This window comes from Neovison vison, chromosome 8, assembly GCF_020171115.1.
Source record: "Neovison vison isolate M4711 chromosome 8, ASM_NN_V1, whole genome shotgun sequence".
Lineage (NCBI taxonomy): Eukaryota > Metazoa > Chordata > Mammalia > Carnivora > Mustelidae > Neogale > Neogale vison.
In genome coordinates, this window is record NC_058098.1 from 135,068,871 (window position 1) to 135,140,724 (window position 71,854).

The 71,854-nt window shown below is 46.9% G+C and overlaps 1 protein-coding gene and 1 pseudogene across 1 annotated transcript; both read right to left on the bottom strand.

Annotated features, from left to right (window-relative positions):
- Window positions 1-11,101: 11,101 nt before the first annotated feature.
- On the bottom strand, window positions 11,102-36,468 carry TRIB2 (tribbles pseudokinase 2). Its single transcript, XM_044262059.1, has 3 exons — window positions 34,810-36,468; window positions 29,774-30,066; window positions 11,102-13,638 (listed from the first exon to the last, which is right to left on the bottom strand). The coding sequence occupies exons 1-3, from the start codon at window positions 35,077-35,079 to the stop codon at window positions 13,170-13,172; spliced, it is 1,032 nt and encodes a 343-aa protein (XP_044117994.1). The 5' UTR covers window positions 35,080-36,468; the 3' UTR covers window positions 11,102-13,169.
- Window positions 36,469-64,121: 27,653 nt separating this feature from the next.
- Window positions 64,122-64,235, bottom strand: LOC122916652 (annotated as a pseudogene).
- Window positions 64,236-71,854: the final 7,619 nt, after the last annotated feature.

The following is a 71,854-nucleotide window of genomic DNA, read 5'->3' on the forward strand; positions in this document are numbered from 1 at the left end:
AAATTGGACATCTAAAAACCACAGGATGCCATTTTTGAATCTCTTGCATGACTTATCCCAATATCACAATAGACAAATGAGGTAAGTAATATCATCCTCATATTACAGAGGAAGGAACTGAAAAACAGAGAAGTAACTTAGACAATGTTCTGCTTCAAAGAGATAGAGCCAAAATTCAGACCAATTGTATCTTACTCCCCTCTTTTGCTTTCAACTCCATTATGTCTATAGGCCTGGGAAGCTCTGTGTTCTTTTAATAAATGCGAGAAAGTAAGTTTTTTGAAAAACAGGAAGAATCTATTTCTTCCAACTGCTACGATACAGGCAATATAACCTGAGTCTTGGTGAAAGAAGATCAGGTGTTGGACTTGGGACCCAGAAGATAAAACGGCCCAAGAGGATGAGATTCTCGTTGAGCAATGCTACCTGAGTTGACGGTGTAGGATGGATTTCATTCTAAATGTTCCTGCTTGATTTTGCCCAATCTGGGCTGTCTTCCACAACGTTCTACAACAAGAGCATCCCGAAACTAGAGGGTGAGGTCCAGCTCTCAGCAAACCCAGTATCAAGAGTTACATAATCCCTTCTGGCAGAAATTTTAATCCTAGGAAATCAATAAAGGCTCAAATTTAAAGGCATCTTTCCAGAATGTCTTTCCAGATGACCTCAGTCCCATGGAACTGTCTCTCTTCGTTAAGGTTTTACATTCTCTGGCAGGCTGTGCCACCCGTGTCAGTGTCGAGCACACATTTGTTGGAACTTTTAAGGGACCGTGAAATCTGATCAGATAAAATTTGTGTCTATGCCTGGGACAAAACTGATCCTGAAAACATTGCTTATCGTATTACTGTATGCTCTTTCTAACACCTGAGGGGGGAAAATTGTCAGGAGTCTGATGACAGGAAAAGTATGTTTTCATGATTAATTCTTGAATTTTATTTACTCGGACACAGCAGATTTCAAACTAATTGTTCCAGCTTTGGGCAGACATAGTCACCTAAGGAAGGGCTTTCTGATAGTTCTGCCTAAAAATACTTATCTACCTTCTTGGTTCACATATTGTTACTTATCCTTCAGGACTTGGTCTGGCCATATCTTTTTCAGTGAGTCCTGCTTTACCTCCCCTTAGGTATATCAAGAGGCCCTTTAATGCCTCCAGCTTACCTGTATTCTAGTAATTCTCAAGGAACATTGTGATTGTTTCTTGTCAGCTGCCCCATTATACTCTGAGTTCCTTCTGTGCAGGAGTGGTGTATCCTTCATGTCTACATATCCTGAACAATGTATGATGCAGAAGAAGTCATTGGGGATATTTGCAGATTTAATGTCTGACTCAATAAATACACAAAGGAAGGAAGGGAGGGAGGGATGAAGGAAATGAAGAGAGTGGGAGGTCAGAATTAAATTTATGTTCAATCCTAAAAATGATTACCCTAGAGTTTTCAGCTACTTACTTTTTCTTCCTCTATCCTTTTTTTTTTTTCTTTTAGCCATGATGGCCATGTTTTATTTCTGAGGTTGAATGAGTACCCATTATAAAAATTCTGCACATTCTTTAAAATCTGAAAGATTTTATAACATGTTTTTAAGACCTCTCCCCCAACATGTACACACTCTCCAAAAACAGATACAGCAGTAACTCTAGCATCTTCCTCTATCCTTTTATTCTATGGTTTCTATTCTTAAAGTTGTATAAAAATACTTTATTAAGAAAGAGTAGAGGGGCACCTGAGTGGCTCAGTCAATGGAGGATCCGACTCTTGATTTTGACTCAGGTCGTGATCTCAGGGTCCTCAGATCAAACTCCGCGATGGGCTCTGAACCTAGTGCGGAGCCTGCTTGAGATTCTCTCTCTCTCCCTCTTCCTCTTTTCCTGCATGCTCTATCTTAAAAAAAAAAAAAAAAAAAAAAGAGTAAAGTGATACAAGTAAATTTATAAATATGTGTAAAATCTCTGTGGAGTCACTTAGCTATAATAATACCAATACAATTGACAATTATGCTAACCCCAGGACTCACCATGGCCCAGAATCACAGAGATGTGAACTGTCGGGACATTGGTGTCCTGAGAGGTAAATGGACTATAGGAAAACTGAATCAATAAACTTTATGGATCAAAACTGCAAAACTGTACCTTGCATCAAAGAGGCAACTGCAGTTTTCAAGCCCTTCTCCCTGCTTCCAACCTGGTGGGGTGCGGGAAAGGGGAAATTAATGCCTCGAGATAGTCTACAACTAAGCAGTTCAAACTAAGAAGGGAGGCAAGTGCACTTATCAGTCCGGACTTCCTCTTGGCCTTGGTGTTTGCAGTCCGCACCCCTACCCCATCCTTTCCAGGCTAACTCCATTCACAGAGTGTTTTAGAAATCAGCAAAATAGTTGTCAATACTCCAGTTTTATAAATCACACTTGGGCCTGGAGAGTCTAAGTGATTCAGCCAAATTCACACATTAAAAGAGTCTCGGCACTGGACTTTGAGCCATGACTTTCTCATCTCTCATTCATTATACTGCCTCTCAACTGCCAAGGGCCCCTGAAATTTCTGTGGGACTCCGTGATACGGGTTATTGAGTCCAGGGTTCTGCTCTTGTGATTGGATGGTTTAAGACTTACAGAGACATTTCCCACAGGGGAAGGTCAAAATGCCATTTGAGGAGGATGATACATGTGTGGCTTTAAAAAGCTTGTTTAATAACATAGCAAACTTATATTTAGATAGATAGACATTCTAGAAATATATTAGTCTCATGCAGTTGAACAAAAGTGTCCTTGTTAAAATAAAGTTAACAAAAATCTCATCATGAAAATAGCTGAAAATAAACTCGTGGGGAAAATACCAGAAAATCCAGCTTGATGGATGGGGAGCAAAGATTGCCAAGATTTAACCGAACGAATACTGTCCTTCAAGAAGTTTGTCTAGCAGGAATGGCCTTCTATTTATACCACATTGAGCATCCCCAGGTCACTACCCTAAGTATCTATCTCAATAGATTTCGAACGGGCACTGAGGAACATTGTAAAAATAACTTAATTTAAAAGAGTCTTAGTCACGTTGAGATGACTTCAAAATTACTCTCCAGAATAACATCCCTGGTACGAAGGTCTCCAGCTGCTTCGGCTTTGTGAAGATCCAATAATCTGTTAAACCCCGTGTTTGTTCTCTCCGTGAATATTGGTTGATGGCCACTTACCAGATCCTGTGAAAGTTCAAGGATATAACGTGATGCCTGCTTAAGATGCCCATAATGTCTAGATGTCAGTCCCTTAAATGGTATGAAGAATTCAGACGTTCAATGAGATCGTGGCTGCACTGCAGTATTTTCAACTGTGTACAGCATCCCAGCTGCCAGCTGGACTCAATGTGGTAAAAACTACAAACTTCCTATGTCATAAAGAGAATTGTTAGTCATCTTTAGAAAAGATACTTTCTTCTACCCACCAGTTGTTCCTTGGTATCCTCCCTCTAACTGCCCTCCCCACAACTGCCCTTCCTCCCTACCTTGGCATTATCATCTCAGCTATGAGATTCCTATCAGGTTCCTGTGCTCTGAATAACTGTGTTCAATGTATTTCTCTGCCTTGACCCTGAGAATGTCTCTGATCTATCTTCAATCATCCAACACTCATTGGATGGGTATTGACCGTGCTAAGACCTCTATGGACCACTGGAGGTAGAGAGAGTTCAGCCAAATCCTGCCCTCCAGGAGACCACAGTCCAGAGGTAGAGCAGAGCTCTTAGGCAGGTGACAGCTCAAGTGCAGCTTCCTGGAAAAGGTGACTGCAGATCCCTGTCTTGAAGGTTGATGTGAGAACAGCTTTCCTTCACTGACTTGAAGTACCCTCAACCAATCAAGGAGGGGGCCAGACTAGATGATTCTTAGGTTTCTTTGCCATCCAAGTAGGAAGTATTTAAGGATAATTATTGTACAGGATAAGACATATGGAAGATTTCAGATACACGTTCATTTTTATCACTAATAAAAACCTTATATTTTAAAATTCCTTTTCATGCCCTAAGTGTGGTTCAGTTAGATGCTCATTCTACTAGAAGTCAAAATACCTTGCCACCCACCCTGGTATGGTGTCTTCCTGGGAAAGGAAGCTGTTAATCAGTGTCGGGAGCTGGTTTCACAGGACAAATCCCTTCGTTTCCTACTCCAGTTTCCAGGGCCTAGTGGGAATAGCAGCGCTGGCAGCAGAAGGTGTTGATGAGCAGTACTCACTTGGGGGGAGGAGGATGTCCTCCTCTGAAACCTCCTCCAGGGCTCCTCACCAAGAAGTCCACTCAGACCCCCTTTCAAGATTCCTCTGGGTCCCAAGCCTCCGCCACCACAGCCAAGGGGAGGAGGGAGGATCTGGAGCTTCAGCTTCCTGCCAGGCCCTGGAGATGTCACTTCCTTCCCAGAAGAAGAAAAGCTGACCCAAGGATGTGACCCATTGTTTCTCCTTGCTACGGGCTGGGTGGCTCCAGAGAGGATGTGTACTTCCCTTTGAAGTTGGAATTTATTACTTTTTAATGAGGAACAATCAGAGGACTGGGAATCCATAGGCTCTGAACATGTAATGCCTTAAACCTGGATCTCTCCAACAAGCTCATAAGCTCCTTGCAGTAAGAGCCATGCCCCATGCCAATCTCCCAGAAGGGGCATATTTAATTGAGAAGCCAAGTCTTCAGAGTGGAATTTACATTTTCCTAAGAGTTATCCACTTGATCTACCCCACAAATGGTGTGAAAAGAGGTGGGGAACCCAGGAAGTCTCGCACTCAGATCCCCCTTCAGGGAAGGATTCCTTGGGTGAGACTGGTGGGCAGCCTGCAGCTTTTAACAATCCCAGGTCCTTCTCATGGTGGTCCAACGGAGGACTAAGCAAGATGGCGGTATAACGGTAATGATCACTGTGGGTGGGCTGTCCAAACCTGAATTTCCCAGATTCCTTCCACAGGAATTTCACCTTGGAGATGTCCTACATGTGTGATTCTGACTTAGCTTTTTCTTCGAGCAGCCCCAAATGGCACAGTGGTACCAGAAGTAGCAGGACCCAGAAAGCATATGTTAGGATGGGATTTGAAGACTGGCTCAATCAACACCCAGCGGCATGAGGGACTCCATACCAGGTGGTGCGTGGGACACAGATGGGTTCTACTACAAAGTGGTGCCCAACTACTAAAATTTCATGAGTGGTAACTCTCAAAGAATGTGTGGTGAAGAAGTACGCCCTGGCCAGAGAGCTGATTCGGGCATTTAGAGAATGGGGGTGAACAGTGCACAGGGGAGTGAGATCGCACAACAGTGGGGAGGATAGTGACAAATCTTGGGCAGTTACCAACTGGAAACAGTGTGAAAACCAGAGAGGCCTTTCAAAAGTTTGTATCTGGGTCACGATATACTGAAATTTAGACTCAAGATTTAATACTTAGTAGAGAACTGCGAAACAATTTAATGTATACTTAAGGAGGTCCATTGTATCAAAGTCAAGGCCCTGGCTGGGAAAATCTGGGTCACTGAACATCTTAGTGGGTTCCTCCAACGATTTTGGCTCCTCAGAATCCTGATGTCTCACAGTGGCCCTGTGAAGAAGTGGCCCTCCTTTTCCATTAGGAAGTAGCCCTCCTCCTGTGTGGGGAGAGACATCAAGGCTACAAGGCATCCTTCAAACTCTCTTCTTTTGGAATTACCAAGCCAATAAATTATGTGTAGCAGCTGCTTCAACCAGCTACAAATATGTACCATCATTATCTTCTAGACATTTCAAGGACCTTTGGTCATATAGTAAGATTGACAAAGATAGCCAGAACTCAAAGTGTCATCATGGCTCCAGATGGTACCTGATAAGGGAAGACTGGGACTATACTCCAAATGTATTAGGGAGCCGGTGGGTATTTATGGTCCCAGAGTTTAATGATTCTTGATCAAGGGGACTAGAACATAAAACTAGATAAAGGAGAGTCTATTAACTTCAGGATATGCTTCTTGGGTATAAGGTTTACTACCTCCAAGAGGCAGAATAGTGACCCGCCCCTGACAACGTCCCAGTCCTAATCTCTGAAACCTCTCAATATGTCAGTTTACTTGCACTTGGGTTGCAGAAGGAATTAATGCTTAAGTAGGTAGGTCCTTAAAAGAAAAAAGGGTCAGAGGAGGAGACATGATAATGAAAGCAGAGTCAGAGAAATGGCGTGTTGCTGGAGGAGGACAGGAGCTCCAAGCTGAGAAAGGTGGGTGGCCTCTGAAAGCTGAAAAATGCAAGAATGGATTCTCCCCGCAGAGCCTCCGAAAAGAAGGCAGCCCTGCTGATGCCTTAATTTTGAGTGTTTACAAGGAGTGAGTCCTACGTGTTTAATGAACCTATAGAACTCTATAACATAAAGGGGCACTGGTTTGCTTTCTTGGAAGAGCACTTGACTCTTGATCTTGGGATCACATGTCCGAGCTCCATGTTGGGTGCAGAGATTACTAAAATAATAAATGAACCTTAAAAAAATAGCATAATAGATTTGTATTATTTTAGGCCACTGAGTTCATGACACTTTGTTGCAGCAGCAATAGAAATCTCCTCCCCCATCCCAGCGAGGGTCCTGCAGATGATACCAACATGCTATTAGGGTGGGTGTTCCTAGAACCCTGGAAAAAGCAAAAGCCAACATCAAGTCAAGCTAAGATGCCCAAATTACTAAGGCAAACAGTACAGAAAGGGATTGAAGCAACAGGGAGGAGAACATGCTGGAACAGGTGTTATGTGAGGCCAGGAGATCCACCAGAAGACTTTGTTTCATGGTGGCTCATAAATTAAAAAAAAAAAAACAACAGTTTGTGCTGGCATGGAAGGGACAATAATATATATTCACCAGTTTGCACAGAGCTATGTTAATGCTACTGCTTTGTTTCACAGCATTGTCTGATGAGTGCTGGGCCATCGGGAAACCCATAGAGCATCGCCTTCAGCCTTCCCATGGATAAGATTTTGCAGTCAGGAAGGAAGAGCAAGGGCTGGCTAGCCTTCATAAGATGCCTGTAATTAAAGGATGGGAGATGAACCTTCTGAAGATTCAATAGCCTGCCCCTTCATCAGTTTTTAAAAATCTGATGGGTTGCATGGAGCACTGAGTGTGGTGAAAAAATAATGAATAATGTTTTTCTGAAAATAAATAAATTGGAAAAAAATAATAAATAAATAAAAAACATAATAAAATAAAAAAATATATATATATATATATATATATATGGGGAAAATAAATAAATAAATAAATAAAATCTAAAAAAAAAAAAAATCTGATGGTCCAGGACACCTTCTTCAAAGTAAACTATATATGGCTCATTCTTTCATTGGCTACTTAGAAGAAAGTACAATGTCTCCTAGTCCTCCAGGTAGAGGTAAGGTGTTGAGAACTCACCGCGGTTAATGGAAGAAGGGTTCTTGCAAGTATGTTCTGGGCTCAGGATTTGTGAGGTTAAGGTCAGAAACAATAGAGCTGGGGAGGCTCAGCCTGGTGGCCCAAGCTTCTTTCTTTGGGGGTCCTCCCTGAATCACTGCCTATTCCTCAGCCTCTGTGGTAGTCTCAGAGCCTGGGCTCATAGACCAGGAGCTCAGAGGGTGTTGGAGGAGTAGTCTCACTGGTGTAGGAGCTGCATCATGGGAAGGGGAGCCTGGGGCCGTGCCCCACGGATACTTCTTCACTTCTTGGACTCCTGTTGGCCCCAACCTTGCATCTGACTTAGAGTTTTAATTTTAGTACCTTAACGATGTAACATGTCTCAGGCCATCTGTCCTTGTAAAAGCACGTGTGGACGACTTTACAGTTTACATAGCATGTAAACTAACAAAAAAACCAGTTACCCTCACGATAACACTTCTTCCCATTTCACACACGAAGCCGCTGGGACTCCGCAATGGAAGCGACTTGCCAAACACTGTGCAGGAAACAGACATGCGGACTGAGACCATCTCTCCAGACCATGCTGTCTTTTCATTAAACCTACATGTCCCTGCTTTAAAAGCTTCAACAGTCTGGATGAAGAGAAGTTTCTCTTCAGGGAAGGAAGGAAACTCAGGTGTGCAAAAGCTGCTGTCCAAATCCCGCTGAACTGTGAATCAGTTCAGGGAAAGGCAAAAGCTTCATTTAGCCTCACTATGATACCCTCAGCTTGTCTCCAGTCCTACGCCTCTGGGAGTTGCAGGAAACATTCTCCGCAGGATTTGGGAATGGGGGAGGGCCAGTCTCAACTTTCCCAGTTTTAGAATTTAGGTATCTTTGCTGAGATGCATCAGATTTCCTTCTGGCAGCGTGGAATGGCTTTACAGACTGTAAAACCAGGGTTCAAACACAGGATTCAGCATTAAGTGCCTGGATAGCAACCTTCAATTACTTTAATCTCCTGGAGGCTCACTACTCACTTATAAAACTTGCCTCCTACCTTGAAAGGCTTATGCATGGATTAAATAGGAAATGCTGATTCCTATTTCCTTCTTCCCTTCATTTTTTTCTGGCCAGGTCTTTGTTCCAAAGTTTGGTTTCCTGCAGTGCCAACATATAGAGAGAGACTCAGTAAGCAGAGAAATTACACAGACATGGCAGGGGTCACCTATGGGCTCAGCAAGGATCTCCATCTCCAAAACTGAGCTGCCTGACTCTTGTACGTACTTGTGACACTGGGCACTTCTCTGACTTATATAAATGGGGACACCTAAAAGGCAGAGATAACGAGTGAGAACACTGGGTTTAGACAATTGATATAGTGGCGTATAATACATAGTTATGGGAGACTGTCATCTGGCACCCATTAAAGACCTAAAGATGGGTCACTGAGCTAGTCACTGAAGAGAACTGACGGGGTCAAGGACAAAGTCCACTGTGGAAAGGACCTAAGGTCACAGTGAGAGAAGCCAGGTGAATAACAAACCCACTGATGCTCATTTAAGGCCACCCACCTATAAAATCCTTGCACACCTTGGTCCTCCAGTTTGAAGTCCATTACCTACTTTCTGAATGATTCTAGTGATGCCTTTGATTTCTCTGGACGTTGGATGCTTTATCAAATTTCGTTTGCTACCCCTTCAACAATAGTGGGACTGCTTCAGTAGTTTTCAAACCTATCTTGCAACAGAAACTTTAACTTCTTGCCTGAAAGTGTACGTCAGAACTACACTCGGAAGGGCAACTGCTTTCACTGTAGCATGGGGAGAGTCTCAGTGGGTCTCTGTCACCTCTTCTTGAAGGCCTTGATAAAGGCTGATAACTCTCAATTCCAGTAGCATTCCCCAGTCAAAAGAACAGCACCCCATCATGCCCTGGGCTGGTCAGAGTAACAGTCTCTATTCCGGGCGATCACAAGACACTCCCTTGTCATACCCTAAGTTGGTTTCATCTTCACAATACCCTGGGTTCTTATAAAACTTAAGTGATTTTCCCAGTCACAGCTAATAAGAGGGTAAAGCTGCAGAGCCCTGGCCTACGACTTCTCCAATTCCTGCCCATTCCCAGTGGTCCAGGCCCCTTGCCCTGCCCCAGATCCAGATTATGTAGCAAGGGGGTGAAGTACCAATGCCCAAACGAATTAAAGAAATAAAAGATTTCTGCTGGCAAAGCCTTGAGACATGAAGGGGGAGGGAGCGTCCTGATTCTGGGTTCCCACCAAAGTGGAACCTCAGTACAGAAAGGCCAGAAGTGTGTGTGCCAATGCCCCCCGCCTCCAGTCCCCACGCATGCAAAGGGTTGACAGAATGCAATTCAACCGGGCGTCCATTGGGCAACAGGCCCATTTCTGCTTAATCACAGGCAGTGAAAGAGCAAAGAAATTGGATCAGACTATCTGTGCCCTAGCAAAAGCCACCAGTGGGCTTCAATACTCACAAAGCCTGTTTTCTATTGATGTGCTGCTTAGAAACCTGGAGTTGGGAGGAAATTTAGCAGCATAGTGTCCCCACACAAATTATACCCCAATTCACAGTTGTTTACTGAACACCTCCCATGGGCCAGGCACTGGGTCAGGTGTGGGCTGGGGACAGACAAGGAAGTGACATGGCAGGGTGACAAACATTTTGTGAGTTTAGAAGATAGGGCCAACTGCCTGGGAAGCCTCTGCTTTAGTCATGTCCTTTCAGATTCCACAAACCCCAGTCTTTGCAAGGACTTTGATGAGATCTATCCACAGCTTGGCACCAGTGGTGCTCACTTGGGCATGTCTCCAGAAAGTTCTCAAGGCATAGTTCCCCCTGCGTTTGCTACTGTTGTTTGTCTTCCATCATTACCCAAAGCCACCACTTCCTGGACTCTGATTCCATGGTCACCCCTTGCAGGACACCTGCCGGCAGACGTACACTTAGGGGCTTCCGTGGATGTGTTGACCCACCACTCCGTTCTGGCCGTCTTTGTCTGTTCCCTATCCTGCACTGAAGGGACGGGGGAGGCACAAGTTAGACGTTCCAGGATGGAACGGACCCTCTGGACTGTAGTTATTTCTAGTAAATGAGGTGCAAGAGAGAGACGGGATTGCCCATGAGCCCACGTGTGTGACAGTCTGTGCATCTGGCCGGGGGAAGGGCTGCTCAGTAGGGATTCGTTTCTGGGAGTTCAGTGGTCTCCTCCTTGGAGGTTTCCAATGGGGTCTGCAGCAGATGCTGCTTTTCCTAAGGAATCGTGTGGAAGCCTGTGTGGTGATTTGAGTCCAGGAGAGCCTGACTATTCCAGCGCTCCTAGCATACCTGCCCTGGAAGCCTCTGGGCTCTAACATCATAGAAAGCATAACGAGCTTCAGGATCGGTCGCACCATGGTCCATGCCTACTCGATCACTTACAGGTGGTTTAACCTGGGGCAAGTGATGCACCTTTCTGGGCTTGCTTCCTTATCTGTGATAGGAACATAATTCACATCTCCCCAGGCAGTAGTGACGGTTAATTCGGTGAGAGATTACCTCTAAATTGGCCAGCATATGCCCGCACATGACGAAAGCTGGCTTTGGCTTTGTATTAACAGTCGCTGATAACAGGTCGCTGGTATCACGCTGAACCAGTGGGCCGCCGGGAGGACGGAGGTGTTCCTGGCTGGTGTGCGGTGGCCACAAACCCCAGATGGCAGAGACTCAGCATTTGCAGGACCTCAGCATTTTAGTTAAATACGCACAATTTTATTGATTGAAGAGATTAGGACAAAAACATTAAACCAAATACAGGACAAAGCACCAGAGGCCATAGATTCCCACCATGCACGTCACCAACCTTTCCTCCTACGGGGTACTGAAAAAAATAGGGGACGGGGAAGAAAAACGGGTCCTTCTTGACACAGCACCATCTTTAGAATGTAAAAAAACAAAACAAAACAAAACAACAAACAAGAAAACCCCCAAACCAAAAAAAAAAAACCCTCTCCTTTCTATCTTCCATTATCAAAACAGAATCAAGGGCAAATCCATGGCCGCCTTGTCTCCTGACTATGAACGGTGAAGCCACCCTCCTGGGAACGTGAAGGCCGGGCTCCTGTTGAACAGGCATAAAGCATCCAAGATTTGCACACACATGCCACGTACTATAATGAAGCACAGATTCAAGTAACATTTACACACTAGAGTCCACGTGTTACCTACCCAAAAACAGGACCATTTCACAAAACGTATACAGGCAGTAAAATCCAAACAAGTGAGGTACTGGAAACACAAATATTTATGCCGAAAGAGTTCTGTATCATACAGCAAATAGAAAAGCCGTAATAAAAAAACGTTTGCCACTCGAAATCAAATAAAGCTATCTAGAAAAGCCAAACAAAAGGTTACTTCAGGGACAGAAATACTCAAACAAGAAAAAATATATAGATGTTATTCACTACAGCATGTAACATGTCATCCCAAGTCAACCCGTAATTGAAAAACTGGCTTAATACATCACAATGTGACATTTTCCTTAATAAATAGAAGGATTCTTGAAAATACAAAGGTGCGTATTGGGATAGAGAGCTGTTTTTATTTATATCATCCTAGCTTCCAGCTGATTTTTCTCCCCGCTTGTCTCTACCGAGGGTTTCTGTCCAAACCAGAGGGCCTGCCAAGTGAAAAGGATCATTCTTCCTAAAGAAAAGGAAATAGCTGCCCTGTATTTCATACAAGTGGGACAACCTGCTTGGTTTCACTCGTTTCCAATAAAACAAAGACAAAAGGTGTAGCTGAGACCAGAGTGGCCTATAAGCTTCAGACTCCAAGCATCTCCCGTGATCTCGCCCCCTTTGCCCCCATCCCGGCAGAGAGGACCCCCTATGAGGCAGCCTTTATCGTTCAAAGGAAAAAGAAAAAAAAAAAAAAACAAAAAACTCAGGAGTGAATTTCTCCTTTCCTTTCCCTTCCTTTTCTTTCCTTAGACTATGAAAGCAGTTAATGCATCTAGAATTTTGACTTCTAACAGCTTCCTGCCACGAACCCACGGACACAGAACAGAATAGCTTGTTAAAGAACAGATTTTTTTTTTTCCCCTTCAGGGAGCAAAGCATCAACATGTCATTTCCTGACCAGGATATTAAATAGTTTATTTAGAAGAAATGAGTTAAAAGAGCAATTAAGAGATTAAGAGACACAAACTGGATTTCTATTTTCTTTTAGGTTAGCACCCAGGTTTCTGGTCAGTCTGTGTGCACCGAATTTTATTGTTGTTGCTGTTTAATGAACCGCATTGATTATCAGATAGGTGGTTGTCTTGTTTAAAAAAGAAAGAAAGAAAGAAAGAAAGAAAGAAAGAAAGAAAGAAAAAGAAAAAGAACAAAATCCTTGGCCCATTGTACCTTCCCTGAATCGTGACAAGAAGTTAAAAGCTAACAGTGCGATGCCAAGATGTGTGTTTGAGGCAGAGAGTTTTGATTCTGTTGGGATCTGCAACTATTTTGGAACAAATGAAAAGTGGGGTAGGCAGAAGCAGCCCAACGGACCGGGGGTTCTCCAGAGGGGCTCCATCAGGGAAGAGAAGCTCCGGGGCACCCGCCCCGCGGACCCTACCCCAGATCCCCACCCCGCGTCTCTCGCGCCCATGCTCCATGTTCAGTCAGCTCCTTGAAGGTTCTCCTTCTGTGAATCAAGAAACTTGAGTGTCAGTGTCTTTCTTGCTACCAAGCCAGGCGATCCGTGTCCCCTGGAAGGACTCTCCGCGGCCCTCTCTCGCTCCTGGTACCTGCTAAGTCTCTGTGGGGCACGAGCTCAGTTAAAGAAAGGGTCCAAGTTCTCTTCCATGTTGACATCCGGCACCAGCTGATCTGACCCTTCCTTAGCACCATATCCTGAATTTGAGACGCTAAAATCTGTAGAAAACCAAGGATGGTCCAGAATTTCCTGCGAGGTCAGCCGCTCTGAGGGCTCCCGCCGCAGGATGCTTCGTATGAGGCACTTGGCCTTGGGCGACAGAGTCTCTGGAATGTTGAACTGGCCACGTCGGATCTTGCTGAAGAGGGAGCTGGGCTCAATGTCATGGAAAGGGTACCGCCCTACCAACATGGTGTAGAGCATCACGCCCAGGCTCCACACGTCGGCTGCTTTGCCCGAGTAGCTGCCACTGGTGTTCAAGATCTCTGGGCTCACGTAAGCCGGGCAGCCGTGCTTGTCGGAGAGGGAGTCGTCATCTCCCCGCAGAATGTAGGCATCTTCCAGGCTTTCCAGCTTGACCCGAGTCCTGCGAGAGAGAGAGAAAGAGTGAGCTCCCATGCGCACACCGAGGCACATGAATTCCATCACCGTATCTTAGCTCCCGCTTTAGTATCTCCAAGACCATGCATTCATTCATTCATTCAACCAGTCAAACATGACTTAGTGAGCGCCTTCTAGGTGTCAGACACAGTTCCGGGGTGGGGGGACCCAGGAGCGAATAGGACTGACAGGGAATTTGCATGAAGCTTAAGATCTACTGTGGGAACCCACACTTCTAGCAAGTACACAGACCATAAATGACATGATTGTCTCCCCATCTCAGTGATGAGGGAACGGGAGATTTGTACTGTTCTCAGACACATCTAGGTCGTTGGGGATCCCCAGGATTTTACTCAGATCCAACCAACTAGGAAGCTCCCAGAAGCTCTGTCGACAACTTCTGGATGATATGATGTAACAGTCTGAAAGGACCTTTGATCCAATGGCGTCTTGGCTTTATAACAGTCCTTTTGTTAGATGTGGAAGATTTGATGATTCCATTTTACAGATAAGAACATTAAGGTTCATGGAGTTTGAGTAACTTGTCCAAAAGCCTTTTAGCTGAGAGAAGACTTGGTCCCGCACCTTCCTTAGTCAACCTAGGGCTCCTTGCCCACTACCAAGCTGCCTTTGTTTAGGACACAGACCGAGCTGGGCAATGTTTGAGCAGGCAGGCATTGCCATAAGCCCTTCCAAAGCTGACATCTTCATAGCAAGCCCATCTTCTTTCCAAGATTTGCTGCTGAACTTGCCTCCCGTCTGGCCTACCACACTCCCAGGGGCTGGTCCTTGACCTGATGCTTACCTGAGTTAGTTACCTGTATCCTCTACCTGTGCCAACATGTACACCTATGTGTGTGTGTCCATCTTCCCCGTGCCATTTAAGCACGGCTGAGCTGGCTGACAGGTTCTAGGACTCTCCTGGCTGCACTCATGAACAGAGGTGGAGAAACACCACATTGAACTCTGAGTCCCTGGGGCCCAGCACTACTCTATACAGCAGAGCCTTATATGACCACTGGGCATAAAATAAGTGCTCGGTAAATACTTTCACAAGTAAGTTAAATTCTTAAAATTAACTATAGTAACATGCAGTGAACAAAGCTGAAGACCAAGACATGAAGCGACTTTCTCAAGACTGGCAGCTGTCCCCTACCTACCAACAGAAGCTCCTAGACCAGCATCCCTCCTTGGTTCAGGGCTTCTGAAGAATCCTGTTCCCCCATTCTGCCATTCCTTGAGGGGAAACCTAGGTATTGTGACTTTCCAGTGCTTAAAATGGAAATCCTCTTCCATTCTCCTGGCCAGAACCCTCCACAACAGAGTTCTTGTGTTCAGCCCCGCAGAGTCAGCCCCATTCCTTCCCATGATGAAAACTTGCCACGGTGACACAGGCCAGAGAGGAGAGGCTGGAGTGAGGGTTCAGGGCCTACAAGGTCACGATCATTCACACCAGTGGGTTCCTTCATCTCAAAAGTGCACATCACAGTTTCTACCCTGTTGTCCCTGTAGGGTGACGAGGCTCAAATGAGCAGAGAACAGGAAAATGCTTAGAGAAAAGACATCAGGGCTTTTGCCTAAATCAGAGCTTGTGACTCAAGTCAGTAAGCTGCTTCCCTCCTCCTCCCTCGGTCTACGGGTCTTAGCCTTTCAGGGCAATCCCCTACTCAGGGAGCCATAGAAGGAAGGTGAGGTTCATGAAAAGCAAAGAATAGGACGAAATCCTGAGATTCTGAGATCTCCTTTTTGAACTGCAGAAGTTTCAAAGGCCAAGGCGTGACTGCTTCCCTGTAATCATTTCTTCAGTGAGCAATAACATGGTGGTGTTCTCTGGAAACGGTGTTGGGCTGGGAGCTCGGAGAGCGGACTCCAGGCCCTACGACATCTCTCATCTGCCGTGTGGCTGTGGGGAGGTCACTCAACCTCTCTGTTTCTCCAACTTAAAGAGGAGCATTGGACAAGGCAGTCTTCTTTTTCATCATTATTATTATGGTTCAATGTCCATGAAATTTATCATTTTAACCATTTGGAACTGTACAGTTCAGTAGCATTAAGTACCCTCCCACTGCTGGGCATGAATCTGGACAAGCCGGTGTGAAAGTCTCTGCCAGTTTTACCATTCTGGGTGTCTGTAATACAGAGCAACACCTCTTCTTTCCTTGCTCTCCCCATATTCTGCTATAACCTGTAGCACACACGTTCTTCTCCTCCCCCTTCAGCTAACAATCTACAGACGTGGGAAGGGTCTAGATGAGCTCATCTGGAACTGGGCTGATGGAAAGCAAAGCCCATTCTTCCTGTTGCTCTTTCTAATCGAAGGAGGCAGGTGAGGTGGACCCACACCAGCTTCCCTAGATGTTCCAAGATCGGAGGTGAGTCAGGGAAACCCAAGGGGGCAGAGGAGAGGGGGCGCACACCACGGGGCCAAGCAGGTTCTTTCAACAGCTTCCTTCATCAGACCCTCACTGGCAGCAGCCCCCAATCCAGAGCTCAGGAGCCAGCCAGACTCCTGGCCTCCAAGGTCACTGTCGTGGCAGCAGTATAGCTACGGGAATGACGACAACTGTGGCAACGGTCACCAGCTGGGGGACAAGGGACAGTCTGGTGGAAGAAGCACTAGACGTGGAATCAGGTTTGGGGCTGGGTTCCTCTGCGGCAGCCCTCCGGGTTTGCATGTGGGGCTGACGTCTTCTCCAAGGCTGCGCGGAGAGCCTCGGGCCCCCTGACTGCGCCTGCCGCCCCGCCTGCTCTGCTCCAGCCCTGCCCCTGTTCCTCCAACACACTGGCCACCCACCACCCTGCCCGGGGCCGCTGTGCACATTCTCTCCCAGCCTCTGCCTGGAATGTTCTTCCCTCGGATACTTGGCCGGCTCATCCTGCTCACTTCTTTCCGGTCTCTGCTCCAAGGAGCTTGTCTAGAGAGCCCTTGCCTGACCATCCTCGAGAGAGGAGCACCCCGCGCCCGTCCTCTCCTGCCCCTCACTGCCACCCGGAGTACTGTGCATTCCTATTTGCAGGGTCACGCATTTATACTCTGCGTTACTCCTGTGGGCACTGCAGGGTCCTCGCCTCAGTCCCACATCCAGGAGCTCAGGAGCAGGTGGCTGAGGTCACTCTGTATGTAAAGAACGTCACCGGTGTTGACGGCTGATTCTCCTGCACCGAGACGAGCAGGGGCCACCAAGCCGACACTCAGAGACTGAAGGGGCATCCACACCACCAACCCCGGGGAGCTCCAGTGTGCCCATCTTTGAGGGAACAACAGCCCTGCTCTGCGCCCCTGGCCAGGATTAAGTGGATGTCAGGGGAAGTTTCCACGGGGAACAGGCTTTGTAAATTCCAGTACCTCAGTCCCTGGCGGGGGTGAAGCCAGGCGCGGATGTGCCTCCGGAGACCTGAGCGGCTACTAGCTCAGCCCTCGCCGGGGACAGACGTCAGCCCTCAAGCTCCTTATGCTGCACCACATCTGAAGCCCTTTTCCATTCTTACCTCCTTCCAGGCCACAACCCGAGACGATCAGTCTCACCTTCCCTCTGGAACTCAACCAACCTCCCTCCCCCCAGGTGCACGGACCCTCCTTCCGGCCTGACCCCCTTCTGGAATCCTTCTCCAGTTCAGAGAAAAGGGCCTTCAGAAATGCCCAAGGGTTCGACCTTGTCCATTAATGCCCTTCCCAGCATTCAACTCTCTCCTCCCCACTAGCAAGGACTCAGGGGCCGTGCAAATGCCCAGTGGACCCAAGAGGCCAGTGGAAAGCGCCGCGCACGTGCTGTGGACATTCGGCTGCCCCAGAGCTGCCCCACCTGCCACATCAGGCTCCTCCCTCCTGAAGCCACGGTCTAGATGGCCCGAGTCTGGATCTGCTCAGCATGTTCAGCTCCGTGCGAGCGGTGCCCGAGCGGTTCCATATACACTAGGGCAGCTCGGTCTTCAAGTCAGAGACCCGGGTTCAATACCGGCTCTGAAAACTACTAAGTACCAAATAGCAAACACCATCTATGTACCTAGATAGGTGCTAGGTATCTTCAGATATTTCCTCTTTAAAGCTTATAAATCAATGTTCAAGGCAGGAATTATTATCCCTTTATGTGGACATGGAGCTTGATGCTGGGAGAGGGTGCGTAAGCCCATATGAATAGCGAGGCCCCTCAGGGGCTGAGGGCTCCCCCCTCCCTGGGCTCCGAGCAGCCCGCCCGCAGGCCGGGCCCTTCCACTGCAGCAGCGAGTGCAGGAAACCACAGTCGGGATGTCCCCGTCGGTGAGGCCGCCTCAGAGTGGGGAGCACACGTGCGCCCAGGGTCAGGGAGAGCCAGTGCGTGGGGCAGGAGCCTGCTCCTCCCAGGGAGAAGCCCAGACATCGAAGGCAGGCGCAGTGAGAAGAAAAAGAGAAGCCTCAAGAAAGACGGGGAGGAAGTGCATACTTCTGCCCCTGCCTCCTCCGCAGAACTCCCTGAACTTGTTTACATCACTCCGAGCCAAGGGTCAAGGCAAGTGGTCTGGATTGCGTCGTTAGACAAGGACCTTCCGGGGTGCACGCATGTCAGGAACCCGAGGCCGTGCTCCAGTCCCGGCGCCAGTCCCCACGGACTTGCTGGACCATGGCAGGGACTCTCAGAGGACCTCTGGGGTTTGGTTGCCCCCTTTGGGGAGCAGGTTGCCTCTGTCTGTGCTGGGGCGGGGGGCATGTCTAGCAGAGCACCTGCTCCTGTCAGCATGGGACAGACAATATGAATGAACAGTCTTTCAGCTTCCGCTGTCCCCTGAACAGCCTGAGGGTTATGCATTCCCAGGCAAAGGAACTGATATTCCTAACAATCCATAAGAGCCGGGTGGTCCTATAATCATAATTCAGATGTCCCACTAATCATGAAGGCATTGAAACTAGGCACCAGGGATAAGGACATGACAAGTAACACCGAGCTTCTTGGGTTTTTGCGAGGACTGAAACAACGGAACAAGGAAAGCGTGATCTCTACCAGGCTGCCGAGCGTAGGAAATCTGCAAAAATCTGGCGGCAAGTCTAACGGATCTTATTAGTAAGATAACCCCCGTCAAGCCCAGAGCCTAGAGAAGACAGAGGAACAAGCCTCAGGCAGATCCAAGTGGATGTGAATTCTGTGCCTGTGGTTTTTTCTTGGGCTCTGTGCACTTGCTTCCCACCCCATCCCCCAGAATGTTCTTCCCATTCTCCCCCAAGGTGCTCAGCTCATTCTGCTCACTTTATTCACGACGAAAGCCATCACAGTGGGCCTCGTGAAGGTCATGGGAGTAAAGATGGTACACGAACAGCAGAAATTTCTGAAAAGGACAAGGGAAGGTTGGCAGAGAATTTTTGCGACCAAAACGCTATGAATGGTCGTGGAGATCTCCTGTGACTTCTTGGAGGAAAGAGCCATTAGCCCGGGGCCGGACTGACTTGGCCAAGAAGCTGTACCCTGCGTGCAACTTACAATGTATCCCTGGCAAAGGCAGGAACAGGCTGCTTTGCATTAACTTCTGAATGAAAAAGGCTTACACAGGGGCAGCCTGTGGACTTGGCACCAGGCCTGGTGTCTTCGGATCCCCAGCCAGGTGAGGCAGCCAGGACCAGCAGGATGTACTTCTAGTCCCTGCCTGGATAGAGCAGCACGCAGCACAGGCCTTCAGGGTCCCAATGCCCCACCCCCTCCCAGCAGAAGTCTGCGAGCCTCCCTCGGGGCCCTTACATCCAAGAGCAGCGGGACCATGGGCCCGTCTGGCCTCAGTTTCCCTTCTGTAAAATGAGAACACAGCTGCGTGGCCTGAAAAGGGCTCTCCTAGCTTCAAAACTCCTGAGTTTAAGTTTCTTTTCATCTGAAACTATAGGAACCGCAAGACTTCCTCTTGGACACGGTGGTCCTAACAATAATTATCACAGTAGCAACACCAGCGGCCGTAACTCAACATCTGCTGCCACTGCGACTGGCTCAGTGGACATGGCCACTTCTCATAACGGAACAGGACAGCAAGTATTACGGTACGTGAAAACTTCTTACACGATAAGGAAACTGAGGCACAGAGAACTGAAGGTCTCAGGCCACATACGGTTACCTGAAAAAACCCGGGATTGTCCTCCTGGGTCTCTCTCCGTCATACCTCCTGACACCAGCACCACAGACTTGCTTAGTGTCAAAGACAGAATCTGTGGAAGGAAGATTCTGTGTTTTTGCAACCAACATGGCCCCGGGTTTATTCTACAAAGACAAAACCTTCGCATCCGTGACCGATCTGCTGGAACTCATGAGCTGGAGAGGTGGCCGGACCTGCTCATTGATGAGAAGAAGAAACTGAGGTACAGAAAGCAGAGGGGACTTGCCCAAGGCCACCCTGCAAATGAGTGACAGAGCTGGGATTCAAAAGCAGGTTTTCAATGTGCAGAGTCGTGCCCCATCCAAAACGTCAAAAACGGCCTCCCCCAGCAAATCACGCTCTGTTTTGAAATCTTTAAACGCTGTCCTGGGCTCTCGCAGCAGGAAAGGATCAGGACAGGGTGGGCCAGGGTGGGGCTGGGCTGTGAGTTCAGCCAGACCCAGTGGGCCTGGCCGGGACGGGAAGTCCGGTGGCCTGAGGTCAGTGGAATTCGAAAAGTCGCTGAAGGCCATTCCGCAGGGTGGATCCAAGCAGGCGAAGGGTCAGCGGAGAGTGGTCAGCCTCCACCAGGTCTGGCCTCACTCTGCCCCTGACTGCAAAGCTACCCTCCGCTGTCAGTTATACGAGCAAGGGTGCCCCAGGGGGCTGTCATGGGGGAAAGAGGACTGTCCCAGCCCCCCAGGCCACGTCCAACTGATCCGACAGCCACCACTGGGACTTGACAAATAAACGAAGCTAAATCCTGCCAAATAAACTGTCACCGTAATTCTCTGTTTCCTGTGTGCGTAGATTTTTTTCCAGCAGTTGCCTCTGAGAGCCCCTCATGTGCCAGGTCCCGCAGACGCCGTGAACAGACCCAACGCCCAGGTCAAGCTGCTTCTGCAGCAGCAGGAAAGCAGCAGGTGACCCACAAGGAAACCCTTCACCTCAGGGTGAAGGAAATCTCCAGAGAGGGGTCTGGCTGGTTGTCCTAGGGGTTGTGTCCCCCTTACTACTGGGAGCTACTGTAGTCAGGGAGGGGGGTGGGAGGTGGGGGTCCGGCGCTCGTTTGATCTACCAGAAAATCACAGTTCGCAAGACGAAGTGACTAGCTCGGGGACAGCGCTGTGGGGACGAGAAGCCCGATCCAACTCAAGCACCCAGGTGTTTCCACAGCACCAGGGTCCTGTTGTCTGTGCCCTGACTTATCATGGCCCTGGGGCAGGGGGGGGGCAGCGGGGGGAGCCACCCCACCTCCCAACTCTGAGGCCTTCCCACCGCAAGGAGGCAGCTCTGGAGCGCAGCTGGTATCTCCAGAGGAACAGACAGGGAAGGAAGGCAGTGCAGCTCTACACCCCTCATTGGGACGCTGTCTGCCTCTTGCCCTCTGCATGAAGATCCCAGTCCCAGAGGATCCCCTGACCTCGAGTCAGTCGATTGAGCTTCTCAGAGAAGCTTCTGCAGGCACCCCAGTGCTCAGTGCAGGACGGGGCTGCGCCAAGGGCCCCACGCAGCCTGGATTGTTCCAGGAAGCCAGAGCCAGGCACACCTCGAGATGCTGCTCTGCCCTTGCTACTTAGGCTGATTCAGAGTCCGGAACATTCCTATCATGCACCATTGGCAGGGCGGGAGCCGGGCTCAGGCCAGTCCTTCTGACCCTACCAACCCAGGAACACTCTGAGCAGCCCAGCCCTGAGCCAGACAGGGATTTCCATTTGGCAGAGTCCTGAACTGGGGCTCACCCAGATGGCCCAGGCACATACTACACACGTTCTGGGAGCCAGAAAATCTGGGCTGCGCTCTGGGTCACGCCACTAACATGTTCTAGAACTTTGGAGAAAGACGTTTCCTCCCCATTTCTTCATTTGTCAAGATCAAAGCGTGGGTTTAACCATGCCTCTTACCCACCCCTCCTTGGTACCACCTCTTGGGTCCTGATTCAGCCTCAGCATCCTGAAGTACCTACCCACCCCCAGGCCAACCTGCTTGGACACTTCCAGAATCACAACCAGACCCCACCCCATCCCGTCTAGGAAAAACAACAACAATAACACAAACCCACAAAAACAAAACAAAACAAAAACAACCCTTCAATGTCTCCTCCTGGATTTCAAGTCAAGGTCAAGGTCATGGGCAAGCCTCCAGGTCCTAAACCTTGGCTTCTCTCTTCAGTCTCATCTCTGACCCCCCACAGTGTTCTCCACCAACACGCCCCTCCCTGCCCAGGGTTCCTTCATGTCTCTTGTCCTTTATTCATACTTTCTGGACACCGTTCTTCTTCACTCAGAACAACCCGAGAAGGAGCCCATCTCCCCCTGACCCCCTGACACGCCCATTTTCTACACCCCATTCTGCCATTAGGACATTTTCTTCTTGCCCCCAGCGAGCTAACACACACCCATCCTCTGCAACACGGTGCGAAGAATAACTTCTTACACGATGTCTTCTGTTAGACAAGGATTCTCCAGAGGTGATTTTCATACCCTCAAACCCTTGCACCAAAAGTACACATAATAGATGCTTAATTAACATCTGCAACAGGTGTGGCTCCCATATCAAAGACGCCCTGGCTGCAACGTGCTGCCTAGAGTCCAGCGTATCTGGTTGTGAATTGCCCACTCTCTTAAGTCCAGAGAAATTTCAAACAGGCTTGACTCTATTTCATGCTTTAGAGAAACTCCCAAGAGTCCTGGATGACGAGTGTTTAAAATGGGTTTCCATCCACTGCCTCCTGCCATCAGTATATCCAGGGGATTTTTCTCATAATATTTATGCCTCCAGGGCCCAAGGGGCAATTCACACACCCACTTAGTCAATGGCCAGACATTCGCAAAGTGTTTACAAGGCTGGTCCTGTGCTAGGAAGGGGAGACAGAAAGATCATTGGACCCTACTTCACAGTTCCATGGAGAAAGCAAAATCCACTCCATAAACTGGAAACGCAGGACCTCACGGGGCTGCCTGTGGGCTTGGTGAACCGGTGGCCCACGACCCCTCCGAGAAAGGTAAAGTACGGAGTGTTAGTACTCAGTGCTGGTCAGGTCCTTCCGGTGTTCACTTCTTACCCAACTGCATGAGAAAGTCCCTTCTCTAGTGGGACACAAGGGGTGGTATTCTACCTGGTGTCTCTTTCCTAGAGTCAGGGTGGTATTTGAGAGCCTGCACATGGGACTCTGGCGTCCTGGGTGCACAGGCCGAGGTCTGCCTCTGATTAGCTGTGGGACCCTGAGCCTCAATTTCCTCATCCATAACACGGTGATAACAGCACTAGTTTACTCACTGGTTTTGAACTGGTTCATGTAAATTAAACTACAATAAAATACAGAATTGAATCAGTTCTTTTAAGTGTTGTAGTTGGAACAGGGCCTGGAGGCCAGATAATGTTTCCCTGAAATGTAAGTCCCACGAGGGAAGGGTTCCGTCTCATGGGGCACTAAGTATCTGTGGCACCTAGAACAGTGCCTGGCTCATGACAGATGCTCAGTGCTGTCTGTTGAATAAATAAATCTCCAGGCTGTTGGGTGGCGAGGCCCACAGCCATTGGCTGGTGACCAGGAGCAGTCAGGACAGGTGCCTTTTGAAGGCTCTGCAGTCTGCTAGGCACGGTGCTGGATACTGCAAGTTCATGATCTCCGACCCACGCCAGAGAAGGTAGGCCAAGGTGAAATGGCTCAGTGAAAGAGTAAGAAATCCGACAGCTGTGCCCTTGGCTCTGGTTGGCCAGTGTAGCCACTCACCTGATTTACTAAGCACAAGCAGTGAACTGCTCAGCCAGAAGCTCCCAGCCCAGCAGGAGATGAGGCATACGGACAGTGGAGGGATGCACATGGACAATTCGAGTAGAGGGAGGACTAAGAGGGCGCTGTGGGAGGGGGATCACTTACCCACCCAGGGAGAAGTGGGGGAGTGAGCCTCCCCCAAGGGCTGGCAGTGCCTAAAGCACACAGAAGTGGTCAGCATAAAGAAGGGAATTCCAGGAGCTCTGTCTCCTTCATGGCAAAAGGTCAGGTCTTTTGCTAAAATACAATGAGCCTACGAACTTCGTGTAACTCGCTACTGATGGAAGAAGGCAGGGTCTGGTCTCCAGTCTGGTCTCCCTATTTTGTTAGATATGAAAGCCTCAATGGAGGCTGAAGATCCACAAGAAGAACCAGTACAGAAACTACTGAGAGAGCAGGAGAGAGAGAGGGCACGCAGACCTCAGCTGGTGGGGGAGGCATAAGGCCTCCCCCACCCGGGAGACACAGGTCCTGTGCCTGGGCCGATGGCGGCAGGTGACACTGAGAGCCCCGGGGCTGCTGGGTTTCTACAAAGGGTCCAGCGTCCCTACTGCAGAAGCAGGCACTGACCAGCTTCCACAAAGCAGAGGAAATGCAACCCGTGACGTCAAGAGATAACAATCTTCTACCCAAAGAAGAACACGGACAGAGGCCTGTTTCTCCATTCACAGGGGGTGATTTCTGTGCAGGGAAATGTCAACACTGAATGGAGATCGGGGGGCAGGGAGCGTGGGGTGGAGAGTGACAAGGAGCCTGGTCCTAAGGGAGAAGAGAAAGCCAACGGGCAGAACAGGGGCTGCTGTAGGAACACTGGCTCACTCTGCTTCCTGGGCTCTTCTCGTCTTGACTCAGCAAGCCGCCTTTCGTCACCTGGTCGCGGGGAGGGGCGCGCAGCAGGCGCTACACGCAAGGGAGGTTGGAGGCGGTGGGAGCTACGGCTTGTCCATGGCCAGGCGTCTTTGATATGTTCATGCGCCAAGCCCTGGGTTCACCTGCATTCATTCATGGTTATTTCCACTCTGCAGATGAGGCGATCTGGACAAAAGAGGTTATGTAACTTGTCAAGATTGAATTTGCTGATAAGCGCAGGAGCAGGGACTAGAAACCAGACAGTGATTCGTCCTCCACACAGGAATAACCCGGTCTTCTCCTGAAGCTCAGGCCTTCCCTTGGAGGCTCTAAGTGAAACTGGGGGCCTCCTGGAAGAGGCCACCCAGGCAGATCAGCCTATTACCATGACAGGGAGGGGGAGAGGCTGGGGAACCTGGGCACTGCCCTCTAGCAGATTCAGGGTCCCCTCCCACACACACCCCTCCCACTCTACAGGCCACCTCTGATCTTTCCACGGAAACCGTGGATGCAAAGGGTGTGTCCACACGGAGTACAATCTGGGGAGGGGTTTAACTTCCTCAAAAAGAAAACAAAACAACCTTAGTCTGGCCCTGCAGAAACATCCCAGGGATGGAGGAGAAGCAGCAGCACAAGCCTGGGAACGCTGTGGCCAGTCCAGGCCCGGGGAGCGGGTCTTTCACTCTCTGCACGTACCTGGTATCCGCCAGGTATCCCCTGTGCGCATCTGGTCGACCTTCTGGCCTTTCTGAGCCGCAGGTTCCCCCAGCCCTTGCCCGGTCTATCACCCTCCCCGGCACCGATCTACTATTGCAATTAAACCAGAAAGGAGGAACCCTCACATCACAAGAGGTTCATTCCTCGTGAACGGCTGCCTGGGAGGCGAAGCTCATTCTCCATGAGCCTCAAGTGCCCTGGGAAGGGCTTGTCCACAATGGCACCGCTTTATGAATGACTTAAGGGCCAGCTGGCTACCGCGAGCGCCTCCCCCACCCCGTACACGTCTGGATCATTTCTCAGCCGCCCGCAGAGAGGCAGTCTTCATTTCTGCTGGAGGAATGTGCAGCTCAGAGGCATGAAAGGACTCATCCAAGACCAGGTAGCTAATGAGGGGTAGAGAAAGAATCCGAATCTAGAACCCAGGTTGAAGTAAAACAGAAGCAAAGGAATCGGCGGTGCTGCTAATTCAACAAAAGTTAGCAACAGAAGGCACGTCGACAGCAGGCCCTCAGGTAACATGGGTGTCATGTGTGTATCATGTCTTCACAGGTGCTTGGGGGGAACTGGACTGATGGCCCTGACCGTTCTACCAAGAACATGTTCATGGGTGGTCATGGGTTCAGTTACAGATGGTCCGGCATTGGAAATCCACACGTAAGGAGTCAGCACACAGGCCGGCCTCATTCTGAACCCAGTGGGGCTTCGCCGACTTCACTCTGTAACGCTCTCCCCTTCAGTCTCTTGCAAGAGCTTCGGACAGTAAGAGGCACATCCTGGAGAGAGAGAAGACCGTGCACAAAAGAGGAGGTCTGCTGATTTGAAGCTTAATAAAGTGGTACTTCCAAAAGCCTCGTCTGTGTTTTCCCCCACAAAGGACCAATGCGTAAAGGACCAGAAAACAGACAGTCTCCATCCTTCAATGTTTCAAAAGCCTTTCAATTTAATCCCATTGTTTTCTCACACGCCGGGTGTTGTCAGGAGAGGCAGAGACTGTAGTCCTTTGGAAACACCTACTGCTGACGTCGTGTTGCTTAGGATGGATGGTGAGGGCTGCCAGCAGCACAGGCCCTGTGAGGTCCCAGGCTGCTGTCCCCTCAAAACACAGGCAGCACGTTTCACATGAAAGAGAAACTCTGCCACAAAACTCTATAGCTGCAGGGACACACGGAGGGAGAAATTCGCTAAGTGACAAAACCAGTCTCCTACTCTGAAATTGAGACATTTGAAAGCAAAACAACGAGGAAGGCTACAAGGCATTATTCCTCTTTCACAAAAAGTTGACAGCTGGCTGGAGAAAAAGTTCTTATCAGCTACTGATGAGAACATTTGGAATGTCCTTGAACATGAGAGTGACCTTCTCAGAGCTGCCCAGACAGAGACACTTGTGATGCCAGGAACGGCCAGGTCCTCCAGGCCTTCAGCACAGTGGGGGCAGGGAAAGAGCTCTGGAGTGAAATGATAGGATTTCCAGGCCTGCTCCAGCAGCATGCTGGCTGTATGACCTTGAGCAAGGTCACTTAACTCCTGTGCACCCAAGTCACCTTGCCCAGCAGAGAAGGAGCTACCATTCTCCTTGCTGCAGGGCTGCATGGGCTCAGATCCTGTCAGACAGGTCCGGGAGAGGTGATGAGCATTTTCCTCCCTGTCACTACCGCTTCCTTTTTCCGAAGATAATGCTCTCTTGAGTTAAAAAGGATTCGCTTTGACATGCTTACTCCAGTGACGTGTTCTGGCTTCACATCCACATGGGATACTTCTTTCTAGATTTTTCTAGAAAGGATCATGCTCTTTTACAAAAGTCAAACTCAGCTCCAAACTCAATGTCCTTGTATTGGAAGCTTCCAACGTCTTCGGATTTCTTCCTTAGGCCCTGGGACATCAAGGATTTCAGCTTTGTCACCATACACTCGTGGGCACTCTTAACTTCCCCTAAAAGACAAGCCAGGCCTGAAGGAAAAGGCCTCCAACAGCAGATGTGAGGTGTGTCTCAGGTCCACTTGCTTCCAGCCAGCTGTGGTCACTGAGACCAGCATTCTCACCTCGGGGCTCTGATTCCAGGCAGCAACAGGAGAGGACTGACAGATGGCCCCTCGGGAGACCCTCGAGTCTACATGTGCTCCCATGCTCTGTGACCTAGAGATGTCCACCCTTCTCTGACTCACTTCGTAAACACGTAGTTACCATGCGCGTGCTCTCACCGGACACGCCACCCTGTATACGTGTCGGTGCCTGAAATTCCTCTCGAAAGAGCACAATCAAACGGGACATTTAAAAACTTGCATCCCTGTCAGAGAGGGCATTCATTGCCCTTACTCCCTGTGGCAGGCAAATGAATTTCTTGAGAGCAGATTTAATAGAGAGTATGTTCTCACTTCTGCTCTTTCTAGTCTGTAACTTTGAGACTTCACACAAGGTTTGAAAGTTCTCCTCCATCAAATGAAATGATGGTACCCACCGTACCCCCATTCACACAGAGAATTAAGTAAGGTCAACAATAACCTCATACTAGGTCTTTAAAGTGGTCCCAAACAACCACCTCATATTTTTGTAGTTATGGTTATTACATTTCCAAGAAAGGTGGAATGCAGAAGGACAAAGAAACCATCTTTGGCAGTATTCTGCTGGGGGTCAAGTATCTATTTAACTTCCAATGAGAATTTTCAAAGAAGCAGACACCTGATGTTGTAACTCAGAAGACCTCAGAACCAATAAAACAGAGCCAGGACAATACAGGGATAAGAAACTTGAGGCCAGGAGGAAGGAACCAAACGAAAAGGTCATAGAGAGCATTAAAGGTGAAACCAGGGATAATAACCAGAGTCTGCAGGCTCCAAGGGCAGGTCCATCTGGGCCAAAGAAGAGAAAAGGAATCACCCCACACTCGAGATCTTAGAATAGCTCCCTCTTCTCCATTTATTAGTAAGGACGCAAACCATGCACTATCAAAGACCAGGCTATTAGCTGTCACAATGCCGAAGATACTTGTTTATGAGAAAAAATATGGAACATAACCAATCTGTGCAGCCAGCAGCTCTCTGCACTGTCTATACTCAGTTGCATTATAAACTGTCATCAAATTATTTCACTTGGGTTAAGTAACCACAGACCCTTTACCTTTGCTAATCCCCAAGTGCTTCCCAGATATTTGCTTCCCAATTAGCTCTAACCATAAAAAAATAAAAACAAAAACAAAGCAGACACCATGAGATCTCATTATATGTCTATTCTATAGGATACAATAGGATAGTTATAGGATAGAATAGGTTATAGTTAGATAGGATAGTTATAGGATAACATTCTACAGGACAATAATCGATAGCCTAAAATATCCCAGGCCATTGGGATACATGGCACAGTAACAGGCAGGCAGAAAGGGCTAATAGTCAGATCTGCACCAGACACATAAAAGATACTCCATATTAAAAAAAAAAAAAAAAAAAGTACTCCAGATATATTTGTTGAGTGAATGAATGAATGACGTGCACTGGCTTTGTACTCAGATGGTCCTTAATAGCTTCGTGACCACAGATCTCCACTTCACGAACCACTTCCTAGGAGGAGCCAAGGATACCCAAGGTCATCATGGTAATTCCACGACCCACGTGGGTCGAAACTCTAGAACAATTTCTGGAATAGTCAGCAGTGAATGTAAATCACTTGCCTCCACGCCTCTAAAAAAGCAGATGCTTCAGAAGAAAAGGAGGGGCTCGGAAGAGTTTTACAATCAAAGTCAGCTGGAAGAGAAAGCAGGCCCCATGGGTTTGCTCAACAGAATGTCATGAGTGAATGGAAGAACCATGAATGGAACCCAGATGCCCGGCGTCCTGCCCTGCTGTCTCCCGCAGTAACACAGACCCTCACACCACTGAGTACGCGTCTTGGCAGCTCCCTTACCTGCAACACCGGTCCTTCCTACATCGTCCGTAACAAACTCACCTTTCTAGGGAGGCCCAAAGCACCTCTTCTATAAATACTTTCTTGACTTCCAAGTCTTACTTAGAGTGGACATCCCAGCCCCCAGGTCCCATCTGACCCCCTACATAATCTCCATTCAGGGCTTGGAACATTCCTTTGTAGGTGAGTTGACTTGCTAATGCACCCTGATATTCACAGGACTGAGAATTGTGAGGAAAACACACGCAGTTCATCCGTGCATACACACGCGCTTGGGGAACATCTACTGAGGGAAGGAATGCATGAATGAATTAGAAAGGACTGATGCTAGGCACGGAGCGTTCTGAAGGTAGGATTATTTCCAAAGCAAAATTGGTGTCTTTACTCATATTAAAAATGTCACACCGGCTCGCAGCCACCTTTAGAATTCATGACACCAAAAAAAAAAAACAAACAAAAAAAAAAACCAAGCAAACAAACAAACAAACAAAACCCAGAAAGAAAAAAAAAAAAAACCAAAACCTTAATCAGGCTACCCTGGCACCGGAGCTCTGACATTCACTAACACCACTGGAGGAGCGGCAACGTGGTTTCCCGGGGCACTTAAAACATCACAATAACCCACTCACCTCCCTCTATCCTCCCTGCCTCCCTTCTCCCTTGGACAGCAGGCAGCAAAAAAAAAAAAAAAAAAAAAAAATGTGCATTCGAACCTCTCAAGCAAGCTGCTCCTGCAAGCAAGCCGCTCCTGAGCAGCCCATCAGAGTACCAGCTCTGGACGAGTGACACTCACCTTTCTTCGTCCTTAAAGATGAATTTCCGCAGCTTCAGATCCCGCAGCACCAGCCCCCCATCGTGGCAGTGGGCCACGGCCGAGGCGATCTGGTAGAACAGTCTGGCCGCCTCCTCCTCCCTCAGCTTCTTGCAGGTGCGGACAAACGAATGCATGTCCCCATAGCTTCGCTCAAAGAACACATAGGCTTTGGTCTCTCCCAGGATGATTTCGGTGATTTGGTTGATGTTGCTGTGGGCAGACAGGCAAAAGCACGGGGCCAGGGATTCCTGGTAGCAGCTTATATCGAACACCTAGGACAGGATTCACAACAAGACCAAGAGTCAGGGGCGCCGCATAAACCACCGAATCACAGAATGGCACGGGCTTTTGAGGAGACAGAAGGCGGACGGAACTTGGGACACAGACCACACTGGCCCTGCCTGCTCCCAGCTGTGTAATGTTGGATAAGCTGCTTGACCTCTCTGAGCTTCCAAGTCTTCATGTGTAAAATGGGCAAATGACACTTGACTTACACCGTTGGGAGGATTATAGGACAACGTGGGGGCAAAAGCACTTTGCAAGATGTAACACGGGACACAGATGGTTAAGTCTTATTACTTTTTTCTCTCTATCCCCATCACCTGTTTATAAAAAACACTAAGGAAAAATCTAAAAGTGACCTACCCCAAGCTACACAGACAAAGCCTTGTTTTCCTTCCAAAAACCAAAACAGAAAAGAGACGGACATCACTATACAACAGTAGCAATTGTGTACAACATATTCTATGGTATGCAATTGTGTCGTACAGCACTCCACAACATATTAGCAATTCACAGAGTAAATACGTAGTCTTTGCCTTAAGGTCCTCTAATTCAATACCTTCATTTCACAGATGTGGGTATCGAGGCTCAGAGAACAAGTCGAATCGAGCCCCAGCGGCAGAGCTAGGAATAGGGCACACGGTCCTTAATAGGGAAGCAGACACGTTTCTCGATTCCCTCCCCAGCTATCTAGCTCAATGAATCAGTTATGCAATGATTTTCTATGAATCAAAATTAGCCTGTGAAATGCCACCTCATTGTGGGGTTATTTAAAGAGAAAATCCATCCTCAATACCTTTTTGAAACCAACCTAACAGGAATTAACACTGCAGAGAATCTTTGAGGTTATAAGAAAAAAGGCTTTCATTCATTTCAAGACCTCCACTAAATCGGGAATACAAATCCCTGGGTTTGGAATGTGGTTTCACTCTCTGCCTGGGAATGGAGGCACATGACTCTCTTCTGTGCCTGCATGAGAGAGGGGCAGGCACAAGGTGCTTTGCTGGAAAGCCCTGCAGGCCAAGAAGGCTCCAGCAACGAACACTTAAAACGGTCCCCGTGCACCACCATTCAGCTTCTTAAGTCTTCGTCATTAGTTGGAACATCCTCTCCCTCATCCTTAGTTTGCAGCCTGGCCTAGAAATCGCCCAACAGGGACTCTAATCCTGGTGTGGCCACCAATAATCCGGATAAGATGGATAAAGCACTCAGGGACCCCGGGGCCTCCCTCCTCTTCCTAATTGGAGATGTGATTTAGAACCCGGTTGACCTTTTTGGGTCCGGATCCCACGTGGGAACCTGAGAAAATCTCTGTCCCCTCTCCCAGGACAATGCCCATTCTCTAAGGCACGCACAATACTGGATTCATTTTCGAGGGATTCACAGGCCTTCGGAAACCCGTCCAGGGACGCAGGCTGCCATCTGAGAGCCAGGATTGAAGAGAAGTCGCCCTCAGGTTCAAAAGCCTGAAGATATCTGTGAGTCAAAGGAGGATAGTAGGAACCTCAGGAGGGCTGGTGCTAACCCAGGGCGAGGAAGCAAAGTAACGTTGTGAATGAACCATAATGAGGCATCTCAGGAAGGCGGCACAGCTGCTGCCACTATAACCTAGAATTTAAGAATGAATACTTCAACGTCTCCGGAGACCACAAATCACACCGTGATACTGTCAAATGATGACCTACGAGCCGTGACCTCAGAGGTCCGTTCAATTAGGAATCTGAAATGCCTGAGTCAACTCGAACACCCAGACTGCGGGCAGCAGAAACCTAGGAAAGCCTCAAAAATTTCACAGAGAGTAATAAACGTTTTGCAGTGGCTAATGTCAACACGCTGTGTTATATAAGGGGGGAGGAGGGTGATGTGTTCTGAAGCACCAGGCTGCAGACTCTCTTTCCAGTGCTCCTGGAGTTACCATGCCTTATCATATACTTCCTCCTTCAAGTTGCGTTCAAAAAAAAATAAAAGGTGGTTTTTACTCAGCACCTTCAGTCTGCTGTTCTGTCCCACTGACGAAAAACTGAATGGACATTAAAAATTTAAAAAAAAAATGCATGGCAGCTTCAAGAAATAGCCAGCACCCTCTGTAGGAGATCAAATTCCAAGATGGTGGACAGAATATGAAAAATAAAACAAATACTTCTGTTCTCCCTAATGGGTAGGTACCAAACTTTCAGTAGCTGCTGTAACAGGCATTTATGGGGTTGGACTGGTATTTAAACCATCATCTTCAAATGCAAAATCAAGCCATAAGCCTGGTTGCCAGCTTCTTTTAAATGTTTAATTTGGAGCCTTAGTAATACAATCTGGCAGTTGAGATAAGGCAGTAAGATTAGGCCATTATTAGTAGCATTTGCAAAAACAAAAAAATAAACAAAAAAACAAAAAGCAAAACCACGTGCCCATTATGCCAAGATAGTAATTATGTCCATGGGCACAGTAGCTCCCAGCATTTTCATGAAAAGGATAAGGTAAAAACCCCCTAAAGCTGCCTTCCTTCATTTGCCTAGCTTACAGTGGGCTCCGGGAGACAATGAACAGGCTTGATTGTCTTGGTTAAATGACCCCAAATAGTGTCCTGTAGAATTCCCTTCTACAGTCCTCTACAGGAATGGCATCTTTTCATCTGGTCTGTTTTTGCAAAGACTTTTTCCTTGGGTCAACACAGAGCTAGGAGACAGGAGCTCTGTATTCTGAGACATCAAAAGGAACTTGATTCAACGTGTAGATTTCACAGTGCCTTGCAGTAAGCGGAGTTCACGCTGTGTATCTGAGGGAAACTGCTGGAAGCAGCCTTATAAAAACCCCTTGGAGCTTCCTAGGATATACACAGCTATGCCTGCATACAAAGTCACCCACCCACGTCACCCCTGGTAAAAAGGCAGGCCGCCGTGTCTTAAAGGGATGACCTCTGCCAAGCAGAACAATGATACTGCACTTAAACCCACTGGCAGCCCCACAGTAATTGGTGAGGGGCTGATTCAATCTTTGCAAGAACTAAACCGGCAGATTAAGTACAGTTTCAGGCCAAAGAGCACGTCTACGAATGACACCGTGAGGTCAGCCCCAAGTGAAATATGTCTTGAAGAATCTGGAGGGAGAAAGAAAGAACCAGGGCAGGTCGCCCTGCCTTTAAACAAACAAACAAACAAAAAAATACCAGCAAGATGCTCCTGCAGAATGTGAAGGCAGAGTCCCTCTACTTAAAAGCGTCTCCAGCCCTGGAGAAATACTAAAATGCTATACCCAAGTTAAGCAAAAGGAGGGAACACACTCACTGCTGGGGGACTGTGTGTGTATCATAGGAGAGTAACAGCTCTGTGGAATTCATTCATTTCAAAGGACGACTCCCCTATTGTGCAACCTTCTAGGTCTTCGGAGAATTCAATCCAGCTCGGAATAGCCTGCTGAATTTTGGTTAACCGGGCACAGTCGCTCGCTCAGGGTCTCAGTAACTTAGGAGAAGATGCAAAATACCGAATGCTCTGGAGAAGTGGAGGGCTGTATTTAAAGAGCCTCTGATTTTCCCCTGAGATCTGAACTGAGGAATTGCAAACTGACTGAAGACCTCCACAAAACGCATTATTTACAGTGAAAGACTCCAGCCCCCTACAAAATAAAGCAATCTGTGGTTAATGGTAAAAGTGCAATGTATTATTTGTAGCATAGCTGTGCAGGGCTCCTCATTCCTCACTACCCCATGAACCCCCTCCCCCAAGAAAAACCAAGAGTGACCAAATGTAAAATTAAGTGATAATGGATTCTTGATCTGTGCCCAATGTCTGGGGAGCAGTATACATTACTCTATCCCCCCCCCCCCCACTGTTCCCCTTCTCATCCCCTCATCTGGAGTGCGCACACACAAAGACACACAGACACACCAGTCCCTGTTGGGGGTCAAAGACAAAAAGGAAACTGAAGTGCCCATCTCTGTATTAGCACTGCTAATCCCTGCAGCTCCAAACGCTGGCCTATAAACCATCCTGGCAAAGGTGTGTGCTGGGGGTGGGGGGCGCGAGGGGGGTGTTCAGGCACGGAAGTGTGGAGAGGAGAAGAAACGAGACAAGAGAGGAGGACCCAGAGGACTCACTCTTTCCTACACCCAAAGGTGCGCCTGTGGCTTTGCTTTCCACCCCCAAACCTCCTTTCAAGGCTGCAGGCAGCAGAGAGCTCTTTGTAAACTCCTTGCCCGCGCTGGGCCCCTGGCTCAGCCAGAGGGGACACCTTTGTGTGTCTCTTTTAAAGGGCACCTTCCGAACAAAGGTTTAACACCTGCACGCTTCTAAGAACAATGGCTGCGAAAGGAACCCAGTCATCAGTGCCTTCAAATTAGCGGGGATTCCCTACTCCACGGTGGAAGGCGAGGGGGCTGGCTAGACCCAGGGAGAACCCCCTCGGGCAGCGGAACCCGGCCCTGCGCCGAGGCGCTCCACGAGCCTTTGGGAGAACGCGTGTGCGTGGCCCCCGCGCAGTCCCGCCGCCCTTCCCAGCCCCGGGCTCTCCCCGAAACGCCCCCGCCGCAGCCCGCCCCATTGTCTGCAACGCACTAAAAACTTCGCAACTAGTCGAACGTGAACAAATAAATAAACCCATTTAACGAGGCCACAGATAATTATCCCGCGAGCCTCCCTCCTCCGGGCTCCGGAGCTTGGCGACCTCCCGCCCCCTCCAAACGGCCGGCCGGGGAACCTTTTTAAAAGACAAAAAGCGAAAACAAGCCCCGGGCTCTTTACCTTGCACACCAGCTCCTCCCCACTGTGCAGATGCACGGCACGAAAAACGTGGTCTCCCTCCAGAGGTTCCAACAATAAGTATTTCCCGATGCAAGAAACGCAATGCGACAAGTTCGGAGTCTCGGGCGGGCTCGGGGAGCCGAGGTTCGGGCTGAAACTCTGGCTGGGTTCGGCGGACCTTATAGACGACAACTCTTCGAAATCCTGGGTTTTGTTCCGCGATCTCCCATATCTTGCTATTGTGATGGGGGTAGACCTGTGTATGTTCATGAGTGTGGGGATCGCACTCGGCAAACAAAAAACCCGCTGGAGAGATGAGTCGCGGGCGAGCGCGGCTGCAGGCGCCTCCGTGCCACGGATTTTAAAACGGAACGAGAGGGGAGGGGACGGGAAGGGGGCTACGTGGAGAAGAGAGTTGGAAGCCCCCAGATGGGCGCCGCCAGGCACCTTGTCGGCTCCGAGCCCGGCTCCCGGGGGTGCTCAGTCGGCAGGAATTCGGGTCCTTTTGTTACCCCCAAAGCAGCCGGCGATGTGCAGAATCTCCGCACTTTTAGTTTCTCTCTCTTTCTTTCTCTCTTTCCAGCGCGGATCTAGACGAGCGACCCGATTGCTAAGGTGGGGAGCTGCAGCGCCAGGTCTCCCGAAGCGATCCCCACGCAGGCTTCCGAATCGCAGACGGGGCGGGGGAGCCCTGCTGTAGTTTACGCGATCCTCGAGCCGCGCGCGGCCGCAGCTCGGTCCCCACGCGTTAGAAACCAAACAAAAAGAAAAAGGAAATAAGCACGGGGCTACCGGCTCGCGCCGCACGGCAGACAGAATCCGCGCTGCACCCCCTTTTTTGGTGGAAAGGGTGGGGGGCGTGGAAGGGGGGGGGACGCCGGAGAGGGTAGTTACCTACGTTTTAACTGTAGATGGCGTCTGAGACTTTTCCAAGGATCGCAAGAGATATCCAAAATTTAAACAAACAGACAAAAAAAAAAAAAAAAGGGAAAAAAAAAAAAAAAACAGAATAGCAAGGGAGCATTTAACTTAGAGCGGTCAGCGCTGCCAACAAAAGATTGCAAAAGCTGGGCACAGAGTTGCGGCGCGGGCCGGGCGCAGGTACCGCGACAAAGCCCAGGTTGGCCCGCCGGGCGGAGGTCAGCATAGGCTCATGCTGCCGCTGCTCGCTCGTGCTCCAGATCGTCCTCCGAATAAAGCTAGAACTGCGGCCAGGGACGAGGGTAGATCCGTGGTCTCCGATGCCCCCGGCACGAGCTTCCGGGGGGGTGAGGGGGTTCCTCCGGGCGCTGGAAGGGGATGAGCCCCCAGCCAACCTGCGGCGTTCCTTTCCCGCTGGATAACTGGGTCTTGCCTTGGAATAATTTACAACCACTCCGTCTCCCCCGACCCTAAACCTAAATTGCCCGGTGGGGTTTGTTTTGGAGAAAATTGATGGCTTTTCTTCTTCGTCTTTTTTTTTTTTTTCTTTCTTCCCCAGAGGTAAGAAGAATGTGTATTTAAAATTGAAGGGGATGGCCGATGGTGCCCGAGGCCAATCCCCGAGCTCAGCACGCCCGCAACTCCCGGCGAGGCGGTATTAATAGTTACTTACGTGGCCGGGGATCTCGGAGCGAGCGGGGCCCTGTGTGCGCGTGTGTGCGCGCGCGCGCCTCGCTCGCGCTCCGTCTCCCCATTCAATGTCACCGACACATTTCCACGGAGCCTCCGCCCCCCCCCCACCCGCAGCTCCCGCGACTGGCTCAGCCCAGGGCCGGCCCCGCCCCACCCCCGCCCGGGCCCCCCTCATTGAGCCGGGCGCCCATCAATCAGCCCCGCCGCTGCCAGTCCTCGGGCGGCTCCCCCGCGCCCGCCGGCCGCTGCCACTGCCTTTGCAGCTCCCGGCCCCGGCGCGGGCCTGGCTCGGCAGCCGCGCAATATCCTTCCGCGGCCCGGGGCTGGGAGAGAGCGCACCCGCGACCGGGAGCGAGGGTCGCGGCACCTCCGCCGGCCTCAGACTGCGCGCCCGGCCGCAGCGGCTGAGCGGGAGTGGCGGGGCCGCAGCTGCCCACGCGTCTCCCCGGAGCGGCTCCATCGGCGCTCAGGGTGCTTCTGGGTACCTAGTTCCTCTTCCTGGCGCGTTTCCCCGGAAAGCCGGGCATCCTGAGAGCACCGGGCCGCTGCGCTTCTGATGCTGCTCAGAGCCAGGAGCCCTTCCCTGCTGGTGATCCCTTGCATCGGCGGTGCTGCCCGTAGTTTCAAAAAGTAGTTTCATTATCTCTCCCCAACACTCAAGTCCCCATTTAAAAAGAACACAGTTGCTTGCTTTGGGTTGATATCGCCCTCCTGTTACCACCTCCCTACCCCTCACTCTCCACCATCGGGGGCTTTGAGTGTTTTCAGCATGAAGACACCTTTTGACTCAGACCGAATTTAATCACTAATTCTCCTGTCAGGGCAGTGCCCAGAGGACCTTGGTGTCCATTGAAACAGACGCCCGCACGCACGCTGTCACGTGCTCTTGGCTCCCACCAAGCGCGGGGCTGTGCAAGATCTCTTCTGTTATCCACCCTCGTTCCGTTCCCCCACCCCGGTGCGCACAAGTACAACAAACGCTTTCAACGTTGAGAATCAGGTGCAGTTTCACAGGTCGCCCATCCTGGTCAGTTATTCTCAACTTTCTGGGGAGGCTCCAGTTCTCTGGTTTGGGCAGAAGCACCCCAGGCCAAGGTCTTGAACTCCTCCAGAGGCTTGGGTCTCAAGGCCTAAAACTGGTATATCTTGGGAAACCAAAAGCAATGTGGATGAACATCTTACAAAAAAAAAAAAAAAAAAAAAAAAAAAAAGAGGAAAGAAAGAAAAAAGCAAGGGACTGGGAAAAGTGATTTAAAAGATTCTTGGAGTCCTCTGAGCTTCTATATGGACGTATGCATATTTTCTAACACAGGAGGGACAGGGGACCATACAATTTATTGTCCACAGTAGGACTGTTTTGAGTAGAAAGGGGACCTATTTATAATTATGTGCAGCTGAGTTACTCTAGAGATAAGAAGTTCCTGGAAGTTGGCCAGAGAGGACATGGAGGAGTAGACAGAAGGCCACCACAGGGCCAGAGTTTGAAAAGAAGGTCAGGAAATGGCTTTGTGGGTCCTGGCACTTCTCACCATCGTAGTGCTCTCGCAAAACCTACCTAGGACTCTGTCCCTGGCCCCATGGGAGTTCATGAGTTCCCGCAGACTATCACCGTGACTGCCAAGTAAAGTCCTTTAATCCAGTTCTTTCGCCTGAAGACACTGGAGTGTTTGTGTCCGTCTCAGGAGCAGACCTGAAGCAGCCTCTGCAGATGGGTCAGAAAGGCACTGGCCTCCTCCGTTACAGTGGCCACCAAGACTGCTTTATTATAACGAGGGGCTGGGAGCATTGTCCCAGTCCCATCTGGGCCTCTGATTTCAAATGAAAATTGAGTCAAGACTTTTTTCCTCCCTGGGTCCCTGTTTCTTCAACTGTAAAATGAGAAGCATAACACCCGCCCTGCTCAGCTCACGAGATTGCTTTAGAATTATATTTTCAATTCCAGGAAATCTATGCAGGCTTCCTATAAGCCAGGCCCTGTGCTGGTTGTTAAGGACCCACATATGAGTAAGATTTGGTCTCTGCCACCCAGGAGCTCAGAGTCTAGCCCCAGACAAGGCATGGAAATACATCATTTCATTGCATAACAATGTGGCAATTAGAATATCAAGGGAGCATACAGGAAGAAACAACTTTTCCTGGACTTCAGGGAGTTTTCCCAGAAAATGTAATTCCTTTTTTTTTTTTTACCTTGAACTAATCCAGAGCAAATGTTTACTGAAACCTACTATGTGCCAGACACTGGGTATGGAGATACAATGATATAAAAATATATATGTGCTGTCTTGGTGGGCCTTGGAAAAATTCTATGAGCCATAAGATGACATGAATAAGAGATCCTCGTGGACATTTCAGGCAGAAAGAAAAATATGCAGAAGCAAAGGAGTGGGATCCTCTGAAATTTCTAGTTGACTCACCACGCTTCAGTATTGGCAGTTTGGGAGCAGTGGCCAGGCCTGCAGCTGGCCAGATGGGTTGAAATTAGCATGGGAAGGGACCGGAAGGCCATCTAGAGACCATGCTCTCCTTGGTAGAGGAGATACAGCGTCAAATCTGGCGTTAAACTGAGAAGTGGCAGGGTCTGATTGGGGTTTTAGAAAAATCAGGCTGCAGATCATGTGCATGCTTTCCAGAACATTCCAGCGAGCTTCCCAGGAAAGAGAGAGCTCTGTACCTAGAGAGATCAAGAAAATTATAAACTGATAGTGGTGTGTAACTGATGCTTATATGACTGATGGTGTATTTATTACTTCTGATATGAAGTATGCAGTGACTACTTCCTCCTCATTCTCCAAGACCAGGTTCATGTCCTTTGGAAGCTACTGCCATACACGGTAAATTAGATAATTATACCAAGTGCCTTCAACATTCTTATGCTTATTAACAGTCATCCTGGTCAGATCGGAAAAAAGCAAGTAGTGGGAAGATCTAGGTGGGATTTCTCATTCACGCACTATTTAGCCAGATGGCCTTGGATGAATTTAGAATATCTTAATTATACAGTAAAATTATTATCTGAATTTTACCTAACACATGAAAATTCTGGAAGATGTGTATAAGGCAACAAGCATAATGTCTTGCATGTAGTGGAAAGAGTTATTATTATTATTACTATTCTTACTTTTATTATGATTAGAATATACATCTGCAGAGCAATCCAGCATGCAATGATTAATAATAGTAATAATAGATAGGGGCACCTGCATGGCTCCGTCGGTTAAACATCTGCCATCAGCTCAGGTCGTGATCTGAGTCCTGGGATTCAACCCTGATTGGGCTCCCTGCTCAGGGGGGAGTCTGCTTCTCCCTCTCCCTGTGCCCCTGCCAGCTGCTCATGCTCTCTCTCTCAAATAAATAAATACAATCGTCTTAAAAATGGGAATAATCGATAAAATAGATAAAATGCCTAAAGTATCAGGAAGATGTGTGGGAGCGGTTAAACATACAGTGGTAGGAATGGCTACATACCATATGTAGTTATGATTTAAAAAAAAAAAGCGGTAATTAGAGAAGGGAGGCCCATGTTAACCCATCTACTTTAATCCAGATTGGATCAAATCCAGTTGTCTTAGTTTATTAGCCTGCTGTGCATGCTTTCCAGAATATTCTCCATTTTGTAATGAATTTAACTGCTCACTCCTTTACGTCAAGGCTCATTAGTTCATCCATTCAGTAAGCATGTAGTAGTAAGTACCTGAGAGGTGTGAATTCTTAAGCTAAGGGCTGTGTTTATTGACTTGATCAATGGTTTTTGAAAACAATTCCTAAGATGACTGTATCACTTCAAGTCTACCAAAGGTGATGACCTTCAGCTTTCTTAAGCAGCTCATACAGTAAACCCTAGCTAGGCTCAAAAACTTGTGACCAACTTCCAGGACAAATTGTAGAGAATGTACCTTATGCCGATGTTCAGACCCCATGACTTCAGAACGGTCCGTTTCCATTGGGGTCTCTGTGAATGACAGCCCTGGAGGCGTACAGAGCAGTTTTCCCAGCTGGGTGTGGAGTGTGGAGTTTAGACTCATTGGGCTGGAATTCAAGAAGTTGACCACTTCATCTCCTCCTCTCATCTGTTCTTTGTGTAAGGAGGAAGGGAAATATCCAGGCAAGAAGGTACCCTCGTCCACTACTGTACCCACTGGAGATGCATTTCGCCAGGTTTCCAGTGACCCTGGGGTTTAAGTGCAGTCGGGGCTGGGAAGGTATTAATACTTTGCTGAGAGAGGGAAGAGGAGAAATAAGATGATTGCCTCGGTACCCCTCCAGCTTTTAAGATCCAAATGCAGCCTGTGGTTTGCTTCTAGGTTCTATGCCATAAATTGCCCCATTACTTTGGAATCTTCTCAATTACTAACTTTAATGTTAGTTATATTTAATTATGCCTTTTGAGTACGGCTTTCTTTCTCTCTGGTTCTTACACAATGCTTCAAAATAAGTATCATTATCCTCGCTTTACAGATGAAGGAACCAGGACCCAGATAGATCAATTAATTTTTTTCCATGGTGACCGTGCAGGGGTATGTGTGTGTGTGTGTGTGTGTGTGCATGTGTGTGTGTTGGGGAGGAAGAGGAGCAGGGCGATGCGTTTCTTCTGAAACTCTGATGTTTTACTACATCATGTTGCCTGTCATCAGGCATTCTAGAGCGTTCTAAACCTTTGGGTTGAATGGCCAACTCAAAACCTTCACATAATGTGACTACTTTTCTCAATTTTTTTTTAAGCCACTCGTGCCCAGAAAGCAGTTGTTTATTTACAAGGTGATTCCTAGGAGTGCCTGTTAAAAGGTGACTTCTTGGGGCACCCGGGCGACTCAGTGCGTTAAGTGTCCATCTCAATCTCAGTTCAGGTCTTGATCTCAGGGTCATGAGTTTTTAAAAAAAAAAATACATAAAAATAAATTAATAAAAAGTGACTTCTTGTTCATTGTATCATGGCAAGGTAAGGGATGTGTTTTTCTTTTTGGATAAATGGTCCAATGTATAAACACTAAAGAAATTGCCATGTAGGAAACATTTTCCTCCCAAGCCGTGGTTTTATAAAGCTCTTCTTCTCACACAGGAAAATAGCTCTGAGTCCTCAACAGTGAAATGAGCAGAAGAGAAGTGTTACTGATATTCACATTAAGAGGAGGGTAGGAACTCCAGCTTCTGGGAATTTTCTGGGTCTTGCTGATGGTCTACGATCCTATTACCCATTGTCGAGCAGCGAACAGAAAAGTGAAAGCAGGTAAAATAAACCGGCTCCTCCAGGAGGTGGTCTCCATTTACAAGTCCTTAGAGTGCTAGGTTTCTGTCCAGAGGAACTCAGCCTGAAGCTGTTACGGTAAATCCTGGGTGTGTTTCCGTACGTGATAGGAGGAGGCCCCGCAGGCTGGAGGGCTCTGAAGGGAACTTAGCTTTCCTTCCCTTCTCGGCCTGAAGGTATTAATACTTTGCTGAGAGAGGGAAGAGGAGAAATAAGATGATTGCCTCGGTACCCCTCCAGCTTTTAAGATCCAAATTTTAGTGGGGGGGGCCGGGGGAGGGGGGAGGCGGGGCGGGGGGGGGGGGGGTGACGACAGGCTCGTCACCAGGAGACCAATGTCCAAACAATGGTGTGTTGAGTTTTCTTCCCATTTAGGCTCCAATTCAGCCAATTAACAACATGGCCTTGGATGGCCCTGATTGCTCAGATTCAGGTTCCTAAGAATTAACATGTGCAACAGGCTTGCCCACTTAGAGACCAGCTTACAGATTTGTCCCCTTCAGTCGTCACAGCGCCTCCATAAGGAGGTTTCATTATCAGCTCCAGAAGAAGAAAGTAAGTCTCAAGGAACAGAAATTGCCGGGGACTAAGCCCAAAACCAGCCCTTCTGATGGCACAGCCTGCGTGTGCTCTGTAATCCAGCTCTGCTTCCCACCACGCCTCCTTCCTTTTGTCCCTTTCCCTCCTCTGTGTGTTCCTCTCTCTCTTCTTCCAACTTTGTCCACGTATCATCTTAAATTTAAAGCCCTTTTTGGATCCTATGTTGTGGGTCCTTGCATGGGATTTCATGTGATGAAAACCATAAAGTTGCAACCGAGGAAAGTATGTCTGAACCGAACATCGACAGAAGAGCAGTTTCCACCTTGCGAGCCCTGGATCGCCAGGTGGGCTTGGAGCACAGCACGCCCAGCGATGGGGACTGAGCCCCACGTGGGGAAGCCCACTCAAGCATTTATGCATATTTGAAAGTGCACTCCGGGGTGGGGGGTGGGAACATGATGTATCTCACACTTGTCCATGGCTTTCACTTTCAAATATGCATGAATGCTTTGGTGGTTAATAAAATATAAAATGTAAACAAATCACCGATTTCATAATACATTTTTTCTAGGTAGGCAATTAAAAATATATCTCAGCGTCCTTGCTATCTCTGGAGAAAACATGAAATTTTATCTCCTTCGCCGTGGGTCCCGGAACTTGAAGGCTGAGGCTTGCTCGACACTGGACGGTTGGTTCCTGACAATTCACCCGACATTGAGAAAATGATGGTGCAGGGTCCTGAACGTGTACATTGGAGGAAAGGTTGCTGAAATAAAGTCCCTTATAAATATGAGTGGTGCCCCAGGACCTAGGGGTCATTCTTTTCATTTGCATGATAAAAGATCCTGCTAATAAATATGACTTTTAGGGGGAACAGAGAAGTAAGCCACTTTCTCTGTGGGCCCCAGGGTTGCTCAGTGACCACAAGGCTTGATCCCTGACAGACTTGAAATAGCCTCTGGGAAAGAGCTCAGTGCAAAAGTCAAACAACTGTCCCTCAGCAGGCAGGTCCGGAAGACATTGAGTGAGCCCTTATTTAGAACTTCAGGAGCTCTGTGAACTTCCAGGTTCCAGGACATCCCTAACCCTTAGTTTTTTGCTTCTTTAAAATGGCCGCCATCGTGAGGGTTCAGTGATGTGGATGAAGTGCTCAGGTTGGCCCTTACTTACCACAAAGCTACCACCACCATCACTACTCAGTCCTGCCAGGACCCATTTCTCCTCCTCCTTTCCCTCCCCCTTCTCTTGCTCCCCCTGCTTCTCTCCCTGCCTCCTCCTCTTCGTTGTCCTTACTGACCCTGCACTGGGCAATATCCTTGAAGGTAAACTAAGGCCCCCCGCCTCCCCTTGAGCTGCTGTCAGCCTGGTGAGGAGAGACAGCACATCAGGGACTGGTTTAAAGACCACCGCTGGGAATCCCAGTCCAAAATTCAATTTGGTTTCCATTGGCTGGGCCCATTCCTTTTCTTAACGTTCACTAAAATTCTTCAGGTAAAAGTGACAAAGGATCACATTTTGAAAATCCTTTACTTAGCTCATCATCTTCTGTCCTTGCAGGGCCCCTTCCTCTGTCCTCCCAGAAAAAAAAAAAAAAAAAAAAAAAAAGGCCCTGACACATGTCAGGAGGCCTTATCTCCAGATGACAAGCAAGAGTCAGCCCGCATCTCACACCCTGGTGTCGTTCACACAGCCTGCTGGACTGAGGCATGGGGCTATTTCAAAGGTAGGGACAATCCCAAAAGAATGTGAATCAACTTTCAGGCTAGAGGAGGCTTCCTTTGTGAGTTATGTAACCCGGGCCCAAACTAAAAAGGGTAAAGATCTTGTCTCAGGTACAGAATTTAAAGGAACACCCAAAACCTCAGTAATCAAGAGAAATAGTACTTTAAAGCAATATTTAAAAAAAATAAAAATCAAGGGAAAAAATCCAAAATGAAAAATACATCCAGATTTTAAAGAAAGAATAACTCAGAATCTGTGATGTTTCCTTTTGCCTCAGGCTCCAAAAAGGCTCCTCTGGCCCTCTTACTGATCTGGGCTTTCCCGAGGGGAGGGAAGAAAAGAAAGAAGGAAATGAGTAGCTTTTTCTGTGTTTAGTTTATAACCAGCACTTTGCAAACACTAGCTCCTATTTTCCTCAAGAGCCTAGTGTAAAATAGGCATGATTAATCACATTTAAAAGAAAGGAAAAGGAAGAGTTGTTCTTGTTGGCTAGTACAGGGTAGAGAGAGAATTCAAATTCAGACGAGGCCGAGCCCACGGCTTCTGACTTTTCCACACCACTGTGGACCCACTCAGCCTGCTGAACCCATGATTGTGCTCTTGTCAAAAGACAGTGTATTCGTCTACTCAGGCGACCATAACCAAATTGCACTGACTGGGGGCTTCGGCGACAGAATTTTGTTTTCTCACAGTTGTAGAGACTAGAAGTCTAAGATCAAGGTGTTGGCTAAGTTGGTTTCTCCTGAGACCTCCTCCTGACAGGGTCACTTTTTCCCTATGTCTCCTCGTGGCCTTTTTCTCAGTGTATGTGCATTCCTGGTGCCTCTCTCCTCCTCCTCCTCCTCCTCCTCCTCCTTCTTCTTCTTCTTCTTTAACTTTTTTTAAGGGTTATTTATTTATTTCAGAGAGAGAGACAGGGAGTAAGCAGGGAGAGGGCAGAGAGAGAGAGGAAGATGGAATCCAGAGAAGACTTCCCACTGAGCACAGAGCCTGATGTGGGAACCCCATCTCAGGACCCTGAGATCCTGACCTGAGCTGAAACCAAGAGTGAGATGCTTAACAGACGGAGTCACCCAGGCACCCCTCTTTCTCTCATGAGGGCACCAGTCTTGACTTCATTTAAACTTAAACTGTCTGCAAATACAGCTGACCTTCAGCTTACAAATTTGGTGGTGTAGGGGGAGGGAAGGGACACAATGTAGGCCATAACAGGCGGTTACTGTGCTCTGGGATTTTGTTACTTTAAACATCACAGAGATGGCTAAAATGATATCTCTGTCTTCCGAATTAATAATTGAGTTGAGGCATGAAAGATATACATAAATTATACTATAAAATCAGTCCTAAAAACAGGATTGTAAAATATAAACTAGAGAAAAGCAGGAGATTTTGTGTGCCCCTTCATCCTTTAAATTATGGGGCGCCTGGGTGGCTCAGTGGGTTAAAGCCTCTGCCTTCGGCTCAGGTCATGATCCCAGGGTCCTGGGATTGAGCCCCGCATCGGGCTCTCTGCTCAGTGGGGAGCCTGCTTCCTCCTCTCTCTCTGCCAGCCTCTCTGCCTACTTGTGATCTCTGTCAAATAAATAAATAAAATCTTTAAAAAAAAAAAAAGTAGTCCTTGGCACAAAGTAGGGAGTATATACGTATGTAATATTCTGGAGAAGAAAGATAATTTCCCCCACCAGGAAATGAAGCAAGGAAGCATTTGAACGGGCCTTGAAATCTGAGCAGAACATCAGTAGGTCAAGATGGAAGAGTGTGTTGGAAAAGGAACCATTTGGAGTCTTGGAGGGAGGAAGGCATACGGAGCCAGGTATGCCTGAGGCAAAGGCTAAGGCTACAGGAGGGAGACAAGGCTTCTGTCATACCATCGGGGAACACGAATGTTGAGCTAACATGCTTGGACATCGTTCCATTGGCCAGATGTTCCCCTGGCCTCTGGATGAAAGATCCTTACTAGCTTAAAATTACAGGGTGTAGTAGAAAGTACACTAGCTTTGGAACTGACCTAGTTGAATTTTCTTCTCCTCCTCCTCCTTCTTCTTCTGCTTCTTCTCTTCTTCTTTTTTTCTTTTTATTATGTTAGTCACCACACAGTACACTATTAGTTTTTGATGTAGCATTCCATGATTCATTGTTTGTGTATAACGCCCCGTGCTCCATGCAATACGTGCCCTCCTTAATACCCACTACCATACTCACCCTGCCCCCTTCCCCCTCCCCTCTGAAACCCTTAGTCTGTTTCCCAGAGTCCACAGTCTCTCATGGTACGTCTCCCCTTCTGATTTCCCCGCCTTCATTTTCCCCCTTCCTTCTCCTAATGTCCTCCATGCTACTCCTTATGACCCAATTTTGCATCCACATGGACAGAATTGGAGGAGATTATGCTGAGTGAAATAAGTTAAGCAAAGAAAGTGAATTTTCTTCTTCTTCTTTTATACATTTGTATTATCTATCACTGCATTACAACAGCTCCTCAACGCTTCTGCTTCCAAGGTCACTATGGTGTTACTGGCAGGATTCAGGCCCTTATATGTTGGCCTGAAGGTCTTATTTCTTCAGTTGATGTTGACTGGAAACCATTCTCAGTTCTTGGCCACTGGCCTCTCCGTAGAGTAGTTCACAGTATGGCAGCTTGCTTCATTAGAGCAAATATTTGAGAAGGGCTAGACGGAGGAGACAAGTCTGACGGAAGCTACAACCTTTTTTAGTCTAATCTTGGAAGTGGCATCCCATATCACTGGGCCATATTCTACTCATTAGAAGCAAACTGCCAGGGCCACCCCAAAAAGATAGAGGAGGATGACACAAGAATGTGAATACCAGGGGGCAGGGATGATTGGGAGCCATTTTATTTATTTTATTTATCTTTTAAAAGATTTTATTTATTCACTTGAGAGAGAGAGAGAGAGAAGCGAGAGAATGCACAAACGGGGTAAGAGGCAGAGGGGAAGCAGACTCCCTACTGAGCAACGAGCCTGACAAGGGGCTTCATCCCGGGAACCTGAGATCATGACCTGAGCTGAAGCAGATGCTTAACCAACTGAGCCACCCAGACACCCCATGGGAGCCATTTTAGAAGTGGTCTGCCTTGGTGTTCTCTGGGGTGATACAGCAGAATCTTGGGGTGGAGATTATTATGTTTAACTGGAAGGGGTAAAAGCTAAAAGGTGTTGACCCACACTGGTAGAACGGATATCCTTCTAATATCCAAGGATTTCTCCCTCTGATACGATGGCTCCGTGGCTAGGTAATGAGACATCTCAGCTTCTCTGTCCCCTACTAACTTGATCTACCTGGAGACACATGAACATTTCCCTGGATTCTAAGAATGGGCAGACAATGCCCCAATCTGGAGACATGGAGGTCCTTGAGACTTAGGGGCATATTTTATTTCCCTCTGTACTCATAGTGCTAGAACAGCGATGGACACATGTTGGCTATTATCATTGTGTTCTGCGTAAGTCAATCTACGAGTGATGTTCTCTTAGAAATCTAGTGTTATGAAAAGAGCCTGGGCCTCGGAGTGGGGCAGAGGGACCTGGGATTGACCCAAATCAGTCTGTGCCTCTGTACATCTGTGCCCATCCGGGACGTGTTGTTTGTGATTGAGCGAAAGGGGCTGCACGGTGTCACCCAGGCTTCAACTACTTTATGGATGTTTCTAAATGATTGCTTTTTAAGTCCACATTTCACAACTAAAATGATTCCATTGTGTTCTGAAAATTTCCTTAATTGAATGTTCTCTTTGTCAACCCAATAAACTGCCAGTTTTGCAATAAGATTCCCCTGGCACCTTTCCTGGGAGGTTTAGTGTGAGAAATTCACTCACGTAACAAGAAATATAGTAACAAATGTCTGTCCATTAGCTCAGTTCTGTTGATGGATCACTTTCTATGTGTCAAGCAATGTGCTAGCTGCTGGGTTGAGCACAGTGGATCATATAGGAACTCACAGTTTAATGGCAGAAGCTTCTCATACACTGTCCTGTTTTCCCATCTGAGATTTTTCATTTTTTTCTATCACACTTTTACTTGGTCCATAAATCACCAAGATTTTCTTGCACACATGAAGTAACACAGTAGGAAGATAAATGTGCCAGCTAAAGATGGCCACACGTTTCTGACACTCCCCTTGCTGAGAGGCAAAGTTCATTCCCGTCCCCTTGAATGTGGACTGGTCAGACTCCATAGATCAATACAGAATGGTGGATATTATGTGTGGCCTGACCCAGGGCTTTTACCTTTGAGAAGACTGGAGGCTTCCTCCTTGGGCTCTTGGAGCCCTGAGCTACCATGCATTAAGTCCAATTGACTATCCTGCCGAAGAAACCACACAGAAAGGCCTTACAGACTACTTGTGGAGGAAAGGACCCCAGTGGAACCAAGCCTTCCAACAAACCTTGAAGAATCTCCAGACACAAGAATGAAACTGACTTGACTCTTCCACACCAGAGCAGTACCCAAGAGAGTACCACAGAGATGCCTCAGTTACGCCATCTTTCCAAATCCCTGACCCACAAAAACGTGGTCTAATAAAATTGTGGTTGTTTTATAGCGTTAAGTATCAGTTTAGTTTTTGTACTCAGTAATAGAAAACCAGAACAATGTAGTATAGTCATCTTATGCAGACGGCTAAAGCAATTTCCCGGAAGACTTATCCATAGGAGCAAAACAACAGAAAACAAACAAACAAACAAAAACCAAAAACAAACAAACAAACAAAAAATTCCCACAAAACAAAATTAAAAAATGATAATGAGAGAATATTTGCTAAATAGGCTGAATGAATCTCAGGCTCTCCTTCTGACAGATCTGCTAAGGAAATATCTTCTTTCCTGATGTGCACAACATCAATTAACAATGATTTTATAATGAATTCTGATTAATCTGTCTTGTTTGTAGGAAGTGAACACGACTTTCTCAGGGGATCAGGAACTCTCTGAGGCAAGGACCAGTCTTCTTCTCTTCCTTCCTCCTTGTCGCAGTGTTGGGTACATATGCAAGTCAAGAGAGTGAAAATCCATCAAGACAACCATGATTGCTTTGGTCTAGAGGTTTTAGAATTCATCCAGTCCTTAGAAGAGCCTTGACACCATTCAGGGAACCTCGCATCTGCTCTTGCTCTGCCCCTAATTTATCAGGGGTCTGTGATCCAGATGAATTTTCTCACTAAAGCTTTGTTGCCTCATCTGTAACATAGGACATGAGATTAAATGATACTCAAGTCCCTTCTTTGTCTAACAGTCTGTATTCCAACCAGGAGTTTTTAATCATTCATTTTTCAAACCTTGGTAACCCAGCTGCCACAGAAAACGTCCCTAGGTCATGGAAAGCAGCACATGTTTCTCGGAGAATGAAGAGAACCTGTTCCTTTCTTTAGGGATTTGCATACTCAGGAGAATATAGATAAAGTAGGATGATTCCTTTCTCCTAATTCGAGTAAGTTCAGCATTTTACAGCAAAAGTTTCGCATGGAGATGGGCACAGTAGTTGCCATGGGGGTCGGGGCAGAGGAGCCGTGACTGCCGTAGCATGAAGACTCTCCCCAAAATCCCCTTCTCGATGTTCAGAAATTACCGATATTTGTAGTAATAACTAATATTTTCTAATAGTGATAAATACGACTTATTTTTAAATCATTCTGTGCAATGCAATAATTTTCCAGTGAACCGATGCTCCTAGTCTTGACTTTGTGGAATGCCCTCTCATCTCCGTAAATCTTGCTAGGATGCATCTTGAGTACCATCTCTTTCGGGCGTTCTCAGGTAGAATTAAGAGTCTCTCCACTGTGCACGGCTCTATCTTAGCCAAGCCACGTTTCATCGAGATGACCTCTGCATATATTCCTATTTTTGACTCGTCAGTTCCTTGAAAGCGTGGGTTACATCTTACTCATGGTTGCGTCTATAAGGTTTACTCAGTGCCTGCGCGTTATAACTGATGGGCCCAGCGCTTGCCCACTGTCACACTTTATAAAGGGTGTTCTTTATGATCCCCATTAAACAACTGAACTGTGGCTCAAAGAGGAAAGTGACTTTCTTAAGATCACCTGGCCACACACAGAGGGGGCCCCACACAGAGGCTTGCTAATATTCTTCCCCACATCCTGAGAATTTGGGACTTCTCCCTGGTGGGAGGGAGACAGCTCAAGCCCTGTCCTCCCCATGGATACGTAGCCTTTGTTTTCAGTGTCTGGGAAATGCCCCAGGATTCCCTGCTGCGTTACCCCGGGAGACTGTTGCTCAATCCCAGCAGCTGTTCTGGAGGAAAAGAAAAAGCAGACATTCTGAATGTATCATACATACAATGCAATATTGAATTGAAGATCGCTAATGAGAGAGAACTCTTTTATTGTGCAGTCTACTTTCAGTGAGGTCTAGCTCTTAATTTTCAGTGGGCGTAGCAGGAAGCGCTAGTGTGTAAAAAAAATAAATAAAATATATATATATTACTAATACTGTTGCCATATAAAACAATATTTGGCCAAGATGGTTAAGATATGATTCAGTCCTTGTTCATCAAGTTGCTAAATATTATCCAGTGAGTGGAGTCAACCATATGGCATAACTGAGTTTCCTCGGGAGGCTGGGTAAAATATTGTGTTGGATATAGAATTTGGACTTGGGCAGGTCTCCGGTGGATCGAGCCTGGATCAAGCTGCAGACTGCTAATTCCATGAAGATGAGAGACTAAAGACATGCAGAGACTAAAATGCACATGCAAATGGAAAAAGCACAGCCCGGCACGGATCGCTCTATGAGGCCGTTGCTCTCAGACGCTGATGAGGAGTGGGCAGAGCCACACATCTAGACACAGATGCAATCTTGAAAGAAAAATGTGTGTGGGCAAGCACAGTACCAGCTGGGAAAGTCTAAATGACTGAAACCTATGACTCAGAAATCTTAAATTGCCTTAAAATTAATGAAGCTCTGCGGGGAGGACTCAGTTCATTCATGCCTTTAGCTTGCAAGCTTAAAAGCTTGCAGAAGGGGCCATTGTCTGAAGTCTGGAAGGTCAGACCCCAGAGAGAAAACCAGCCTTCCACAGAGAGGTGGTCTGGGATCCAGGTCCGGGAACGCTGGCTGCAGGGGCAGCTGAGCTGGGGCTCATTCTTCCCACAGGCTGAGGGACCTCGGGCAAGTGATGCTCTCTCACGGGACCTGATTTTTGCGCCTGTAAAATGAAAAGGAGAGATCAGAAGATTTCTAAATGTTCATCAGCTTTGATACTCTGATTAGCCAGGGTCCCAGTAAGGAATAGAATTTGATCCAGATGGTTCACAGGAAGGGAATTTGTAGGACAGGGACCCCTTGTAGATGAGTGTGCCGGGTGAACAAAGAAGGCAGAGTGAGTTAGGTGCCCAGAGACTAGGGAAGGACCACTAGAGAGTAAGCAGGAGGCAGTCCGTCCCACGGCCAAAGGACGAAAGGAAAGCAGGGTTCCTGGAGCCAGATGAAGCTGGAACTCTGGAGGGGACCCACCCGGAACTTGGGAGGAGGTGACCCGGGGCGAGCTCCAGTCCAGAGGGTCCCACAGCCCCTCCCAGACGCACAATACTGACTCCAGGAGGGAGCAGAGAAGAAATAACCGGAATTGTGTCTTCTCCTCTTCCCGGTCCAGTTTGCCACCAGTGCGTCTCGTGTCTCAGACCCGATTTTACCAGGCAACGGAGCTCATGTTAAACAGGCCACAGGAACTGGCCTCCTGTGGCACTGAGAACTGAAAAGAAGGGTGGAGAATACATCCGGACGGGGTGAAAACAAAAATACCAAGCACCTATTTTCTGACTTTACGCGTGTCATTCTGCTTCCCACCGGAGGCAAAAGGGCAGAACACATTTCTTCTTCCTGGAGCGGGCGAAGGACGATTCTCAAGTGACAGAGTTCTGGAGGGCGGGGACCAGGTTTGGCTTCCTTTCTTCACCCAAGGGGAATCTATCACATTGCTTGGCACATGGCGGACCATCAGGAAATATGTGTCGAATCAAAGGCAGATGAGCAGTCCGCATTTATCAACAGCTACGAGCGCACAGAGCCCGAGGCCGGTGGGTGCTCTATTAATATCTGTTGAATGAATAATGAATGTGTAGGTTCAAAACAAATTACGTAATCTTTCGGAGGAAAGGTTCTGCAAACCTCAGGCAAACCCCTGGTATTTTTGTTCTCAGAGTTGTTTCGACAATGATTTATGGTTGTCATTGCACAATCCGTGTAAATTTCCTGGGCTGTGAAAATGGGCGCCACAGCGTGAGGCTCAGTGATGTCATCAATTAATAAGCAAGAGTGGGCTTAAAGGAGACATCTCCTGCCTACTGTCAGGGCTGAGCTTTTTGAGCAGGAGTGCTTATAAGAGAGGGATGCCCGGTGCATTCAAACCCACATGACATCCCCTCCAGACATGTAGATGTTCTAACGGAGGGATGGTCTTCAGAGTCGGACAAGCCGAAGACGGACACCGGGCTATGCCATCTCTCGGCTTTCTGACTTGAGACGGGTAGTTGACCCAGTGAGCCACAGTGTACATCAAATTTCTGTCGAATGAGGTGCGTTTACCCACGCAGTGACATGACGTGTGACAGGCACCTAGGAAGGAACCCGCAGAGAATAGACGTTCACCCCTTCTCAGTTCCAGTTTTCTAGCATCAGCAATTTCCTTGGAGTCGATGTGAGGTATCGACCAAGGAAGAGAAAATGTGTTTTCTGCATCGCTATGAATAAGATATTTATTTATTTTTCTTTTAAAGATTTTACTTATTTATTTGACACAGAGAGAGATCACAAATAGGCAGAGAGGCAGGTAGAGAGAGAGAGAGAGAAAGGGGAAAGCAGGCTCCCCGTTGAGCAGAGAGCCCGATGCGGGGCTCGATCCCAGGACCCTGGGATCATGACCTGAGCTGAAGGCAGAGGCTTAACCCACTGAGCCACCCAGGCATCCCCTGAATAAGATATTTAAAAGAGAAAGGAAGAAGCATGAAGAGATAGTAAAAGTTACAGACTTATTATTACTTCTTCGTGTTTAGGGACTGATGTTCACATGCATCCCTTAGCATATAGAACATCAACACAGCTATGGGCAATTCTCATTAGTGTTTGTTTAACTCATGCGCAGACACAATTGTCTGCAGAGCCAACAACCTTTCCCAGACCCTTCCTCTATCGTTCTCTCTCTGGTGGTTGACACTCCAGATGCCTTTCCCCCAGCCTTCCTTGCGACGGAGCCAGGCCATACGATATATTCTTGACCAGTGGAACTGAGGAAAGCATTCTTGAGAAAATTTCCCGAAAGATTTTCCTCCCACTCTGGTAAAAAGAGTTCTTCACAAGGAGAAGCCCTTCTCTTGTCTTGAAATTAATGTGTAAGGATGTGATGCTTGAGGCTTTACCAGCATCTCGTGACCACAAAGGGAAAGCCAAGATGGGACAGTGGGACTTAGAATAAAAAATGGACTTTTGGTCTTCCTCCGCAGTTCCTGGCACACAGCTCCTAAAACCCTTGTAACTTCCTATACAAGAGCCAAAGGGGCACCTCTGTTAGAATATTTTGTTTCGTCGTCCCTTTCCTGAAATAGCTACGACAGCAATAAAGGTGAAACGGGTGACTTTGGTTGTTTGTAACAAGCCCCTTTCAATTACAGCTGAGTTTACGTTGATGAGGTGATTTTTGGAAACTCCCCAGGATATGTGGGGAGGGAGGCAGTTGCCAGGGAAACCGGCCAGGATTAGAGGGTTGACTTTCAGCTCCGCCCCCAACCTCCAGGGAGGGGAGAGGGGCTGGAGACTGAGTTCACCTCTAATAGCCATGTTTTAATCACTTATACCTATGTGATCATAAAGACCCAGAAAGGTGGATGCAGAGAGTTCCAGGTTGGGGAACCATCTGTGGACTGGAGCAGGGTGTACCCCAGACTCCATCAGGACAGAAACTCCTGTGCTCGGGACCCTTGTAGACCTTACCCTATGTATCTTTTCATCTGGCTAGTCAGTGATATCCTTTAATACGCTTTGTAATAAATGGGTCATCTAGTTACTAAACTGGTTTCCTGAGTTCTGTGAGTCACTCCAGCAAATTAAATTGAACCCTGGGAGAGGGTTGTAGGAACCTCTGATTTATAGCCTAATCTATCAGAAGCACAGGTTACTACCAGCTTTGGGGTTGGTATCTGAAACGTGTGTGTGTGTGTGTGTGTGTGTGTGTGTGTGTTGGGCAATCTTGGGGGACAGAGCCTTGAACCCGTGGAATCCAACGACACCATCTCCGGGTCAGAATTGAGTTCAGTGGTAGGGACATTCAGTTAGCATCACAGTATTGCCTGAGACGTGGAAAATCTACATTTCTAGTGTCACAATGGAGTTGGGCTGGGGTAGAGTCCTGGGAACAAAGGAAACATACCCCAGGGGTGTTGTTTTTTCCTCTGCACAAGAACCAGAGAGAAGCTGGTCTACGCCTTGCTTCAGTCCTGCGTTCTGTTCTGAGCTGCCTAAAGCACTCTGACAGAGAAGTTCTCTTCAGATCTGTTCTGGAGGAATAACTGAGTTCCTGTGCTTCTGCTTCTCTTCTCCAGTGGCGAATTAAAAGCCTAAAGGTTAGACATCACACGTTAGGTGTTTTTGATCACTTACTACTGATCCATTCAATGAACCAATCATTGTTTGCTCAACCAACTCAGTATGTATTCAAGACACACCGACTTCAATCTGGGGGTTGACTTCTGCAGGCCTTCTCTCTGTTCTAGCATTACCACTCACAGGAAGTCTTCCTGAGATGCCCATACCCCCCTAAAGGCCCTTCCTTGGTGCATCCTTAGCAGTCAGCCGTGACATCCTTTTTGGCATTTGTCGTATTATAGTGAAATAATTTGTTTGTACATCTTTCAAACTGGAATATACTTCTCCTAAATGTAGGAACAACCCTGGCCCACTCCCTCCCTTTCTTCTTTCCTTTCTTCTTGGTTCCTTTCCTTTTCTCCTCCTCTTCTTTTTCTTCTACTCTGTGCTCAGAGTATTGCAAAGTTCTTGGCCATCAATGAGTATTTTGTTCAAAACACTTTGCAGACCAGAATTGAACTAGATACCATGAGAAACACAGAAGAATAACACAGTTGGTAATTAAGGGCAGAGACGGTGCTTTTTAACTTTGTAATCCTATCGCATGACCCAGAAAAAGTGCTTAGCACATGTTTGCTGAATAAAAAAATTGGACTCAAGGAGAACTGACATGACAAAACTGATATAAGAACTATTTTGGATAGAGTTAATGTTACCTCATGTAGCATTAGGTAATAGTGATGTTTCATAAATATGCATTAAATAGATAATGTATGCCTTTAATGCATCCAGAATTTAAAATTAAAAATTTCATGTGTTGTGAATTATCACTCTAACCTGATAGGTCATATCTTTGCCTCATTTTGTGCACAGTTTATTCTTTCTCTGATGATTTAAATTATTAGCTTCATTCATATGTTAAGTACACATAGGTAAAATGGATCAGTTTCTGGAATCCTTGTTTTTTTAGCTTGCACCTTACAACAATGCCACACTGTTTCCATCTGGATGCATCTGTGAATGCGTGTATCGCACATTAGTCTTCCTTTAATTTCCAGAATTTTTCAGAATTCCTAGACATTTCAGGATCCAGATAAACTTTGGGCTTTGATTAAGCTCCATTAACATCTCAGAATGACTTCCTAAAGTTGAGATAGTACTAAATTTAGAGATTATGAAATGCAATATAGCACAGTGAATAAAAGCACAGCTTTAGATTTAAATGCCCAGAATGAGAAAACTGGCTCTACAACTTTCTAACCTGTAGTATTGGACAAGTCAGTGAATCTGTTTCTTCAACTGTAAAATAAAAGTAATACTACTACCTGTACATACAGTGGTTAACTAGATAGAATAAGAAAATGCATATAAAATATTTATCCCAGGGTCTAGCATATAGAGAATATTAACAGATACTAATTAGATACTTAATTTTCCAGCATTTTCCAGAAAATTCCCACACCCCCACGCATGGCTGATTTGGTGAGGGTGACACTCAAACCCAAGGGAACCAGGTCACAGGAGGGGCTGACTCATGCAGATTTTCTATGTTTTGAGGAGACTCAAACACTTCGAAAATCTAATTAAAGAAAGGGAGCAAACACCACGGACATATATAAATTGATTTTTTTAAAAAATATTCAACATTAGCTCTGTACATACCATGTGTATGCATTTATTTTTACATTTTGACAATACAGCTTTTGTTTTGATTGGTAGATCCCTACAGTTTATCTGAATGGCTTTTTATTTTTTTTGAGGCACAATTGACATAAAACATCGTATTAGTTTCCAATGTCTGTGAATAGTATTGTTAATTCTGTTTGCCTTACAGCCAACTCCAAGCCAGGTTCTGTCATGCAGGTTTCTTAATCTTATATTTACATTACCTTGTAAAGACAAATAATTTGATCTTTAATGATGAACATTTAAACTGAATTTGCAGTAACATTTAAATAGCTTTACCTTGATTTTATGAATTTAAAAAAGATTAATTATTGAAATAATATGACTTTCCATTTGAAGTATATTTTTAATATAATAAAACCAGAATCATTGAACACTCTGCGAACTTCTGCTCATAGAGACAACACATGAACCATCATAGTTTCACATTCGGTATGTGCACAGAGAAACGCAGAACAAAACAAGAGCCGATTTAATTTGAATAGTGACTAGATCTAAATTCAAAGTCATGCTTCATACAGTGATCACAAACACATCTTCTGCCACTTTGTGTGTTAAATCATGGTGGTCGGGCACTGCCTCCTTAATTAATGTTGAAATGGATTCTGATGTTTTTTCAGTGCAGTTGGTCTTTTCATTTCCCTGCGGTCAGTGATATCACAGCAGCTCTCCAGGGTGGAAAGTAAATGTTTGCAAGCATTATGTGACATTGCATAACTAACTTTCTTGAAAACAGAAATTTATATGGTATATTGCATTAATTATGCAATTTGGGGGTTCTTTGTGCCAACACAATTAATAGTGAAAGAAAAAAAAAACCATGTCACATAAAACCATTAGAAATAGTTGTAGATGTATATGGACCATTAGATAACACCCTCTTCTCCTTAAACATTCTAAAGCAGGCTTCTCAAACTATTTCCTGCACATTCCTCATCTCTATCTAGCCTGTATTTTGCCAGTTTCTACACACCCCTCTGACTGGTGACTTAGGAGCTCTGGGAAGCCTGCCAGCTTCCTTGAGGTCCTGCCACAACTGGATGGTATACCAGCTGACCGGTGACAGTGGCTCCAGCTTCTCTCCCACGGACACTCAGAGATGGAAAGAGTTAGCTATCCTTAGCTGCTAGGGACCAAGCACATTTCGCTTTATTTGCAAGTCACTTGCACGTTGTCACTGAAAGAGAGGTGTTAGTTACATTCTGCCTGGGAAGGTCTGTAAAAGAGAGATGTGTTGTTTGGGCCACCTTTCAGATTTAATCATATATTAACATGGGTCTCTGTTGAGTGCCCTCATTTCAACTCCAGGAGATCCATCATGCAGAAGTAGATAGAGCATGCAGAAGTTCTAAGTCAAGGTCTACCAAACCCATCTGAGCTTATTTCAGTGCAACAAATAGCAATGATTTGTTTAAAAGAAGGAAGAAAAGAAAAAAGACTAGGAAAATGTAAACTAGGTGAGACACTAAGACAGACATAAACCAAGGCTGTTCTGTGTAAATGGAGATACATGGTCATCCTATGTAGAGAGGGAGAAAGTTAGTTTCTGCCACAAAATTACTGCAAACAAACCACTTTCAAACCCAGTGGCCTCAAATAACAATCACTTATTCTCATGGCTCTGTGGGTGAGCTGAGGGTCTTACTTCTAACGAGCTTGCACATGCTTCTACAGTCCACGGAGATCCGCTCACTGTGACTGGGCTCTGATCCATGCTTCTTTCCCCCAGCCTCCCTGCCAGGCAGCTCGGCCTGCACAGAGTTTTGCTCAGGGCAATAACAGAACCAGAGGAAGACAAGAACCACCCCGCAGCTTTTCTTCAAGCTTACGTCACACCAATTAACATCTCATAACCCAAAGCAAGTCACGTGGCCAATTCCAGAGTCAAGGACTGAAGAGGAAGTTTGCTCTTGGAACTAAAGAGAAAATCTTAATATTTGTGAATAGTAACCCAGTCTCCCACCCAGGGAATCCCAGGGAGCCCCAGTTAGGAGTTTTCATCTTTCATTTTGTGACTATTTCTCCTAAGCCATCTTCCCTGATATAATTTGCAATATATGTAACAATGCATCCCTCGTTTAATCGTCACAATTACATATGCTAGTGTAGCATTATTTCTAATTTGCAGAGAAAAGAACTAAGGCTTCAGAGACCGAAGTCTGGCCTGTTGGATGACAGAGGCACAATTCCTCCAGTCTGAGTGAGCTCACACACAGCCTTTCCTCTTAATTTTTTTGCTAAAATGCTCTACTTAATTATTTGGCACAAAGAAATTGCTTTCCTGATGGTTGCTAAAGGTCCTGCTAGCAGTTTGGAACACACTCATTCTCATCTGAGCAGAATATAATTATTGATATAATTCTGAGCTGCTGTAATTTCATTCCACTAAAAAATCACAGCATGAATCTGAAATATCAGGAAGACTTTGGGGCTAAAGGAAACAAAGTGCCTGGAAAAAGGCTGCCATATGTACAGGATTCAAGCGGCATCTGTGTGTGTTCATTACAGCCCTCCACTCTGTATCTGTTCAATTTGTTCACCAGGTAACTCAAACAACTCATGGGGTTGATGGTAGGATGTGCCCAAGGCCCTCTGCCTCTGGCTAATGCCTAATAAGGCGGTTTGTTATTTTATTTTGTATCCTACAAAGGAGACAGAATTTCTTCTCTCAAACCTGTGGGTAAATACCTTCCCAATATTTTTCTTCCTATGGAGAGTGGCATGTTTATTATAATACACGTCATGTCTTTCCACTCCATGGCTCTGCCATTAATGGTGTTCACTTAGAAGTGGGCTTCAGGAGTGAGTGGGCTCGAGGATGGAATTTCGGACAGGATTGATAACAACACAGATTGTGGATGGCCAGAGGGGTTTCTGAAGGAAGAGGAGTAAATGAGGACTCTCCAGAATCTACAGCCTCTTACTGGGTTACAGCACGGGAAGCCAGGAGCAGAGACTGGCAGGTCTGCCCTTGGGTGTGCTGGAGGCACAGGTGGGAGGTGGGGGCAGTGGGGTCGGGGAGAGTGGGCCAGGGCGGTGGTCGCTGAAGTGGGGACTGCCAGCTGGAAATCAAGTGGCGATCTGTGGAGATTGACTCAGAATTGGAGCCAAAAGGAGATGAAGCTGAGGGGGGATGTGAATCCTGGAAGGAAAGCGGACATGGACAGAGAGGACGGATCCTGGCACAATCCCTAAGGCAGAATGTGGGTGACAGAAGTGACTGCTCATGCTGGCACTGCATGGTCTTGGGGGCCCACAGGTCCCTAAAGGACCTGGAGCAGTTGGACTGTAGACAGGCCTGGGATTATGCCCATTGTCTATCCGTCCATTAGCTTCTCTGGGGCCCCCAGCAGAGAGGTCCTCCTCAGGAGCTGCTTCAAAGTCAGTCCTCCTTCTGCGTGACCCTAATCCCCTGTCCACTTCCCAATAGCTTCACCAGAAGGCTTGGCGATGGGCTTAGTGCTCAAAAATGGATAAGGAAGGACTCCCTAGGAGCTCCAGGCTTGAATGAACCACAAGCAAAAAGGCTTTTGTTTTCAAGACGTGGCCTCTGTGGACAGATGGGCGCACAGCTACCTGTCCCTTTGCATGGCTATTGGCAACATCTGTAAGTTTTGCTGACCTGTCCTTGTAGATGGCAGCATTCAGGGCTCTTATTTGGAATATGGAGAGACCTGGGGTGATGGTGTCAATCAAATTTCGGGGCGGGGGGGTGGCTTATGAAGCAAATTCCATTCTGTACCAGGACGTATGAACTCATCCTTCTTTGTCCAAGTCCAAAAACCAACACATTCGCCTAATGGCTATATCACCCCTGCAGGACCTTGGAGAACAGTAACTCATTGAAAAATTGAGTCAGAGCTGGCAGGAGACTCGGTGAAATGACCACTAGACCCACATGATCTTTCTTTCCCTTTTACTCATATTGTTTCACATCTGAAACACTTTGTAAACTGTAGAGCACTAGTAAATATCAACTAATAAGATTTACTCATTCATTCTGCAAATATTTGCTGGGCATCCAATCTGTACCAGACGCTGGATTAAGTGATGGCCACACAGACATGAATAGGACGGTCAGTGTTCCTAGGACTGCAGAGGGTTGGGGGACAGATAATATAAATGCATAATCACAGTCACCAGACCAAGAGGGCAAAGGGGAACTCCAAGGGCTCACCCTGCCTGGAGGGCCCATGGGGGTGGAGCGTTTGTGAGAGGGCAGGTTCAGGGAAGGAGGTTCCTGAACTAAGCATTGAAAAGTAGTCATGTTTGGCTTGTGAGGCAGAAGGAAGAGCAGGAGCGAAGTCCTGAGGCAGGAGAAAGCCTGCTGTGGACAGGGGCCAGGGGAATGGAGCAGTGAGTGGGAGAAAGGGGAGAAAACCAGCAGGTGTGATGACTCACGACAGGAGTTTGAACGTCTTGAAATATGTGATGGAGGGACACTCTTTTTTTTTTTTTTTAAGATTAATTTATTTTAGAGAGAAAGAGCTCCTGAGTGGGGGGAGGAGCCCAGGGAACGGGAGAGAGGATTTTAAGTAGGCTCCCCACTGACTGTGGAACCCAGCTCTGGGCCCAATCTCTGGACCCTGAGATCATGACCTGAGCTGAAACCGAAAGTCTGATGCTTAACCAGGGGAGCCACTCAGGTGCCCCCCTGAGACACTCAACTGTTTTTACTACGGAGAGCATTTTTTTTTTTTTTTGGACTCTTGATTGCTTTATTATTACTGTTGTTGTTACTTCAGAAAGAACTCTCTGGCCACACTAAAGGACTTGCACTCACTTCTGATAGGTATATGAATGAACTGTGGAGATTATTATTATTTTTTAATTAAAAAAATGGAGGTGTGGTGATCAGAGCCCTGTGGTGGAGAGCAAAGTGAGATCTGATACGAAGAGGAGGGCAGCTCTGAAAGGCACAGAGCCTGGGAGAGAGGGGGCAGAGAGGGAGGGAAGCGTAGTGTTGAGGAGTTAGGCAACTTTCATGGTCAAGTTTACACAACAGTTGGGTCCAATATGGTCTGGAGCATTGTAGTTCCATATTGACCTGTTACCTGGGTTGCAACTCACTAACCTCCAGCCACTATGGCATCCATTGAATCAAATGTGGTGGACACTGGGTAAGGGAGCCATGGCCTCCCCCAAAGGGGCATGTACAGAGGTGGCACCTTCGCTCCACTGCTCATGAAAAGCACCTGGAGAGCTTTTAACAATGTAAGACCTGAGTCCTACCCCAGACTCATTAAAATAAAATCTCTCATAGGAAGGATATAATTCCTAATTGAAGTGTAAGGTAGGAGGTGGGAAGGTGCCCAGCGTATTTGGGGAAGATGAGAGGACACGTTGTGAGTGTGTAGAGGAAGCGGCCTTGGGAGAAGGGATGGGAGCTGGAGGAGGCAGCAGGTGGGGGGTGTGTCTGCAGAGGGGGTCAGCCAGGGAGCTCCCCGGAGACCTGGGCTCTGGCTCTGCCTCTCCTTGCTGCTCTGTCACCTCAGGCACTTGTCTGAAGTCTGTCTTTACAGTGTTGTCAAAGGTAAACTACCACAGACTGGGGCTTCCGCAGCAGCAGTTTATTCTGTCACAGGTCTGGTTAAGCTGTTGGTGGTATTGGTGCCTTCAGAGGCTGCGAGGGGGTGTCTGGTCCCAGCCCCTTCCCCCGCTGCCGGTGGTCTGCTGGCAATCCTTGGTGGTCCTTGGCTTGTGGAAGCATCACGCGGACATCTGTCTTCATCTTCACAGAGCGCTGTCCCCGTGTATGTGTCTGTCTCCAAATCTCCCCTTTTTATAAGGACACAGTCATACTGGATTAGGGCCCATCGTAATGACTTCATTTTAATTTGATTACCTCTGAAAAGACCTTCTTTCCAAATAAGGTCACATGTTGAAATTCTGGGGTTAAGGCTTCAACCTCTGTATTTGGGGAGGATAAAATTTAACCCGTAACCACTGGGAATAAACATGTTACTATCACCATCCTCTTTATTATCATCTCTACCCATTTTGGAACATGCGGTGCCTGACTCGGCAGAACATGATCTTACGAACCCTCCCCCGAACACCGTGCAGTGGACGGTATTGACCTTATTTTAGCGCAAAGAGCCAAAGGAGCGGGACTGGGCTCGTGAAGAGAACCAAATGGTGGAGGCTCACCTAATGTGTGTCTGACAGTGTTCTCCAGCACGCTCCCATGAAGGATGGGCTGAGTCTGAGCTTGGAAAGCACTTTCAGGCCTCGGAGATCTGATTTTTCTGTAAGGCTAGAGTGAAAGGCTTTTTTGGCATTGCCATTCTCAAGAAAATGGGGCTCTGCAGGACTCACAGGAAAGGTATGCACGTATTGAATTAGTAACAGGATCCTGAAGTACCAGCTGTCTTTCTTTATTCATAGCTTTTCAGAGCCGGAGGTACAGTGCAGTGCAGGAGGAGGAGGAGGTAAGAGGAGGACAGGAGGTTGTGTAATTCTTATAGGAAGAAAGCCAAAAAGAAAAGGAAAAATGCAAGCAGCAAACCCACACAGGCAACTTTACGGAAAAGAGATGAATGTTCCACTGTGTCCCGAAATGGTCATGGAGCACAGGGCTGGAGGAGCTGTTGCCTTTTGCAGTTTTGCTGGAGGCGAGATCTCGACTTCATAAATTATCAGCAACTCTGCTCAGCTCAGCTCAGCTGTGTTCAAGAAACATGTACCGAGAAGCTGTTTAGGCTGCTCGCTCCTGTAGACAGTCCCTGCTCTGCAGTCGCTGGGAGTGTGTGGGCGCCCCAGACCCACAAAGCCATCACCTTGGAACCAAGTGCAAAAGAAAGCAGAGGAGCAGAAAGAAAGCTGAGGGCAGGCTCTGGAGCAAGGTTGAGGATGGGGTGGAGTCAAGGAAGGCTTCTTGGAGGTGGCAACCATTGGATCTTCAGAGTTGAGTATGGAGTTGCTAGGTAAAGTGGGGAAGGCAGGAGCATGAGCAAAGGCACACACGTGTAGAAACACACACATGTTGACCAGCATGCACAGTGACCGGTATGCATGAATATTCTAATTTGGGCTAAATGTGCCCCTTCTGGTGAGGTGAATAATGCCAAGCTTCTTTTCAAGGGTTAGAAGAGCACACCTTTCCAGCTTCTTCCACTAGAATCTCCTAGAGATAGAAATATAACACAATCATGTTTTGGCTCAGTTGGCTTAGAGTTGCCAAATATATACTCAGCTTGATATGAATCAGAAAAATCAAAGCACTTTAAGGAAAGGATTAATTATTAAGAGCATATCTACTAAAGCTTAGCACTTAGGAACTAGCTACAGATTGGATCTGAATAGAGCAGGGAAATGATCCTGGACATCTTCATTGGGTTCTTGCTCCTTAACATCTCACAAAGCATTGGCTGACCCAGGTAACAGAAAGAGAAGTTCACATAACCCCTGCTAACTATTAAAATTTTTCCATTACCTTCCCTTGAGATCACCCAAAGATTAGCCAAACATTAGGGAACACATCCTGCTGTTGCAAGTTTTATGTACTGTGTCTTCCTGCTGGTAAAATGATGCTTAGTTTGTAAAAGTAGCAAGGGGCAGAAATTCAGAAAACGAATCTGTTGTTATTATAAATATACTCGCCTCCACCATATTATGCTAACAGAGATATCAGATAAAACAGCCACATCACAGAGATACATTTTTTTTTTTCTTGGAACAAAAGCCTGTTTTCTTTGTAATATTAATCCTAATGTGGCTTTTAGAAGAAAATTAAATATTGATGAACCTTTTAGAAAATCTGTGGAATATAATGTGTCTTACTTCATTATAAAAACTTTAAAGAAACTGATGATTATTCTTTCAAAATTGCCTTTCTGACCATAAACACTTCAATGTCTACCGAAATGAATTTTTTTATTATAAAATTATAGATCCATAAGGGAACTCATCTTTAAGGTGGGGGATTCAAAATTTAAATCTTGTATTTTTTTTTCATTTAAAAAAAATATGGAATGCCTCATAAATTTACGTGTCATCCTTGTGTGGGGGTCTGTGCTCATCTTCCCTGAGAAGATTCCCTGAATCGTTCCAATTTCAGTGTATGTGCCTCTGCACCAAGCATTTGTCTTGTATTGTTTTTAAGGCAGCACATTTTTGAGGACATGGCTTTCCATCCGTTGCAAGTATGCTTGTGTATCATTCAAGAAAAGCAGAAGCCGCTTCAAGCTTTCAAAGCAGGAGGGATTTAATCCAGGGAATTAAGTACACTGGTGACGAAAGATAGGCAACGCCAACTAGAATAAATTATAACAAAGCAACCCAGAGATTAACAAAAGGAGGAAAGCCATCCCAAACTGGACAGCAGAGGAATGGAGGTGTGCTCCCCAAGGTCAGGGGCTGGTTACCAGCTAGGCCGGTAAGTCGTTGCTCTGAGGCTGGAGAGAAGAGGAAGAGGGAACACCACTTATTTACCCTTCCTCTAGCATTGCCATCTCTCATTCAAGATCTTCTTTGGTCAGCTGGAGCCCAAAGTGGTGGAGATGGGAGCTTGGAACAGCTGGGGCAGCCTGTTATCATGCAGGTGGTGGCAGAGGAAAGGCCAGGAAGAGATAGATGGGCAGACAGCCCTGGGGGCTGCACAGCTTGTCAGCCTTCCATTGGCATTATTATTTATTTTTTAAATATTTATATTTATTTATTTATTTAATAGAGAGTGAAGGAGCATGAGTGGGGTTGGGGGATGAGCACAGAGAAAGGGAGAAGCAGGCTTCCCACTGAGCAAGGAGCCTGATGCAGGACTCGATCCCAGGACTCCGGACTATGACCTGATCCAAAGGCAGATGCTCAACCGATTGAACCACCCAGAAGCCCCTCCATTGGCATTATTTGTCTGGCCAGGGAGAAGGGGCAAGACCGTATAAGACCCTTTTGGATAAAGTCTGGTGAAAAATGAAAGAGGAGGAGAAAGAATGTTCTACCAACTAAATAGAGAAAAGAGCCTGAGTTGGAGGACCGATCTCTTTCAGATCTCTTCCTTGACACTCTGGAGTTTGTAGATGTATTTTCCGATTTTTATTTTTATTTATTATTTAGTTTCTTCTGAGTCCCCATGTTTTCCTTCATGTTTTTTTTTTTAAATTATGCCCAGGAATTGCGAAGATCAACAAGACAGGAAACAGCAAATGTTGTGGAGAAAGGGGAACCCTCTTACACTGTTGGTGAGAATGCAAGTTGGTACAGCTACTTTGGAAAACAGTGTGGAGGTTCCTCAAAAAATTAAGAATAGAGCTACCCTATGACCCGGCAATTGCCCTACTGGGTATTTACCCCAAAGAAACAGATGTAGTGAAAAGTACCCCAATGTTCATAGCAGCAGTGTCCACAATAGCCAAACAGTGGAAAGAGCCCAGAAGCCCTTCAACAGACGAATGGATAAAGACAATGAGATCCATATGTGGAATGGAACGCTACTCAGCCATTAGAAAGGATGAATATGCAACTTTTGCATCAACATGGATGGGACTGAAGGAGATTATGCTGAGTGAAATAAGTCAAGCAGAGAAAGTGCAATGCTCTAGAGTCAGGATTTGAAATCTGGCTCTGCCATTGTTTAAATATGGGTCACTGAGGAAGACCTTAACTTTTCTGAATTTAATTCTCATCTAAAAAATAGAATGGGAGTTCTTTACATTGACTCCACGTGGTTTCTGTATGAATGACTGATGGCATCTCTCAAGCATTTGCCTGGAAATTATGTTTTGATTATCCATCACGCCTAATGCATCATTCTTGCTTGGACCGCTGCCATAGCCTTCCCATGGCCTCCCCACAAGCTCTCCTACCACACACTGTCTACATCCCACTTGATAGCCAAAGTGATCTTTGCAAAATAGATGTTGGATCTCCATCTTGTTCCTGGCTATAGTCCCATAGTGGCACCCATTGCAGGCAGGGTGAAAACCAGTGTCTTTTTAGGGGCCTACAGAACTATGTGTCACCTGGTCCTCATTAGGGCTCATTCGCTGTCTCCTGTCCCTCTGCTCCACCTCCCCAGCACCTCACACTCCAGCCACTCTGGTCTCCTTGTTCTTCCCTGGACAGGCGGGCTCCTGCTTTAGAGCCTTCTTGTTGGCCATTCCAGTAGCCTCTTCCCTTGATGCCCATACAATGAACTTCTCAGCTCCCCTAAGCTTTTGTTCAAATGTCACCTTGTCACTGAGGCCCCCTCTGACTCTTCTATTTTAAAATCACACCTCATTCCCTACACCTTACCCAACATCCTGCATGTCTCCTTTATCTATTAAATTTCTCTTTTCCCCGTAGCACCTGACATCTTTTCTCATACTTGGTGATGCTCTTGTGTAGATGCAGTTGGAGAGAGACACTGGGTTTCCGGTGCTGCTCCTGCTGCACAGGTGGCTTCTGTGTCCTCATCACTACCATGGAAAGTTGGTCAAGATGAGCCCCTCCATGCCTTTATGATTTGCATTCAATTGTGTTAGCCCATGCACACTTTTGGAGAAGCCATCCACCTGCAAGGGGAACACACCTGTATTTCCCCTTATGTATCTGTCCCCATTGAGAGGATGGAGGCATTAGATTAATAACAGAGGGACTAAACTTCCAAATGAAGGAGAGCAGAGGGATAAGCTTTTCAAAGAACCTCTCTACAGGAACAGAGCTCTCAGCAGAGCTAACTGGCCCCTTGCCCCTTCACTCAGGGTGCCCACCTTTCTGCAGCACCTAACGTGGTCACTTCATTGACAAAGTGGAGGAGAACAGGTTGCTGCAAGGACTAGAGTCCAAGCTCCACTTGCATCTCTCTGTAGATACAGAATACTATCTGAGCTCCTGGGCTGTAGGTGCCAATCCATTCATCCTCGTGACTGCCCATTCAACATCTTGCTCCTTCCTCTCTCAAGCCTACTGTCTTTGAGCCACCAGATACCTTTAAAAGGTATCTCTGGGTTGACTGCACTTCCTCCCAAATCATTAGATTTTTAAAATATTATTTTTATCCTTTTCCCTCTTTGAGCTCTTGCTCATGCTGTTGGCTTAGTCCTCCATGTCTGTGCCTATCAAAATCCTCATCACTTGTGGATGCCTGTTCCAGAGAGTGGCAGGGTTCATTGAGAACAGTGGATGTCTCCCACCCATCTTTCCTCTTGGTTAGGGGCACTGGGGTCTCTGACGGACAGGTGGCAGGGGAGGGAGTTCTGTAGATGCAGGGAATTTAGCTTACAGAAGGGATTATTAATTTGCTAAATGAATGACCAAGTGAATAAACCATTCAATTAAGTGATAGTAGGAAAAGACCAAGGGAATAAACATTGTTAAAATGTCTATACTGCCTAGAGCAATATATACTTTTAATGCCATTCTGATCAAAATTCCACCGGTATTCTTCAAAGAGCTGGAGCAAATAATCCTAAAATTTGTATGGAATCAGAAGAGACCCTGAATCGCTAAGGAAATGTTGAAAAACAAAAATAAAGCTGGGGGCATCACGTTACCTGATTTCAAGTTTTATTACAAAGCTGTGATCACCAAGACAGCATGGTACTGGCATAAAAACAGACACATAGACCAGTGGAACAGAGTAGAGAGCCCAGATATGGACCCTCAACTCTATGGTCAATTAATCTTCGACAAAACAGGAAAAAATATACAGTGGAAAAAAGACAGTCTCTTCAATAAATGGTGCTGGGAAAACTGGACAGCTATATGTAGAAGAATGAAACTTGACCATTCTCTTACACCGTACACAAAGATAAACTCAAAATGGATAAAAGACCTCAACGTGAGACAGGAATCCATCAGAATCCTAGAGGAGAACATAGGCAGTAATCTCTTCGATATCAGCCACAGCAACTTCTTTCAAGATATGTCTCCAAAGGCAAAGGAAACAAAAGCGAAAATAAACTTTTGGGACTTCATCAAAATCAAAAGCTTCTGCACAGCAAAGGAAACAGTCAAAAAAACAAAGAGACAACCCACGGAATGGGAGAAGATATTTGCAAATGACAGTACAGACAAAAGGTTGATAACCAGGATCTATAATGAACTCCTCAAGACCAAGGGAATAAAAGGAAGAAAAAGAATATGGAGATGAAGGGTAACTTCTCAGCAGAGAAAAGTATATATATATATATATATATTTTTTTTACAAAAAAGGTATATGGTATGTTTCTCCTTCAACCCCAAACCTGTTGTAATTATGAGAGGGATATGAAAGCCTTTCTCAATCTGTCTTTCGTAACATGAAGCTTTTTCTAAAGGGCTTATTTTGTATTCAACCCCCATTAAGATTTTTCTGGAGCCTAACTCTCCATGGGCACTGGGAAGCTGTATGGGGGTTCATCAGAGGAGAGGAGAGTCTGCCTTTCAACATATTCAACAGAATTGGAAAAGAATTGATTGGTGGATCTTTATGGCAGATCTGGATGCAGTTTTTGGGATAAGATGCACACAATTATTTCTAGCCTCCTACACTGCCACAATCAAGGGAGCCTTTATGCTATTTGGTGGTTGATAAATGGGTAATTTATATTTTATAATGTAAATTGTCAGACTTTCCTTTATGTAATGACAATAGACTCTACCCAGCTACTTTTGTGGAACCTAAAAACATCGTTGCTTGGGGCCCGATGTAATGTGCAATAAATAATTTAGCAGCAGAGCTCTTCTCATTCTATTTACAGTAAGTTAGAATTCATCTCCGTAGCCAACGTGAAACATCACTTAGTGGATGGCGAAATTCAGATATGTCTCCAGTGGAACCAGATGCTCACCGAAACGGCTCCCAGAGTCCAGAGCTACTCCAGAGTTTGGATTTCTTCTGCCCGCACATCTCGGTAGGTGTCCCCTTTTTCCTCCTGGCTGCTTTTACTCCAAATTAACTCAATGCCTGGTATGTACATTAATTTGTTTGTATCTTCAAGTGCAGTTTTCAATTCCTAAAATGCATTGCATAGAAACTGTAGCACTTCAGTCTGACCCAGTATGTTAATGCTTTATGTCTAAAGAGCTTTCCCATTCCACAGTCCTCACTATTATAATGCAATCGGCCAGGGAGATTCTTCCATATACTTGGAAAGCAAGGCTCAGAGAGCTTAGGGCTTCTCCAAGGTGACTTAATTGGTGCTGGCATTCACTGAAAGTATTTTAACAAGTGCCATCTACAAGCAAGGTGTTGTCCTCACAATGGATCCTGGCTCTGATGTTGAAAAAGAGGAGATTGAGGCTGACCTCATCAAACTTAACCCTAAAGGAGAAGACAGACATTTAGTATTTATGCAAATGATGATTTCATCACATCTGTGTGGTGCCAGTGGAAATTCGTAGGGTGACATCTGAGCCCAAAGCAGGAGACCCCATGCAGTCCTGGAGGCCAGGGAAAGTAGCACGTGCACTTAGAATTAACTGGTTCAAAGCGGGAAGGAGAGAGCATGTCAAGGAGACAGACTAGCAAGCACAAAGAGCCCAAGGCAGGACTGGTTTGAGCATGGAAAGAGACCTTTATCAAGGAGCAGAGGTCTCCTTCAGATCCATGCCTTTCGATGCCAACTGCCAGGCTTTTCCACTGTTGTACCAAAGAGTTTCTGTTGTTGCATCTGGCCTGGACGTAGTCAGAGAAGACCACCGCTACTGCCCAGAAAAAGACACTAACGTCAGCGTTAGTGCGCAGGCTGCTCTGTCACAATCAGTGACAGCTTAGGGCAAACGCGCCCAGGCTACATGAATGAATGGCAAATGGTAACAGTGTTTCTTTCCTGGAATGGGAAGGAAGCAATCACGTGATGACTGTAATAGTGTCATCACATGGAATGCGATGGAAGCCTTGATGTGGTGACCTTGCCTGCCAGTAACGTTAGCTCACCTTTCGACAGCACTTTTGCACGTGAATGCCTCGCAGCCTCTCGACATAGGAATGGATACAATCATCCCCATTTTACAGTCGAGGTTACTGATGTTCAGAAGGTTGAGTTTCTTGCTCCCAAAAGGCAGAACGCAGAACTTTGTTGAGACGCAGACCTTTGTATCCACTCCCTTTTCTTCAACTATTTTATTTTCTATAATCCAGCATGCATCCTGGGCTTCCCCCCTTGCGGCTCTGTGACATTGGGGGGGTTACTTAATCTCTAAGCACATCATTGTTTTGCTTTATAGAAGGGGACAACAATAATACTGACTCACAGGGCTAGTGTGAAGATGAAAGGAGTTTACGTGTGGCAGTGGGCTCAGGACCAGGCTGGGCCTGTAGGAGAAGCCAAGCAAGTGTTAGTCCTACCATGGGTAATTCATTGCTACTATTCCTGTTTCCAGAAGAACTTAGTTTAATATTTTAATTTTATATTGATAGAATCTGACCCTTCTATCAGCTCCCTCTGAAACTAAAAATGAGTTAAGGGGACCAGGGCAGGGGCAGGGAAGAAAGGTATTCCTTCTTCTCTTTTGATAAATGGAATCTATTAAAATTGGATTAATGGGCCTTGAACTTCAAAGGACTCTTGAGCCTTTAGGCTAGAGTGATCATTCCCTTTTCTAATAAAACTGCCAGCCACAACACAGGTAGTTTATGCCTCTCATTCATTCACTCATTCATTCATTCTCTTATTCCTTCTTCTGCAATATAACACGCGTAGAACAGCTACGGTTTGAAAGACGCTGTTTTCAATACAGCAATGAGCAAAACAGGCAAAATTCCTGCCTTCATAAAGCTTCCATTTTAGTCAGGGGGAGGAAGGAAGGAAGGAAAGAAAGAAAGAAGGTATGGAAGGAAGAAAGTGTGAGGGAGGAAAGGAGTGGAAGGAGCATGAGGGGGGAGGGAAAGGAAAAGAAAAGAAAACCGTGTTCCCTGATAACCATAGCATCAGAGAGACGTGAAGCAGGAAGAGAGAATGTGGAGTGCAGGATGGGGGTGCTTGGAACGCAGGGACCAGTGTCACCTACCACGAAGGTGGCCTTTGGGCCAGGGGTCAGGAAGTGGCCCACGCAGCTCCCCGGGTTAATAACACCCTAGGCAGAATAGTCCTTGTGTGTCCGCTAATGGCTTTATATTGATTTCTCTGAGGAAAGAACCCTACCTTTATACTTAATTAATTAAGTAACGATTTTCATTCATGTATTAAGTATTTGATGATTACCTGCTTTGTTCTCAGTCTGACCCTGGGCGCTGTGGCCTCAAATGAACAATGCACCATCCTGGCAGTTACTGTGTGACACGCAGTGTAGCCTCCTCAGTGACAAAGCTGTGTGATGGAGACGATAGCCTAGAGGACAGTGGGAAGGAAGGGAGATAGTCCTAGATACCAAAGGGGAGGCTGAGAGAGCCAGGACCTTGGCTCTGGTGAAGTCACAAAGGAAGGACAGTCAAATGAGCCTTACTAATTGAAGAGGACTTTATCAGGAGGACCAAAGGAGAAAGGGTGTTCCAGGCAGAGGTCCACGCACCCGCAGCGACACGGCGGTGTCCTTTGGTGGCAGGAGCAAAGGATGGGAGGAGGGGTGTGTAAGGAAAGAGGCCGAAGACGTCAGAGGTCAGAGCACATGGGGACGTGCAAGTCATGATGAAGGGAGTGGCCTCCTTCCTGGAGCAGGCCAGGGTCGTGGACGAATTTTGAGCAAGAGCGGGGTGTGGTTACATGTCTTTGTTAGGATGCCCACTTCCTGGCTGTGAGGTGGGAAGGAATGGTTTTCTACCAGTGCCAGGTTGCAGGACTGGAGACCACGTC

Bases quoted from the DNA above. Each gene is read 5' to 3' on its own strand.
- TRIB2 (XM_044262059.1), bottom strand. From the start codon at position 35,079: ATGAACATACACAGGTCTACCCCCATCACAATAGCAAGATATGGGAGA. The intron at 30,067-34,809 runs GTAAAGAGCCCG...ATCCTGTCCTAG, and splicing joins GGGAGGAGCTGGTGTGCAAG to GTGTTCGATATAAGCTGCTA. The intron at 13,639-29,773 runs GTGAGTGTCACT...TCTCTCTCGCAG, and splicing joins ATCTTTAAGGACGAAGAAAG to GACTCGGGTCAAGCTGGAAA.